Source organism: Mytilus galloprovincialis, chromosome 7 (assembly GCF_965363235.1).
Source record: "Mytilus galloprovincialis chromosome 7, xbMytGall1.hap1.1, whole genome shotgun sequence".
Taxonomy (NCBI): Eukaryota; Metazoa; Mollusca; class Bivalvia; order Mytilida; family Mytilidae; genus Mytilus; species Mytilus galloprovincialis.
This window is the reverse complement of record NC_134844.1, coordinates 39744151-39806682: the sequence shown is the minus strand read 5'-3', so window position 1 is coordinate 39806682 and position 62532 is coordinate 39744151. Positions and strand designations below refer to the sequence as shown.

The 62532-nt window shown below is 31.9% G+C and overlaps 5 long non-coding RNA genes across 5 annotated transcripts; 4 read left to right on the top strand and 1 right to left on the bottom strand.

Annotated features, from left to right (window-relative positions):
- The first annotated feature begins 10102 nt into the window (after positions 1 to 10102).
- Positions 10103 to 16757, top strand: LOC143082968 (uncharacterized). The gene is made up of 4 exons (XR_012980521.1): positions 10103 to 10242; positions 10828 to 10858; positions 15388 to 15564; positions 16383 to 16757. It is a non-coding gene; the product is annotated as an uncharacterized LOC143082968 (long non-coding RNA).
- Positions 16758 to 25861: 9104 nt separating this feature from the next.
- LOC143082967 (uncharacterized) lies at positions 25862 to 30221 on the top strand. The gene is made up of 4 exons (XR_012980520.1): positions 25862 to 25918; positions 26530 to 26560; positions 28475 to 28651; positions 29821 to 30221. It is a non-coding gene; the product is annotated as an uncharacterized LOC143082967 (long non-coding RNA).
- Positions 30222 to 32400: 2179 nt separating this feature from the next.
- Positions 32401 to 36162, top strand: LOC143081688 (uncharacterized). Its single transcript, XR_012980033.1, has 4 exons — positions 32401 to 32492; positions 34037 to 34066; positions 35224 to 35399; positions 35806 to 36162. It is a non-coding gene; the product is annotated as an uncharacterized LOC143081688 (long non-coding RNA).
- A 4841-nt stretch (positions 36163 to 41003) lies between these two features.
- On the bottom strand, positions 41004 to 43143 carry LOC143081687 (uncharacterized). Its single transcript, XR_012980032.1, has 2 exons — positions 42769 to 43143; positions 41004 to 41464 (listed from the first exon to the last, which is right to left on the bottom strand). It is a non-coding gene; the product is annotated as an uncharacterized LOC143081687 (long non-coding RNA).
- Positions 43144 to 54940: 11797 nt separating this feature from the next.
- LOC143082965 (uncharacterized) lies at positions 54941 to 59322 on the top strand. Its single transcript, XR_012980518.1, has 3 exons — positions 54941 to 55593; positions 56229 to 56393; positions 56682 to 59322. It is a non-coding gene; the product is annotated as an uncharacterized LOC143082965 (long non-coding RNA).
- The last annotated feature ends 3210 nt before the right edge of the window (positions 59323 to 62532 follow it).

Below are 62532 nucleotides of genomic sequence, written 5' to 3'. Positions count from 1 at the left end.
CACTAAAGAGATTTATCCTGCCGAACTGTCTTTAGATCAAGCTAAAACTAACAATGAACATGCCCTTTCCTTGATCTTGGTATCTATATCTTTAACGGGACGCTTAATACCAAACTTTATGATAAAAGAGATGATTTTTCATTTCCTACATGTATTGTTAATTATCCAGTTTTAGATGGTGACGTTCCCTTGTCACCATCTAATGGTGTTTACATATATCAATTTGTTTGATTCGCTCGTGCATTTAACACCGTATTTCATTTCAACGAAACAAGTCTCTGTATTCCTGAAAAATTATAACACTAGGCAGTTTAATATCACAAACTAGTCAAAACTAAATTTTATCATTGGTACAAGGATATCATTTGTAAATGTAAATAAATATGCAGATATCTTATACGTTCAGGTATTCTATTACGTCATATCGCTTCAAGAATGAAATGAGATAGTGTTTGCGCATGAATGACTTCAAAGTGTTTGCGTAGCTCAACGAGTACAGACGTAGTTTGCCTTGATTAATAAAATAATTCATTTAATCAATTGTGTCAACGAAGTTGACAATAAGCGACTACAAAAACAAAAAATCAACGTTGTTAATTTTATTATTTTATATATTTTACGACATCTGCCACAAGTGGGCTACATTGCCGATTTACGACAGCTCGAGAAAAAATGGCAGAAAGAATGGTTAAGAGAAATTAAAAGAGGACGATGTTCTCCAAAGTAAAAGCAATAAGGAGGACGATGTCCTTAGTATGATAGATGCTGAACTAGATATTTCTTCGTCGAAGAAAAAAGGTAAAAGGAGTTCGTCTGTGAAGGCTACTCCCAGCACTAGTAAAATGTCCGGTGCCATGTGTGGTACTAGCTCGGACCCTCAGTCTCTTGATAAAACCATAACTGGTATAGACGGCAACATAGTCATAAAATTGTGACAGTCTATTAAAGAAAACCAGAAAAACAAGATGACAAACTTGAATCTTTGACAGACAAAGTCAACGAAATGTATGACAATGAGTACGATGAGTACGATGATGAAAATGATGATTTAGACTTAGAGCCGCAGGCTAAAAAAGCCAGATCAAATGGTAATAATAATGATGTGCAAGACACAATAAAATATTCAGAACTGTCAGTAGAAAAAACATAACAGATTTGTTTAGAAATGGCATGGATGAGAGCCAGTACAATGAGATGATTAAAGATGAGTTAAACCCTAGACCCGGTAATTGTGACGGGTTGGTTATTGTCAAAACAAACCAGCTGATATGGAATTTGATCTCCCCTTTTGCTCAGACGTGTGAAAAGAAAATGCAAAATATAGAAAGATCAGTTGTAAAAGCTGCAGTCTTGCTAAGTAAGACCGTAAGTAATATAGCAAAAACAGACAATAAAACAAATGAGTTTAGTGAGGTTATTGATGAATGCAATGAAGTTTTAGCATTACTATGTCACAAGCAAGAAGAGATTTTTGTTAAATATGAGTTGAATAATGAAAACACTCATCTGTGTGCACAGTCACAACCCTATACCACCTTTCTCTTCGGAGATGATATATCTAAAGTAGCCAAAGACATAGAAGACTGCTCTAAGATAGCAACTCGTATTCACTTTGGACGTGGAAGTTGAAGGTCTAGAAGACGGTTTGGTAGGGGTGGTAGAGGCAGCTTTGGCCGTGGAAGAGGTAGAGGACGTGGTATTGGTAGAGGTTCTTATGAAAGCCATTCACGTCAAGATTTTGCCAGTACCAGTAATGATTCTGGACCAAAAAAATAGGTTTCAGAAAAATGTAAATAACCAAGAAAAAGATGAGGTTAGTACATTGAATGAGTTTGAAGCAGGTAGATTGAAACGTACATGACTAGTGTCGATTAGAGACATGCATATCATTGTGTGCCTGTAGCACAAGAACATAAAAAAATACTTGAGATTTTCATGGGACGATAAAATATTTCAATTTACCTGCTAACCTAATGAGCTAGCTTCAGCACCAAGATATTTTACAAAAATTATGAAACAAGTTTATTCTAGGTTGAGAAATTTAGTTTATACTAATGCTGGCTATATTGATGATAGTCTGCTATGTGCTGATACACATAAAGAATGTAAAGATAATGTCCAAGAAACAATTTCCCTTATGGAAAACTTAGATTTTATGTTTCATCCTGAAAAATCAGTATTTGAACCTTCTAAAAAGATTATATTTCTAGAAAATATTATAGATTCTTAAGAAATTATTGTTACTTTGCCACTTGATAAAAAAGAACGCATTGCAGAAGAATGCAAAAAATTATATTTAAAAAATATACAAAAATAAGAAATGTGGCAAAAGTAATTGGCTTGATAGTTTCAAGTTTTTCTGCAGTAGATATTAGTAAATTCTTTTACAGGAATTTAGAAAATGAAGAAACTAACGCTCTTAAAAAATCAAATGGAAACTTTGATTCTAATACGGTTAAAATACAGTCAATGAAATATGAGTTAAATTGGTGGTCTTTAAATATATTTACACAAAACAGGAAAATTTCTCGAGAAAATCCTGGTTTCATAATTGAGACTGATGCCTCTGGATTCGGAAGGGGCTGTATTAGAGCAAGAAAAGATAGGCGGACAATGGACAGAAAAAGAAAGAGAAAAGCATATCAATTATTTAGAAATTTTAGCTCTCAAATTTGCTGTGCAATCGTTTAGAAAAAAAAAACCAAAACATAACCATGTTACAGTTTTAACAGACAACACCACGGCTGTTGCATACATCAATAATATGGGAGGTTCAAAATCATTAGATTGCAATGAAATAAGTAGAAGTTTATGGTTATTGTGTATTGGAAATGGGATCTGGTTGTCATGTACCCATATTCCGGGAAAATGAAATACAGAGGCTGATAAAAAATTATGTATTTTTAATGATCAAACTGAATGGAAATTGAGGGATATTGTATTTGATAAAATAACACAAAATTGGGGAAAACCTGAAATAGGCTTATATGCCTCGAGGCTAAATTTTCAAAATTGAAAAATTTTGTGCATGGAAACCAGATCCTCTTGCATCATTTATAGATGCATTTTCTTTGAATTGGAAACATTCTAATTCAGTATACATTTTTCCTCCTTTCAGTCTACTGGGTTCTTGTGTACAGAAAATATGGATGGAAAAGGCCAAAGGAATACTGATAGCACATCTTTGGCCAACGCAACCTTTGTTTACCAGGTTGATGGAATTGTTAATAGACAATCCCTTGATAATTCCAAAATCCAAAAAATTGTTAACAATTCCTCCTTAAGGCAAGGAACATCCACTTCAGAGAACGCTATTTCTGATTGCTTGTCTTGTGTCAGGAAACTATACAGAAAACGAGGGCTTTCTAAACAAACAGCCAATATTATCATGTCGTCATGGAAACTTGTTACTGAAAAACAATATCAGACGTTCACAAAAAGATGGTTTCACTACTGTGGTAAAAACAGATTAATTCAATTCAACCAACTGTAGAATTTATTTTAGGTTTTTTAGCCAGTTTATTTGAAACAGGCCTTTGATATAGTTCTCTTAATACTACTAGAGGATCTCTGTCAGCATTAGAACTGAAATGCGAATGATACTTAGTAGGTTCGCATCCGTTAATAATTAGGTAGATGAAGGGAGTATATAATTTACGGCCTACATTGCCAAGGTATACACACCTTTGGGATGTTTCCAAAGTTTTATTCTATTTGAGGAAACTATATCCAGTAAAATTCATCAGTTTAAAGGATTTAACATTAAAATTGTGTATGTTAATTGCATTAACTAATGAATCCAGAACCCAGTCGATTCATCTTTTAAATGTAAATAATGTAAATAAGTTAAAATCCGAGTTTGTTGTTGAAACAGAGGGACTACTGAAACAAAGTAGACATAGGTATAGGAACCCACAGGTACACTTGAAAGCTTATCCTCAAGATAGGAGACTTTGTGTTTGTACCGTGTTAAAAGAATATGTGTACAGCACAAAACAATTGCTTCAGAAAAAATTCAAAATCGTTAATTAGTTATGTCAAACCACACCAAGATGTTACTAAAGATACAATTGCAAGATGGATTAAAACTATTTTGCAAAGAAATGGCATAGATATGAAGATGTATGGTGCTCACAGTGTGCGCTCAGCAACGACATCACGAGCAAAATTGAAGGCAGTTCCTATTTAGGAAATCCTTGACAAAGCAGGATGGACAAATGAAAGAACATTCTTTTAAGTTTTATAACAAGAAGGTGCTTACAGAAGATGTATTTGTGTCGGCAGTTTTGCAGTAATCTGAAGTTGAAGAAGTACTGTACATGCTGTAAGTAGACACTTCAGCTGACATTCAGGTTTTTGTCATTGGCTTTAAAATCTCATTTAATTCCGGAAATGATATGACGTAACAGAATTAAACAATTAAACGAGACTCTCCTTGGTAAGAGTCGAAGTTTGATTGTGATTCTATGAGTCATAGCATCACTGATGGGATTAAATGTCACCCGCCCGCCTTACTTGAATAGGGTAAGTTACAAAAGGGTAATTGTTTAGTATCCAATACTGGTACGTTTTATTTATAGGAGGCATTACTAAGTTAAATCATTTTTGTCTCTATTTGAAATGAAAAAAAAACCTTCTTTAAAAATTGAAGTCATTCATGCGCAAACACTATCTCATTTAATCCCATCAGTTATTCTATGACTCGTAGAATCACAATCAAACTCCGACTCTTACCAAGGAGAGTATCGTTTAATTGTTTAATTTCATATCCAATAATTATAGTAATTTCTTTATAAAATACACAAATATCGGCATTCACCTCAAAAGCTAATCATATCTGTAAACAGGCTTATTCGTAAAGGATATAGTTACTATACTGTTGACAGGTCATTAAGGATTGCATATTTTGGTATAAATATTGATTTACTCATAGTGTCTTTGCATCGGAAATAAACACATTTATTTTTAAACCAGTTTTTGGCATGCTACGGGTTAGGTTCTTCACATATAGTTTATGATGGTATGATTCTAACCCCTAACGGGAGGGATTGTACTTGATTTTCATGTAATGAAGACATTATCTTTCAATCAATTTAATTAAGGTCTGGAGCTGGCATGTCGGTAACTGCTAGTAGTCTATGTATCATTTTCATTTTGCTTAGTTTCTTTTGTTACCTTTTCTGACATCTGACTCGGATTTCTTTTATAATGAGTTTTACTGTAAGTATTGCTATGTGTTTCTTTATCCTAAATTGTCTAGATGTATATGGGGAGAATTGAGATCTCACTAAACATGTTTAACCGCGCTGCATTTTTGCCCAAGTCCCGAGCCAGGAGCCTTTGGCCTGCGTTAGTCTTGTATGTTTTATTTTTATTTTAGTTCATTTACATTTTTTGAATTGAGAGCGACGTCTATTTTTTATTGAACTAGTACACATTAGGGGTCAGCTGAGGACCACGTCTGGTGCGGGATTTTCTCGCTGCGTTGAGGACCCATTTGTTGCTATCAGCTGTTGTCTGCTCTTTGGTCGGGTTGTTGTCTCTTTGAACTTTTCCTCATTTCCATTCTTAATTTTATTGATAGAGATAACACTTCCTGAAGATTTGCATTTTTTTTAAGATACCTGTCCGTTACTGAACACCGTTTTGTTGAACTCTTAGGGTGATTTGGATTTGTTATATGTTGCTGCGTTGTTTCGTTGAATACACTTTTTTGATTTAGACGTACAACATGTCATAGCATCAAAAGTATTATAAAATACTAAAGTAAAACATCAAAGAAACATTTTGTAATTTGTTTTTTGAAATTTTTGAAATTTTCTTTTTATTTTAAACTATTATATATTGGAATGTAGAATTTGTTTCCATCAAATAATATTGATTTTAGCTGATAATCGTTATAGCATTTGACTATTTTAGGTCTACGATATACTACCAAACCAAATAAATATGAGCTACTAGTACTTTATCTGAACTTTAATGACAAGCAATCTTACAATTCAGTTGTTTCGTTGTTTGTCCAGTAAGTGGAACATATGTACTAAATCCACACCTTATTTACAATCTAGATACAAAATAGGCACTGATAATTGTCTATTTATGTGTTAGATCCGTTTCCGTCTGTTAATTTCTTAATGCCCGACGACATTATCTGTTGTCTTGGTATAATACTCAGGCTAGAAATAATTCCAGTTCACGGCATTATTATTATTTGAGTGAAACTAATGAATTTTAGGTTTGCGAGTATATACGTTTATAATTGCTAATGAAAAAGTTTCAATAAATATGATAGTATATATCACGTATTAACAAGCAATTTGCTCACCCATCGGTGTCGATAAAATATTGAGTCCTACCGAGTCTAAAGATCTACCCAAAAGATTCAATCACAATCATAAAATTTTTCAATAATGTCAAAAGTAGATTTGTCTACGTTCTATACTTCTAATCCCCATGGCCAATTTGAAGATGTACTTCATTTACATCTTTATAATTAACAATGCTGTTTTGTATTTTATACACATTTTTATTTAGGGGCCAGCTAAGGCATACCTTCGGGTTTGGAATTTTCTAGCTGCATTGAAGACCCATTGTTGGACTTCGGCTGTTATCTGGTCTTTGGTCGGATTATTGCCTTGTTCACATATTACCCATTGCCATTCTCAATTTATAACAGGAGCGTTTACCATCGGGCAACCTTCTGTAAAATCTATTTTTTTACACATTCTGAACTGCATCATGCTGAAAGTGTTGTATAGAGTTACCAAGACTATATCAATCTAATTACGATTAGATGTCTACACAGATCATATAATTTTCGTAAATGCTAAGTTTATTTTATAGACAACGTGAAAATTGAGGGTTTAATAAACCAGGAAACAAACCACTTATTATATAACAGTTCATAGAAATAAGAATGTAATAAGAGACTTGAAAACATTATAATACACACATACCGACGCGGTTTCAGATATCTAGATTGCTATGTGTATATTGCCTTTACACATAAAGGATGTCAATAATCCGGTTATGGCGAAAATTCAAAAGAAAATGGTGTATGTTACAGATGCGCTCGACTCCAATCAAAACTGACAAGAATTGTCAGTTTTCCTGCCGATGGTTTGATAGATCTTGCTGGACACTCTGACTTCGTCTACCAATAAACACCACAAAAGAGCCAACAGTGCTGAAAGTGGCATTAAAAATATAATCAATCAGTCAATCGCTTGTTACAAGTTGTAATTTGATTAGGAAGTAAAGATACTTAATCGAACAAATAAATTGAAATAGGGATTATACTCTTCCTGTTCTTCCCTAGTTCATTGTGTACTAATTGACTCTTCTTGTTGAAAATATCATTCCATCAAATGTTTATGACAAAAAAATCAAATATTTATCCCATTTGTCGTATAGTAAGAAGAACGATAACTGTAAATGGTTTTCAAGTGCTTAAAGACCTACACATTCTCTTTACTGTATTGTAGATATCAATTATGCCGTTATCTCTTTTGTTTACATGATTATGTTTTGCGTCATATATAATACTTCGGATGCTATAGGAATTTGCATAACCTGTAGAAAAATCAAGGTCGATGACACATACATGTATTTTCTATAGTTTTATCAACTACTTCACCTTGGAATGTTTGCTACAAATTAAACGACAACGTAACATAAAAATATTTGAACTATTTTGTAGGCCCAAGTGTATAGTTGTAGTGTTTAAGTTATCCCTTTGTACAAATTAAAAATTGTACGAAAAAATTGTACACATCATAATTTGTATGTTGATTGTACAAAAAAAGTGTCTGTATAGATTACAATTTGTACAAAATTTCACAGAAATTCGCTTGTAAGTTGTACAATGATTTTTAACACACTTAGGTGAAAAATTAAAAAAGTGGTTCTTTATCATTATTTTGTGGTGAGTGAAATATGAAATCGGAAATTGCATCACATCGTTTGGCTTTCACATTAAAGTTTAGAAGAGCTGTACCCACCTTTACATTCACATGACAGAAACATATTTTAACTGCTTCACGTCGCAATAGTTAAGGCAAAGGAACTGTTGTTGTTAATAAAACGATGTCTTTCACCACAGCTTCAAATTGACTTTAAGCGAATACATATCCTGTTAAAATCCATACAGCTGTATGTTGCAATTTGGCACCCAAAATGACAGATTTTACATTTATGTTTCAGATATTTCGAGGATCAGTCAGGACACGATCAAACTGAGGAAATCTGTATAATGAAATTAACCCAAAACAATAAGTTCTAATAATAACTGTCTCGGTTATTTGGCAAGTTATTTGTCTTGGATCTATTGGCCACACAGAGCACGCTTCCTGACAAGAACGATCTGTGTTTCAATGTCAGTGTCATATTTCAATTAAGCTATAAGCCAATTATAATTGTCCCTTATGTACATACGACTGACTGTTCTTTCATGTTTCATTCTCTGCTAGGTTCAGAACACTTTAAACACATTTATCCTACTAATCAACAATGCCATTCATGCTTACACGATTGCCTCGACTGGATAAATCACTAAAAGAATGTAAATAAGAAAGCTTGATACATAGATTTGGCAACTTATCAAAGCAATCGACCCCAAAGTAATTAGCTATTGCAAAGTGTTCAAAAAGAGTTAAATGGGAAAGTCAAACGATGTTGTGCAATTCGATGCCGTAATTCACTCGCCTGCTCAAAAGTATTTAATGAACTATGTTTGTATTTTGTCCATAAGGTTTACTGTGTGGTTTTAAACAACAGTTCAATCGTTTGTATCAATGTCATTCCCCCCCCCCCAAATTCCATATTATAAATTATTGCACAAGTTATAAATGAATTTTCGTCAAATTTTGTACATATTGTTTTTGTGCAGGCACTTTTTGTTCAAATTGTAATTTGTAAAAAGTCAAATTACAAATTATAATTTATACAATTGTGTTGTTCAATTGTTTTGTATAACTATTCATTTGTACAAATGGTAAAATTTGAACACAACATTTATACACTTGGGCCTACACATATTAAAACTCACTAAAATACTGAACTCAGAGGAAAATTCAATACGGAGAGTCTCTAATCAAATGGCACAATTGAAAGATCAAACACATCAAACAAAATAGTCAAAAATATGTTTATGTTACGTTGTCGTTTGATTCCAAACAAACACTCCAAGGTGAAGAAGTTGACAAAAATAATAATCTGACGAAAAAACATGTATACATGCTAACTTGTACACTACATATATACTGAAAAGTATACTAAGAGTTCATTTCTCTCAGAATAAAATTGCTAAAGGAACATTCTACATTAACATGGAGTATTTTTTCAAGTTTTTTTTTCCGAGTACAACATTTGATATTGCCTGGTTTATTTTAATGGTCTGTATTTATATTCCCTTTGACATTTTCATTTGTAGGTGTATTCATTCTCAATTACAAAGCAGCCAACAATTAATCAACCAAACATCTGTTAAACGATTTACCAGTAGTCTGTTTGTTTTAATTTACATCATATTAACTACAATTATCCATCTGGGCCAATATCCGTTATGCACATCAAAGTGGGGAAATCAAAAGTTGTTCTTAAACAAAAATCGCTGTGTAGTGAAATTGGACACGTTTCTAATTTTAAAACTGTCTGAGCCTAACCACTTGGGTTTATTTCGAAAGTAGAATACCATAGAATAAATGTGTAAAAACTTGAGATTTTTAATGTTTACATATAGTACTAAATTTTCATAGAAGTTTTACAGTGAAACAAGGGTTTTTATCGCCAGGAGTGGCATCACAAAAATACATTTCAGGTCGGGCTAATTTATTTGAAAAGAGAATCAAACTTCGTACCCAGAAAATTAACCACATATGGGAAAATGTGTCAACTTCAAAAATAGCCATCATACATATACAAGTTTACGATATGGACTGAGGTATAGAAGGAAATGTTTCCATTACACCCTACGGAAAATAAATTACGCATATTGACCTATCTAACCACCCGATAAAAACATTCCAAGTAGTACACTTAAGATGCTCAAGTTTGGATTAATCTAGTTTTACCTAGTCAGATTATTGACTAACTGCCAAACAGATAATAATAAGAACAACGAAAAAAAAAAAACAACAACAACAGGATTTGCGGGTTTCTTATAAAAGCTTTAACTGAAACAAAATTTCTTTAAAGGATTCGGACAAGGTTTTACAGTGCCCTTCGTTTAATCTCAGAAACAAGGTATAGTGAATTAAATGTCTTTATCTTTTCATTTATGATTATACTTAGACATTTGTTCGTCTTTTCAAGCAATAGATATTTTAAATTTTATATTCGTTTGACTAATAATATATTTGAAGTATCTATTGAACATACCCACGTCATTTGCTTCACGCTGCAACATTGCAAAAGTGTATACAACAGTAATTATAAGATACAGCGGAAAAACTTTTGACACATAACACGCACAAGATTACACAAGAACTATACACACACAAACAGGGGCTAGAGGCCACACCTTTTCTGATTGGAAAAATATAATTTTAAGCATATAATTGTCCAAAAATATCTTCTGTTTCCGAGAAATGAACTCCCTCCTTTAAAAGAATCTGGGATCCACCTCTGACATGCATGTACACTCACAATCATTTACTAATATGCTTGTGAATATTTTTTTCTAATTGAATATGTTTGGTGCAACGAAAATCAAAATCAAAATCAAAACCATCTGAAGTTTAATCACCACTACCGTGATTAAACTTCATATGGTTTAATATTAAAGTGATATTTATCTTAATTCTTAAATGTTTTAAAATTTCATTTCAGATTCATTTAAAAGATGAATTATTTCAGCTTGGTAACGTATATCTTTTTACTTGCACGAAATTGGCAATATTCAAATCTACAGTATTTGGAAATCATGATTTAATACATACTTGTCTTCAATACATATTAATTATGTATTCAAGAAAAAAAAATCGAAAGTATAGTAGTCTTACAAAAGCCTAAACAATGCTCTTTGATTACCAAAGGAACACAACGAAACAACATAAAGTCTGAACTGCAGCAAAAAATAACGACAAGAAACATAAAACGGACTATTTAAAAACAACTGCCATTTTGTCAATGTTAACTATTTTTTGTTTCAAAATCTTTCAGTTTTCTCCAAATAAGAAAACTAGGCTCGTCAGGAACTTCAAAATATTTCCACGTGTAAGGAGGTTTTCCGGGTTATAAACATTATATGGCTTTATAAAAAAACAAGTAGCAGAGGCAATGGCTTGACTAAATCGAGGACTGAAAACGTTGACGGTCATGTCAGGACAAATGTTCTGAGTACTTAGAGTAAGAATGACATTAGTGTGCTCTTATACAACGCGAAGATAAAAATCTAGACTTAGGTAAGACGATTTATTGTTAAAGTCACATTCATGCTACTGCAATCTGTCGATACCTATATTTTGGCATTGAACCTGTCATGTGATTCTCCGACTGTCAATATCGTTTTTACACTAAATCTATTGGAAGTTTGATGTGTACTAATTGATATTTACTCTTAGGTGGTTTAGAACTTGCTGTCAAAAGATGAGAGTACTCTCATATCTGCACTAAGTGTCATTGTTTTTTGAAAGGATGTATACATATCCTGCCAAGTCTCGTCAACGATTTTTGTACATGTTTATCGGATTTATTTCGAGATGATGAGTTAAGCCCTTTGCAACTGATTTTTGTAGTTAGCTTTTATGTTGTACTGTTAAACCAGTGTCTCAGGTTAGTGCAAGGATGGGGTCAGCTGTCTCGGGTTAGGGGTGTTATCCACAGATTATATGTGAATGTCCCTAGTCAGGAGTTGGTTGTTCAGTGATTATCGTTGGTTCATGTCTGTCATTTTTGATTTTCATAAAACATTTTGTTATAAATTATGTCGTTATGTTTTCCGATATGAATGGTTTCATATTTTTCATGTCGTGACCTTTTATATCTGACTATACGGTTGCGGGTTTCTCATTGCTGAAATTCATATTGTTGCTTGTGATTGCTTTCAACTACTTCCTTTCAATTTATGTAGATAGTTGTCAAATTGGCAATCATACCACATTTCCTCTATATTATTACTACATCTCACTCTTTTTGCTATGACTAGGACTAGGAAGTCTTTTTGGACGTTTAAAACTATAGATTTCGAGCTATGAATATTATTGTCGAGGTTAACTTCTAATATCGTATACAGAAAACAATACAACCATACAGTTTGACGTTTACTTCATTTTAACAGAACTACTAAACACTGACGTCAACCCTAGATACATAACAGTAAAACGCGACGTCTTGACTCCCGCGGTATTCTTGACATTCTCCGGGCGGCGAAAAGTAAATATCAAAAATAAATTACAATCAAGAAAAAAAAAATGAATTAAAATTACTGTCTCTCAAATTCAAAACTTAAACTTAAAACTTTAGCACAGTCACTAGTTTCCAGACTAGTTATCATTCGGTTAAATCCCAATGAGTCTATTTCGTATACACAAATCACAGTATCCATTTTTTCTGTGTACCTGTTCCTTCTTTCAATGAAATTGTATCATGTTATAGGTTTTTGAAAGTAGTCAATAAATCAAATATTTTCGTAACATTCCATAATAAGTCACAACAGTTCAATAGATACCTATCATTCAGTCCATCTTTTGATATTTTCCCTGTCGGTTCTGCTTCCTCAACTCTCTCGATAATTTGGCAACGTGTCTGTTCCTTTATAATTTCTTCTAAGCCAAATTCCTCTGATTTATTCGAAACCAGTACGTTTAAGATACTGGATGTCGTAGACGAAAGTACCCTACCCTACGGCTGTAAGGGTCCTGATAGTAAGTATCCAAGCTTTGACTTCATCGCGATCGGTCCATCTCCTCGTATTACTTTGTCTTCGATAAAGTCCCAATAGTGGTCGGCACCAATAAGTAATGATATCTCAAAATAATCGTCTTTGTTAACTGGGTGAGCGAGTCTTAACCCTTTCAGATAATCCATATTTCGGTTAACGTACCGCATATGATTATGTATTGGAACTGCTATGGTAGGAACAATAAGGACTTCAATCGGAATTTTACGACTATTTTCGGTTTCGATAAATACGGTGGTTGTTCGTAGTTCTCTTGTGCTCGTGTTGTCCTCTCCAAAAGCCGATAAGTGTACAACTTCAATTCCTTCAATTTTCAAATTCAATTTCTTCGCTAGATGCTCTGTTAAAAAAGATCTTTGTGCACCCTCATTAAATAAAACATTCGTATACATAGATATATTACCTGATCATACAGGAGCTACCGCCGTTTTCAGTAGCACATTTGTACGCATCTGTGTCGATAAATGCAAAACTTTAATATCTTCCTGGTTTTCAGTGTCATTTATAAGATTGACGGGTGAAGATTGAATCTGTTTATTTGTATTGCTTGTAATGAACGCTAAACCTTCGCTGTTAACATTATTACTCGCACTACATAAACTGGAATGGTGTCTCTGGTTGCAGTGTCGACACGTTCGTTTCGATTGACACTCATTAGCATGATGATTTCCTAAACAATTAAAACATATATTATCACGAATTACGATATACATTCGGGCTGTGCTATCACTAATATTGGTACAGTTTGTTGGCGCATGTATCTCTTTACAAAAAACACATGGTCTCTCAGTAATATTCCGGGGTTGGCTCTTCGCGTTGTGTGCTGTGTGTATTCGCAGTGATTCTATTCCTGTATGAAACGTACATGTAGATGTGGTTGTGAAGTGACTTTCTGAAGACTCGAGATCTGAATTTCGTTAAGTATACTCTTCCTCAAATCTTTCAAATTCCAACTTGACGGTCCGTGTTGTCTTGCTAGGTTTTGGCGTATTTCTGCGAGCAACTTGTTCAGAATAACGGGTATCAGTAGTGAACCATAAGTGTCTGTAGTCTGTCCGAGTGACTCTAGACCTCGTACGTAAGTTTCAGTTTTGTCATAATAATTGCGGAGGCTTACTAAAGTATAAATTGGCGGCGAAATCTCAAGTAGAGCTTGCATATATGTTTGTATTATAGTATGTATCTGTCCATACCTCTCTTGTAACAACGAAATAGCTTTGCCATAATTAGTGTTTGTCATAGAAAAACCTGATATGGTCTGAAACGCTTCTCCCTGTAGCAATGACTTTAAGTAGTTAAACTTCTGTACGTCGCTGAGTGTTGGATTTGTGTGAATATATGTCTCATATGAATCCCAAAAGGATTGCCAATCTAAAATATTCCCTTTAAAAGTAGACAAGTTCAACTTTGGTAATTTGTGGTACTGATTATTTGTGCTAGAAGACGAATGTAAACTTGGAATATGCATAGACGGGTTCGTAGTAGGAATAATCTCTGATATAGCGGGGTTACATGTATAAAACGAGGCTGCATTCGATTGTACATGAGATGTCGACGTGAAACAGTTTGCGTGCGGGTTCAATTGAGAAGAGTCGCTTGCGGGTACACTATTTGCTGTAGGTGAAATCAAGGTATGCATGGGTGTATCAGAGGGAGTAACGTTACTAGCTTGAAAAACGGTAGTATTGACGGGTAAATTATGACTTTTCGACTGGGAGGGATTAATGAGTTTTCTAATTTGACGAATTTTTGAATCTAAATCGAACATTTACTCATCTGTTTGTTAAATTTCATCCACCACATCTTCATCCGAGCTTGCGTCCACAATTTTATCATTCAGATCTTTAAGAATATCCCTTTTCTGTAACACGGAATCTAAAATAGCTGTGACGTCCTCAATTTCTATTTCGGAAGTGTCTCGTATGTCTCCAAAATTCTTCCAAAGTCTTGTAATTGCTCCTTTATGTCCAGAACGAACGGCTTTCAGCTTTGTATCCATTTTCCCTTTTGGTCATGGCACCATAAATGTCGAGGCTAACTTCTAATATCGTAAACAGAAAACAATACAACCATATAGTTTGACGTTTACTTCATTTTAACAGAACTACTAAGGCGACGTCGCACACTGACGTCAACCCTAGATACATAACAGTAAAACGCGACGTCTTGACTCCCGCGGTATTCTTGACAATTATCGATCCTTGCTGTAACTGCTTTTTTCAGGAATGGGTTGATGTGCTTCATGCAGTAGAACTCGGTTTTATTCTGATTCTACATATATAACATCCTTCTATTTGAAAAAGGTTTAAAGTATATGTATTAAAATAAATAAGTTATTATCATCATATTTACATTATCAGACTCCAGTCGACCAAACTGTCTGAATTGATTTGATTTCCTTTAGAGATTCTATCATATTGAAAACTTCATTTTATATTGTAAATATGACTAGATTAAGACTTCATCTGATAATGGACAATTTTTTGTAGGGAATAGTATCAATTATTGTTCTTTCGATGTCTTTATGGCATGTAACTGATGGTGGACCTGCTCCTGATGTTACAAGATTAGAAATCATAAGTCATTCATGCAATGGAAGAAATCCTGTCTTTTATTATTTCCAGATAGGATATGCAACGTCTACCATAGTCACTTGGGATGGCTCTGTAAGTACAAAACAAAAGTCAAACAAAAGGAGATGAAATTGGTGAATGTGTCTAAGAGACAACAACCCAACCAAAAATCAGAAAATAGCCGAAGTCCATAAATGGGTCTTCACAACACCGAGAAAATTCCCATTCGTACGAAGGCTACTGCGCAACTGACCCGAAATAATATTGGTAAACGTGATCAAGACAGCAACACGTCTAACCAAACATATAGTATCTGCTAGTCAGTAAAATTTGAATCGTCCCATAAGCATAAAAGTTGCAAAAATATATTAAAGAGAATATCAAATATCTCCACCAACATCAAAATATTTTTTATGTTAGATATTTTATAGCATACTATACATTAAGGTTTTTCTTATTGTCGTAGATCGTCTGATGACCCGTAAATCCTTAACATCGTCTTTTGAACTGTTCTTTGAAGTTGCCTCGTTGGCAATCATATTCGTTTTTCGTTCATTTTTTGTACATAAATTAGGCCATTAGTTTTCTCGTTTGAATTGTTTTACATTGCCATTTCGAGGCCTTGTATATCTAATTATGCGGTATGGGCTTTGCTCATTGTTGAAGGTCGTTCGGTGACCTATAGTGGTTAATTTCTGTGTCATGTTGGTATCTTGTGGGGAGTTGTCTCATTGCCAATCATACCACATCTTTTTTTCTATAACACAGTTTATTATTTGTACTCTTTAAGCAGTACTCATACTTTGGGAAAAAGGGAAGAAAAGTATGCTAAATAAAGAAAACAAAGATCAATCTTAGTCTGAAAATTACCATCCTCATAAATCACATTCAATACTTAAATTTTTTCTCAGGATGCCAGAAGGGATTGTACTGAAGTTGAAAGATACCTCGATTGGAGTAGGATCATCACGGGATGGAGATATAGATGTGAACAAAAGAATATCTGTACTGCTACCCTTAAACTTCTCAATGGAAATTTTAGGGATCAACAGTTTCAAGACTGCTGCAATGTACACTAAATTCAAATAGCTTCCCTGACAATGGAAATTGTGGACGAAGAATAAAAAATCTGTTTGAAATAATACATGAAATACATAAACACTAAAGTCAATATTACCGTCAATTACATATCAATGTTTCCTCAAGAGTTGTTAGTTCAAATTTTAATGATGAAAAACTGTTGCAGATGTCACATACATACTAAATGAAAACCTTTTTTAGCTTAACTATCGTGTTTCATTTAGGTAACACAAAATATCGTAGAAGTAAGCATAAAATTGAGAATGGAAATGGGGAATGTGTCAAAGAGACAACAACCCGAACATAGAACAGACAACAGCAGAAGATCACCAACTGGTCTTCAATGCAGCGAGAAATTACGGCACCCGGAGGCGTCCTTCAGCTGGCCTCTAAACAAATATATATACAAGTTCAGTGATAATGAACGCAATACTAAACATAGTTCAAAATGAATAAATAAAGCTAGTTAATAAAGCAAACCAGCTATCATTGGCAATTGTAAGACCGATAGTAAAAAAAAAATTAACGCTACAAAACATGTTTCCATCAGCTGCCAGATGTCTTACAAGTTTCACGAGTTATTGGAACAAACATACAAAACTTACTATTTTGTATGTGGATACATCAATCTCATTGCCCATCATACTTGATATAAATTCAATCAAAATATTATGTAAAAGTTCGATATATTAAAGGTACATTGGGATATTGTATAATGGTTATCCTACATAAACAAATTCGAATGGTATCAGCATGATTCAAGCAACACGACGAGAAGTTTGGAACTTAGTTTTCAATTTTAAATCACTAAAGCTGATCATTAGATGAATTCTTTTTAACAATTCTTTTAAAGTTCTAAAGGTTCTCATTGTATAGCTTTTTCAATTTTTGTGGAAAATACAAAAGTTCAGTTAAGTGTTGGAATGGCTATGTGTCATGTTGAAACTACAATAATAAGGCTAGATGGTAGTGCACAACTTCATTTTATCTTTAAATGTATTTCACACACCATGGAACATTGTGCGATCATTTTGCATGTGTAATAGGAAAACTGCTTGAATTATTGATCATAGTAACTACGTTGTAGATACTAACTATATATGGGTTTTCGACACAATCAAGGGAATAGATGAAATGAATGAGTCGAACGGTTACTAGACCGAGGTCCAAATAAGTAAAAAAATAATTGGGATGAATGCATATACTTTTGCCTTTTAACCAAATGCTTATAAAGAAAAGATTTTCTGTAGCTGCAGATGATACACGAATTAGAAATTAAATTAAATACTTCGAATTAAAGTGGAAAATATTTTAAACTTCATTAGTATATGCTGGTTTCACAATTTTACACGAGGAATTTTATGCGATTTTGCTAGAACTATTTCATAAAAGTAACTTTGAATTTCACACTTTTTACACAACACTAAATAATCAGTCTATGGAAGAAGCGAATCGATAAAAACGTTTCTTATATCACATAGCGATATTGTCTAATATCAATTGTAAATATGCAGACATTCCATGCGGAAAATGTTGTTTTCATCAACAAAAAATAAAGAAAATACGAAATTTAAAACTTAATGTTCAAATATAAACAACAATTAAGTCTAAATATACATTCAGAAGTTAGTTAAAAGCAAAAGTTTATGTACGTGTAAAATTTGGAGTGCTGTGTTTTTCTTATGTACACAAATAAACAAATGCTTTAAATTCTAATATCAATGCGATACTTTAAAATATCATAGCGGTGTTTTTGTTAAGTCAATATTAGTACTAATTAGTATCAATATTAAACTGCTGTACCTATATTTTGACAATTTCATTTATTATGTCTGTTTTGTTCACGCATCGTTGTAAATATAATGGAATTTGATGCGACTGCCGTATAAAAAAAAAGGTTTAGCGCTATAAAACCATGTTAAATCCACCATTTTCAAAATTTGAAAATGCCTCTACCAAGTCAGAAATATGACAGTTGTTGTCCATTCGTTTGGTGTGTTTTATCATTTTATTTTGCCATTTAATTAGGGACTTTCCTTTTTGAATTTCATCGGAGTTCAGTATTTTTGTGATTGTACTTCTTAGTAGTATTGTGTGTTAATAAGCAGTTTAAAAGCCATTGCTTAAATTCAAATTGTTTTTGGTAACATCTTTCAAATCTCTTAATTGGTTTTGCAAGCAAAACAAATCAAATAAGGGTTTTATAAACAATGTCGTAGTTGAATATATATCTAAGTATCAACATTATTGTTAACATCTATATATATAACATCTATTAAATTTTTTAAATGAACGCTTCGAAACAATATATGTCCGATATTCTCAAAACACACGCATGGCAGACTTTCTTTATTGGCAACCTGTGCCAAAGATGAATCCTACTGTCCTCGTTCAAATTGATTCGACACTTTTGAATCTCGTTTTTTATACGAATTAGACCGTTGATTTTACTAGAACCTTGTTGCAATGCAAAGTGTTTATGATTTATAAAAGATTTTCTTTCAATAACTTAATGCATTAATAAAATTGTTTATCAATATGTCAAAACGCTTTATAGTTTCGGCATTCACATTTATTGCTATAGATTTATTAACAAGAATAGTCGCATTCTTGTTTTTGTTGCGGGAACAGTTCTATAATATGCCAATCATAAAAATGTCCATTTAAATAATAAGAAAACAAAACCAATTATCAATTCTCAAAAAGACAACAACCCGACCAAATAACAACTGCAGGCCTCAGATGGGTATTCAATACAGCGAGAACATCCCGCACCCGCAGTGTCGTTTCTGTTTGTTATTTACGATACACAATTAAAAAATAAGGAGAAATTACTTCCCAAAAAGAAATAATAGTGCTGAAAGTAGCTTTAAAACCAAATAACCAATTGATCAATCGTTTGTAAGTTGTAATTTGATTACGAAGTAAAGATGCTTAGTCTGACAAGAAAAGTAAACAATGGAACTACACTCTCCCTGTCCTTTACTGTTTCATTGTATATTAATTGTGTGTTCTAGTTAAATGAAAACATACAATTAAATGTTGATGAACAATTATTAATTATTTGCCCGTAAGATGAACAAGAAATGTAACGACATGTCCAATTAATCGTTTTTCAAGTGTTTAAAAAGGTATCTTCTCTTTAAATTGTAGATATCAATCATGCCGTTATCTCTATGTTTATATAATTACGTTTTTTTCGCCAAATAAATACCATACGGATGATATAATAGTTTGTATTACCTGTAGATATATATCAACTACACCCTGAAATGTTTGTTTTGAAATGACAAAGTTACATTTATGTATTTTAAACTATTTGAAAGGAAGCTATAATAACCACAAGTGCATATGTACGGAAAAGGTCACTAAAAGTTCATTTTTGAATGAAAATATTTGCTATAGGAACATTCTGCATTTCTTATTAAAACATTGAGTCAGCATTTTTATGGTGTTCTTCACTTGAATTTAGTAGTTAATAACGAAGTTCAGGTGTGATTTTGATCCGTGTAGAGAGAAACCCCAAACACATCCTTTAGTGGTGCGCATGGCAGAGCCGGAACAAACAGGTTAAGTGACATGTAACATCGCCTCCTGATTGCATTTCAAATCTAAATTCATTTGTTTAACAACAGCGATAATTTAATGACGCATAATGTCATTAGATTTGGACTTAAAAGAAAAAAGTAAAATCACAAAAATACAAAACTAACTACGAGGAAAATTCAAAATGGAAAGTTCCTAATAAAATGACAAAACCAACAGCTCAAACACATCAAACAAATGGACAACGACTGTCATATTCCTGATTTGGTTTTATAACTAGCTAGATCTCTCACATGTATGACAGTTGTAAAATAATCCATTTTATTTACCAACAAAGTGCATTATTGCCAAAAGTGACTGTTTATTAAAAATTACATATTTTCTGTAATGGCCCTGTTTTTCTGTAATGGCACTGTTTTTTTTCTGAAAGGGCCCTGTTTTTCTGTAATGGCCTTGTTTTTTCTGTAATGGCCCTGTTTTTCTGTAATGGCCCTGTTTTTTCTGTAATAGCCTTGTTTTTCTGTAATGGCCCTGAATTAATGCCCAGTTTGTCTGTATTAAGCCCTGTTAGGGTTTTTAATAAAGTGTAACGTTTTTCGTCTATTACATGCATCATTGGATTTTATTATCATGGTATAATTAAATTACTTATTCTCATTAACCGTTATAAAGTAATTCCTTACAATCTATTTTTATCACCTTCAATCAGATTGTACTTGTTAAATGTCAAATCAATCTTGTTCACCAGCTGGTACCTCGTTGCTTTGTTTATACAGGTGCCTTGGTTGACCTCAGTTTCGGTTGACCTTAGCTCCGGGCTCCGGGCTCCGGGCTCCGGGCTCCTGTAATATAGCTCCTGTAGATTATTTCTTTGTTCAGAGTCATTTAACCATATTGTAATCAGGTTACTAGAGTAGTATAAAAGAGAGAAATAGATAGTTAGAAGATAGAGGAGATACGATATACAAGGAGGAGAGACGATTTTGTGTTTATGTAACTTGCAAGACTTCGTTCAGACTACACCAGGATCCATTTATTTATTTATGTGACCAGGATTCCCTTAATCACGCTACCAGAGATTTTCAGGGTTACCCCGTTAAAGAGTATACTTGGCATTTGTCGTCCGTGGACGTGTGAAACGTAGACACCAAACAACAAAGCACAAACACAAGAATACACACTTTAGTTTAAGTCTCCATACTTAAACTTTTTCGTCACAAAAGTTAATAAAACTAAGTTGTAAAGAGTAAAATACCTTTTTGTATTTTATTTAATTTAGTAACCAGCAACCAACATTAAAGAACCATATAAAAGGATCACTGTTCATCCTGTTTTTTAACACATATCTCTTTCAACTTAATATCTTGGATATTTGGTATATTTAAAGCTTTATAATGGTGAAGTACAAATTATTTTGTTCAAACTAAACTGTCATTAAAAGAGTAAGACAGTACATCAAGTTAGCAGCAACACATACACTTTTGTACAGTTGGTTAATAAATGTATTAAAATATGTTTTTTTTTTATTTTGGCCCTGTTATATGTCCTCGGTCAGTAATAATGGCCTCGGATGTCTGTAATAGCCCTCGGCGTTGCCTCGGGCCATTACAGACTTCCTCGACTATTATTACAGACCTTGAACATATAACAGGGCCATTATAAAAACACCCATTCATTAATACTATAATATTGACAACGATGTGTGAACAAAAGAAACAGACATAATAGGTTGAAATGTCAAAAATAGGGGTATGGGAGTCAACGTTGTGTTATAAACTTAATCACTATAAAAACAAACAAATATTTATACAAACATTGACTTTATATCAGGAATATGACAGTTCTTGTCCATTCGTTTTTGCTGCGTTTTGTTATTTGATTTTGCCATGTGATTATGGACTTTCCGAATTGATTTTCCTCTTAGTTCAGTATTTTTGTGATTTTACTTATGTATTACACAAAAAAACACAATAACGGGATTAGACAGTTTAGAATATTGTTTCTAATAGAAAAGCACAGCAGGTAAAGAGTTCTTATTTGATAGTTTTGTTTTGAGTTAATTGGTCCATTTTTGTGTCCCGGTAACCATAGATCAATTTTTATCAATATTTATTAGATATGAAGGCAATATACACAATGAACTCTATTATGAAATATGCAAAACTCGTTTAATTTAAATGCTTCCTTTTTAAGTACTTTATTCGAACCTATTCGTTTTTTTAAACGTTAATTTTTCAATAGACAGCCTTCTAACTAATATAAATAGTTGTTTATTCACTGGACGTTACTCAAAAAACCCAGACGCATATAAGCGGATTATATTCTCAATATGTCCCTTATACAGCAATAACATTTTCTTTGTAAAGGCTGAAAACGTATGAATATCAAAGTCAATCTCAAAAAGGCTTGATCTATATTCTGTTTTAAAGGCATTTTGAGTTTGAAATAAACGTTAAGGGTGTACTTAGGTGAGGTTTAGGAATTTGTGTCAGAGGTTCGTACTCGTTCGGTTTTTTTTCTGTCAATACATTTTTCTTTTAGTATAAGACTTCAATAAAACTTTAAACACCGTTATTAGGGACCGTTCAATATTTATCAGATGGATGGGCTGGTGCATTCTTAATATTGTTTTATTAAAAAAGTTATTGCCCATCCTTTTAAATTGTGAAAGAAAGTCCTTGCCCATCTAAAAAAATCTATAAAAAAGTCCTTGCCCCTCTAAAACTCTAAGACAATAAAAAATGGTTCTTTTTCTATTTTAAAGTTTTTAAATTTTTATGTCTTGAAATCAAAGAATAGACTTTATACAAAATTTAAAATGTGCTAGTTAATTATATATGTATATATCTATGTGTGTATCAGAACCATACATTTTATTGATTTTTAAAACCAGTATGAATATACATGTACAGATTTGATTTTATATGTGCAGCCTCAAATACAATATTGATTTAAAATAAAGGAAATAATTCAAATTAAGGGACAATAACTCTTGGACTAGTAAACATATTATCATATACTGAATTACTAATTATTGTCCTAAAAACAGAACATGTTTATAGTTCAAATATCAATGTCCCTTTATCTATCTACTTTTCAAAAAAGAAATTTATTACGGTCTTTTTAAGCAAATATAGGCAGACATGTTTTTGACTTTGATTCAGCCTTTTTCGCCTATTAATTAATTCCCTAAATTTGAAAGCTTAACACCAAACTATAAAACAACCTGGCATTCTTTAAGATGAATATATAAATGAGATAGCTGTACAGTTATATGAAAATCTAACTTGATTTGAAAAAGTTATAAAAAAATGAAAGGTGACCATCTGAACTTAGTCGAAACTTAAAATTGTAGCTTTTTTTCAACCTATTAACTAAATCCTTTAAATGACAGCAAAAAAAAACAAAGTACTAAACAGCCTGGCATTCAGTAAGATCAATATACAAGTGATATATCAGTAGAGTTTTATGAAAATGCAAGTTGATTTGAAAAAGTTATGAAAAAAATTAAAGATGACTATTTTGAAATAACAAAAAACTGAAAATTTAAGTTTTTTCTTAAACCTTTTTATTAAATCCATAAGAATGACAGTATCACGCCAAACTACCAAACAACTTGGCATTCTGTAAGATCAATATATAAATGAAATAGCTGTTAAGTTTTATGAAAATCCATGTTGATTTAAAAAAGTTATAAAAAAAATTAAAGATGATTATCTGGATTTAGCCTAAACTGAAAATTTGAGCTTTGTTTAACCTTTTTATTAAATCCATAAGAATGACAACAATACACCAAACTATCAATCAATCTGACATTCTATAAGATCAATATATTAATAAAATAGCTGTAGAGTTTTATGAAAATCCATGTTGATTTAAAAAAGTTATAAAAAAAATTAAAGATGACTATCTAGATTCAGCCTAAACTTAAAATTTGAGTTTTTTTTTTCTTACCTATTAATTAAATCTATAAATTTAACAGCAATACATCTAACTACCAAACAACCTGGCTTTCTATAAGATCAATATATAAATGAGATAGCTGTAGAGTTTTTGGAAAATCCAAGTTGATTTGATAAAGTTTGGAAAAATTTTAAAGTTTACTATCTGAATTTAGCCTTATTTAAAAATTTGAGCTTTTTTTTCTTACCTATTAATTAAATCCATAAATTTTACAGCAATACACCAAACTATTAAACAATTTAGTATTCTATAAGGTCAAAATAATCTAAAAGATAGTCTGAACAGAAAATTCTAGCTTTTTATTCCTTAATTAAATCCTTAAAATTGACAAAAATGAGCCAAGCTACCAGTTTGTTTGAGACATGTTTTGAGTGCCCGCAAAAGAAATATCCTACAAACCAATAAAATTGATAACAAAATTTTTCCTATAAAATATGTTCTGGCCTATCCACTAAATATTTTAAAAAAAGTTCTTGCCCATCCAAATATTTCCACAAAAAAAGTGCTTGCCCCGCCCAATTTTGCACCGGCCCATCCATCTGATAAATATTGAACGGTCCCTTAGTAAAGGTGGGCGAAAGATACCAGAGGGACAGTCAAACTCATAGATCGAAAATAAACTGACAACGCCATGGCTAAAAAAGAAAAAGACAAACAGACAAATAATAGAATACAATACTCAACATAGAAAACTAAAGTCTAAGCAATACAAACCCAACCAAGTGTGGCTCATGTCATTACAAACCCGGTAAATACTCTTGAGGATATCTTATTAATTTTGTAATACGATCTATGAATATTGTTTACATTGGCATTTACATCGATCTTAAGCTTATTGTCATCAACTAAATTTGTATTCTTTTCGAATGGTTTTGGGGATGTATAAATACAAATGCAAGTTAACTTTCTATTTAGAGATTGTTTTATCTAAATATCATATGCTACATATTTATTATATGGGTAAATCCTAACGATCATACTGCCTGTTGATTCTTATAATTTGGCATAGCACAAGACATGCCTCGTTTGACTGGCCATGCTGTTAAAACACCACATCCCTGGGGATGTGTTTTAGTGTTTGATGTATGATTTGTTTTATTGTTTATTGTTTTTGGCTTTTAACTAGCTTTAAGTTACTGCAAATATTCTCAAGTCGTATTTTTTCGTTTATTTGACATGTTGACATAATTCGTAATGCATTTCTGTAATTCATTAATACTTATTTCGTGCTATATTTAGTTTAACTATTTTTGATGTACCACTTTTGATAAGTTTTTAGTATGACGATGCTTGGTTTGCTTTTGTAACCTTTGTTTTTTTCTGTTTTAATTGTTTTCCACTAGTAAATGGGGCACTTTATAGTGTTATTTGGTATGAGCCAAGGCTCCGTGTTGAAAGTCGTACTTCGACAAATAATCATAACATTTTATACATTGTCACTTGGATGGAGAGTTTTCTCATTGGAACTCATATTACATCTTATTTATATAGGGTTGATAATATCGTTTTATTTTATATTATTTGATATATTTAGTTTAAAAAATCTGTTAACGGCTTACATGAAAGTGAAAAAAAAGAGAACAATGAAATCCCTCGATAAAACACGATCCGAGCCGAACAGTAAACCTACCGTGACAGTATGTCTTACCACAACATTAGTAGGATTAGTTTTTACCTGGTTCGACTACAATAATTGAATAATTTGTTACATGCGAAGTAGATGAAAACAATAAAGAAACAAAAAAAACAGGATTTTGTGGTTTCCTTGCGTAGTATAAAAACTTGAAATGAGCAAATTTTCTATAAAATTATTTAACCGCGGTATATTCAGTACATTTCGGTAAATCTCAGAAGCAAGGTACAGTTAAGTTATTGTCTTTATGTCTTTATGTTTACATTTATAATTAGAAATTTTGTTTTACAAGTAAACTTTGTTTGAAATTTTATATTAGATTGACTTATTATATTTAATGTAGCTACTATATACGTGGCTTGATTGATGTTTACGTCCCATACATGTATACCACAGCAATTATAATGACGTTAATTGTCTTATAAAATTTTCAATTTTTTTTTTGGCGCACACATACAGTCACCATTAGCATACGCTCAACATAAAAATAAGTGGTGGATATCTGAGGGACAAACACCCCTCTTTTTTCATAGAAAAAAAAAATAGATTAATTTTTTTCAGCAAAAAATCGTTTACAGAATTGTTCTATTTTCGGAATAACGATCTCTCCCCTTTTTCCAAAATTCCACCAAAAAATCGTTCACAGAATCTCTTCTGTTTTCGGAAATTACGATCCTTTTTCCGAAATTCCTGGATACCCAAAAAGTAAATTTGATTATTATTTTATTTAAATTATCTTTAAACTGAATATGTTTTTTTTTTAAACAAAAACAAAAGTTTTTAAATTAGAGTGGTATTTATTTTTAATTTTGAAATGTTTTAAAATTTCATTTCAGGTTCTTTAAAAAGATGAAGTCTTTTAATTTGGTAAAGTACTTCCTTTTATTTTCTAAAAAGTGACAAAATCCACATCAACAATATATCGTCATCATGATTTAATACCTATATGTCTTCAATATATATCATTTATGTTTTATTGAAAAAATTATCGACACCGTAGTGTTTTGTTTCTTTATCAAAGTCCAAACGGGCGTATGACATTTGCGCCGATTTTGAAAATATTCATTCTTTCATTTGCGCCGATTTCATTTTTTCATTTGCGCCGATTTTATATTTGCTCCTAATTAGATTTACAGGTACGTTAATACTTGTACATGTACTATACTATATAATACCATTGGTAAAATCTGGTTATAAATCTTGTTCATTTATGTTAATTTTGATTCATATTGTTCTGGAACTTCGTTGCAACACGATGGACATATTGCACACTGAAACGAGCCAAAGAGGGCCATACATATTGAAAGAGTAGTGTCCTGAAACATAACAACATATCCTACAAATGTACCATAAAATCGTGTAAAGCCACGTCACCAGTGATTCTATTGTCAAACCACAGAACGAGCATAATCATGTGGCAGATGTCCGAAAGACAGAGGCTAAAGAACTATGGGTACGGTCAAGGAATAAGTCTGGAGATGTATCTTGTAGGTCTTCTTCCACCTCCCCATGGTGATTCATTAAATTTGTACAAGTGGCTAACGGAAGAGGTCTATAATAATAAATGAAAAATAACATGACTTGGATGGAGAGTTCTCTCATTGGCACTCATACAACATCTTCTTATATCTATTCACCTGTAGTTTACCTGTAAAAAAATCGGCGCAAATGAAAAAAAAATCGGCGCAGATGAAAGAAAAAATCGGCGCAAATGAAATGCAGATTGGCGCAAATGCAAAACGCCGTTCCAAACAACACCCTGTGATTACGTTTTTGTTAACAGTTGTCATTATAATTAAGTTCTAGTCTGTCTAGTTTGTCAGATAGATAATACGACTTTGTAGTTGTTCTAATTGCTATTTATTATATTGTGTCGCTTACTCAGAAGACATTTATAAAGCTACACGGGCTATCAAAGTCTCCGTTTGGTGGCAAGTTTAGAAACTTGAATATCTTTATCATGATTGTCAAGATGAAGAAATTATTTAAAGTGCCTCTTGTCCAAGGGTTCATTGCGACTTTTGGAAGATCACTTCTCAGTTTTTCTTAACTTTTAACCTGGTGAAGTATCAAATTTATTTTCTAAAGTAGTTAGATCCCTTGTATTTGTTCAAGTCGCTAGGTATACTCGGAAAATTAATGGAACGTAGGGATATTTCGCGATTAAAAAAATCTAAATTGTGAACTTAATATTTCTATAAGTTTCCTAACTTTCATTTTTTTTATCTTTGAGTTGGAATGCTACTCTGGTATCTTTTGCCCCTCTTTCAGTGAAAAGATAGCTTTGTCGGGAAAATTCCTTTAAGCTGGGGTCACACATTCTCAAGTGCTACTGCCGTCATTGACAGGACCTTTCCCAATTAAAAAAATCTAGGGCGCTAGACACAGTGGTGCACGCGATGTTGCCATGATTAAATTGATGCAGAAGTACGAATCTCGATGAGGGAAGAACAATCATCGATGAGGAAAGAACAAAAATTAACTCAAATTTGTGGATCTAAACATTGTTGAACTATATTTGAGACGACTTTTACATAAATTATAGTGTTTGTACTGTATAACCACAGGATATTCGACGAGGAACGTCTGTCGTTAATTTGTCAGATATTAATAAGACATATAAAGCATGACCTACTAAACAAATCTCGCCTTGCACCTGTGAATCAATGCTATTGGACTTTAAAAATGATACATTTATAATTTAAAAAGTTCAAACATGGATATTTTTTGTAAATATTGCACGATTCAAACTGTATCTCATATTGGTCAACTTTTCTGTAGGAATTAGTAGCGATTCTTATTCTGTCGGTGTCTTTATGGCATGCTACTGAAGGGGGACCAGCTCCTCGTGTCACAAGATTAGAAATTACAAGTCATTCATGCAATGGAAGGAATCCTGTCTTTTATTATATCCAGATGGGATATGCAACGTCTACCATGGTTACTTGGGATGGTTCTGTAAGTACATCAAGTAAAAATAGATATAAATATTAAATATAGATAAAAAAAAAAAAAAAAAAAAGAGAAAAGGGAGATTGGTAAACTTCAAAAAGACATCAATCAGAAAACTATAAAGAATGAGCAACTCACGATATAGGAATTAAAGACAAAAAAACCATATTAACAAATGCTCACAGTTGTCAAAGTATGCTTAAAGTATATCAAACAGATATATCATGTTAAGGAGGGGGTATTTGCAAAAAATACCAGTCAAGAGAATGTTAAATTTCGCAAGCCGTACAGCGAGGGAAATTCATTCTCAAGACTGGTATTGTTCGCAAATACCCCTCAAAACATGCTATATCTGTTTAATAACATCGAATGTTAACACTCAAAAACGCATTGATGATCGTGACTTTACAAGCGTCCAGTCGGATAGAGTATTTTTTGGCAAATACCACGGCCGAGAGGGTAAAAAGGCAAATCCTTTTTGTATATACCACGGCGGCGTTAAAAAATGGACGATATTCATTTGATATCAGTAAGTTGTTGAAAAATACACTGGCTATCAACCAATCAAAACCCAGGATTCTTACATAAGGTGTAATTAACTCAGTGAGCTATTGTGAAACCATCCAGTAATTGGCTCTAAAAATAGCGACTGTACTATGATTGTTTACATTTATTAACTGAAAGGGTACAATATTTTCATGATATGAACAACTGTGTTTTTAACCTAATATTATCTGAAATCATAGACTCTCAGCATAGCACGGATATTAGACATGTTCTAAAACATATGTCCATTTTATAACGTTTTATTTATTCTTTGTCGTATTGATACCGTTATGGGATCTATTTGTTTCAGAGTTTTAAAGGTAGCAAATTGGTTTTTTTTTAGATATGCATACTATTCTTGATTTATTTCATTTTGCATATATAAAAAAATATTTGCAGAAGCCGTTGGTAGGCGCTTCTTTGAGAATACCATATATATATGGTATTTTTTTATGCTTGAAAATAAACTCATCATAGATACCAGGACTAAATTGTGTATATACGCCAGACGCATTATTTGCAATTATTTGAACCGCATAAAAGATCAATACAACTGACAGTTGAACATCAATTTTAGTCAAAATTATTATCATCCTAAATTTTATTTCATAATGTTTATATTTTTTCAGGATGCCAGAAGAGATTGTACTGAAGTTGAAAGATACACCTCGGGAAGAACCATCACTGGATGGAGATATAAATGCGAAAGAAGGAATATCTGTACTGCTACCCTTAAACTTATCAATGGACGTTTTAGGGATCAGAAGTTTCAAAACTGTTGCAATTAACATAAAATTTTAATAAAACTTTCAACTAACTTTCCTAATAGAAATTTAGAATGAAGAACATCAAAACTTTATAAAAATCGATATAGACCAAATATCTCGATATCATTATCAAGTAACCTAGAAATATTCCTACAAGCACATTAGTTGAAATGTTTAAGGATGGGTAAATGTTGCAGTTGAAATATTTATTAAAAAAGCAATACTTCTTAGTTGTTTTTTTAAGTTAATAAAACTTAATCCTCTCTTGTCTTGCTTTTGTTTAAGTATATTTTTTGTAATTATTATTACATAGCTTACTATAGCTTGATTCTTGATTTTTGTAATTACATAGCTTATAATTGCTGGATATAATAAAAAGAGATTACTTTCTCCCCTTTGTATATGGTAAATATGTTTCTATAGAAATAAGACGATTTGATAAAATCACGATTGATATTAAGACAACTCTCCACCAGAGACAAAATGACATATACGTTAGCAACTATAGGTCACCGAACAACCTTCAACACTGAGCAAAACTCATACAATAAAGTGTTAATATGGTCATTATTTCCTCAAATATTACCTTTATCAATAGATATGTTACGCGCGATTTTAGTTTGATGTCAGAATGGAACATGTGAAATTTTCCTTACAAAATGATTATTAAAGAGAGACAACATTGGAGATTGTATAAACAGATCCTGTCAAATTCAGCTGTCGGATTGTCTGTTTGATTTCATGTTATAGGTCACAAATATTTGTAAATTATCGATTTACCTGCATACAAGCGTCTTTTTGTGGGTCGGATCAGTCAATGAAATGGTTCTAGTCGGTGGATCTTTCTTGCTTCACTTTTCAAGACGTTTTTTTTTCCAATGAATACACATCCTGATCACAGCATACCACAACATAGTGAATACATACGCATCAATCTCAAACTAAAGCTGCATGAATTAAGATTTAAATGGGTTGTTGTTCTCGAGAGGCTTAGATCGAAACGCGCGTCTAACGTATTAAATTATAATCCTGGTACCTTTGACGACGGAGGACATTTGAGCGCATTGATAGGACATTTTAGCGGGAAAAAATAGGACGTTTGAGCGCCAAAGTAGAATCCATTTTAGCGAAAATTAAAATTTTTAAAGCTCATTTTAGCGAAATATTTTTGACCCTTTTTAGTAAATAAATAATATATAATAAATTAAAAAATGATTAATAGACTCAAGACAGCACAATATAAAACAATATAAAATATGTCCATTAAAATACAGCACTAAAAGACTCAAAACAGCATAACATAAAACAATATAAAACTTTTCAATTAAAATACAACACTAAAACTCTAAAAGTTTAAATAAAATGTTAAAAGTCTGTTCTATCCTGGAATTTATAACCTAGAGAACGTACTTAATGGGGTCTAGATATACCCCCTGTACAATACTGTTCATAGAATTGCATTAAGGACTGCTCTTTCACTTTTCTCGATTGTGGTGCACATTCCTCTATACCGTGTATCTTTATATATGTTGTTGTTTGTAATTTTATAATAGTATCGAGGAAAACATAAATTGCTGAGTGACAACTATAAAATATAAACAACTTAAACATTAAACGAATATAAATTACTGTTCATGGTATATATAGTAAGGTGAGCATTATTCAACCAGGTTAATTTTCGCTAAAACAAGCTATCGAAAATACAGGTGTGCGGATTAATCCGGCGCTTAAATGGGCTCTGGCTCTAATGTTGGCGCTCAAATAGTAATTTTAATGTTTTCGCTCAAATGTCCTGCGCCTACCTTTGATAACTAATTAAGCTTATTTCGAAAGAAACTGACTACTACCGTCGACATATTATTTCTTTATTCCAGTTTTATAAATGTTTGCACACAAACTAATTGTAATTATTTTTTGTCAAATTGGAAGCTAGTGCCCCTTTAACAGTTGTAAAAACTTTCGTCAGTAATGTCGTCATTAAAATATGTATTTCTTTTACATTTTAAATATCTGCATTACAAGTGGTAGGTTTAAGAGTACCAGAGTTTGTGTCTTATCCGAGTTTCCAAATTTAGTGCTGGAAGATTTACAATACAAAATTTTTTTTTACAAATGACTTATGGCACCTATTTCCTGAACATTTTATAAGGTGGACGATAATTCCCTACCTTTAAAACTGATCTTCAACGTTGCTGATTAATTAAGTGAGATCAGGTGAGGAGAGATCAAAGAACATTTTAGAAGAATAAAAAACAATCAAGTGTAGCAAAAAATGATGTTCACATCTGATATTTCATTTTTCCAGTCATTCGTATTTCATTGTAGTATTTAAAGAACTTCATGAATAATAAATATAAAAAAAAAATGTTTTTAAAAATAGAATTTCTAACGAAGCATTGATTCTTCAACGTGATATTGAAAATATGATCCAAGTTTGAAATACGACCTCTTTCTACTTCTAACATCAGCGAATTAAAATATTGAACCATATATGGCAACAGCTTGAAAATTGTTTCAAGTGTAGTCGAAAAAGGGTAAGTTTTTACAAGAATAGAATGGTTTATTTATTGTGCTAGGTTTACGTCTATAGGAAAGTCGAGAACAAATTAGGGATAAATACAGTGTTTTGTTTTTGTGAATTGGTTCGGCCTACGAACACTCGAGATTTCAAGGATTGGAATCCCCCTTCACATGGCATCGTATTTAATGACTCCATTCTGATCACAGATACTAATATTAAAAAGCAGATAAATGTTATTAGATATTTTTCTTAAATACAAATTAGTACAAACAGAAGTATTCTAAAGAAAAACTCATCATACATTAAATGAAGATTTGTTTTGAATCATTTGTGTACACGTATTTCAAAAGCAGTCAAATATGGTTAAACAGCAACCAAACTTTTGCATTTAGATTTTATAGCCGTAAACAATGTAAGAAAAAATTAACACTTAATTAATGTAGTGCATCTGTTCTTTAAGGTGGTTTTACCTTTCTCGAGAGGCTTAGATCTAAACTTTTGAAACCCAGGGATGAACGAAAATGTTAGGTGCTATATGATTAGAGTAGAAGGAAAACATGGTTAAATCAATTCAAGAACAGTTTTCTTGAGGGACGTACAAACCTAAACTAGAAATCAACGGACGCATTGAAATGTTAACAGCTTTAGAATTAAAATTGACAAACGAAAGGCTAAATTCATCTTAAAACAACTGAAAAAAACTCGGGGAATTTGAACCTTAGTTTCTTGATAATTTCTTTATTTACAAAACAGGAATTTCTGAAAAGTAGGTTAAAAACCATGTCAAATTTGCACCTAGTGAATGAATTCTATGCATACTTTTCTATGATAATTTAAAATTTCTTTTAAGTGGTATAAGATGTGAGAATTTCACCCCCTCCCCGTAATAAAAATAACATGCGAATATTTCCCATATGCTGCAAATACTAAACAGTTACATATAACATGTAACATTGTTATGCTTAATATATACATGTGTAGTTATTTGGTTAACATAGTATTCACCTTTTCTAACCTCACTCTGAGTTATTGGGATAAATTTTAATCTATAACTGGATGACCTAGCCACGGTTGACAAGGGTGAACTTTCTTTAAATTTTTTACTCGTGTAGATAATAGTACTTATCCGTTATTTGGTTTTACAAGCAAATATTAGTTTGACTAAATTAATTTTAAATAGCTCATATATATTCGTGGGTTGATTTGTGCTTTATACTACATCAACGTAAAGGACTATATCTCAGCGAAAATACAAAAACAGTTGCATGCTCGTTTAACTATAGGTTAAAACATACTCTAACTATGTAGTCAAGTTTTTAAAATAAATAGGCACCAAGGTTTCTGTTTAAACAAACAAACAAACACATAAAGTCATCCCTCTGGTCTGTCAGTGACCATGCACACAACATTAATAAAAACCCACACATTTACAATGCATTACTGTTTTACAAGAAAAAATTAAAAAAAGCAATACCTCGTGGTTAGTTAACTTTGTGCGCTTTTAAATTCAAGAAGAATTTATTTTTAATTTTTTAATGTTTTCAAATTTCATTTCAGGATACTTAAAAGATGAATGCTTTCAACTTGGTAACGTATTTCCTTTTATTTTCACGAACGTGATAATATTCACATTTACAATCATATGGTCATGATTTAATGCATGCATGTTTTCAATTAATATCATTAATATAACATGGAAAACATGTTTAAATAATGGTGTTCTTACCAAAGTCTATATATACAACGCCCTCAGAATACGTCATTTTTTTTAACCTGTTGCTTTATATATTATGCAGTTCATGACTACAGGCTCGCAGTAAACTTCAGTACGTTTTTTCCGTAACTGTATGAAATATTCCCTTGTTAAGAAAGTCATTTCAATAATCAAGGATTTTTTTGGTATATAAATATTTGGAGTAATTGAACAATTGGCAGATTTAAGATATACAAAAAACTCGTACATGTGTAAGAGATCATGACAATATCGAGGAAGAAAAATATTGACGAACATGTTAAAACAGCAACGTAACGTTGAAGGACTAACCCAAGGTAGTAAAATTCCTAAACGATTCTTATCGCTTGACCCTTAAGTGAACTATGACCTACGAAAACTGGACGTTAAAAACTGCAGTGTTCGCGCTACAAATACTTACGATGATTGCAGTAACTTTTTTTAAAGGATCGGTTATTATGCTTTATGCAGTAAAATCAAGTTATTTTTCTAATCCTACCTACATTAATACCAAAAGCATCGAAAATTATATGCAGTATCATATATTTTTATAATGTATTACCATATCCCTGTCGAAACAAACAGTTTGAAAAGATTTCATGTCTCGTATCATACTCATGCAGTATGATACGAGACATGATGTCCCTCCATGCGAAAAATAGATAACTTATCACAACTAAAAGAAATAGATAACATGTCACAACCAATAGAGATTGATAACATGTCACAACCAATAGAGATGGATAACTTAACCAGTTCAAACATTCATATGCTTTTTTTTATATTAAAATTGAGAATGGAAATGAGGAATGTGTCAAAGGGACAACAATTTGACCATAGAACAGACAACAGAAGGTCACCAACAGGTGTTCAATGTAGCGAGAAATTCCCGCATCGGGAAGCGTGTTTCAACTGGCTCCGAAACAAATATATATACAAGTTCAGTGATATATACTTTTTGTTAATATTGCACGATTCACACTGCATCTGATATTGGTCAATATTTTTGTAGGAGTTAGTAGCAATTATTGTTCTATCGATGTCTTTATGGCATGTAACAGAAGGAGGACAGCTCCTCGTGTAACAAAGTTAAAAATCATACATCATTCTTGCAATGGAAGAAATCCTGTCTTTTATTATGTGCAGATGGGATATGCAACGCAAACAACAAAAGTTTGGGATGGTTCTGTAAGTACATTAAGTTCATATATATAAAGAAGTAAACACAAGAAGTTGGTGCAACCAAACGACGACCCAAAATGTATAATGACATCTGCAAATCAAAATATGGTTTTAGATGATAGACACGTATGTCAAAATATAAATCGTCAACGAATCTTAAAAGTTGCAAATAAATATGATAGAGAATATCAAATATCTGTATTGATAAAGTTGTCAAGCGATTCTTGTTTAATTTCATTGGGCATTTGAAATTATAGATAGTATAAGAGCCGATTGTCAATGGTTCCTTGTGAAAACATTTCGGGTATTTTTCATGCTGAAACTAAGATCAAACAACTGACAGTGTAATATAAATCTTAATCTACAAATCATAATCATTCTAAATCACTTTCAATATCATACTTTTTTTCAGAATGCCTCACGGGATTGTACTTGGGTTTATCGTTACCATACTTGGGGAAGGATAATTACCGGATGGATATCAAAATGCGAAAACAAGAATATCTGTTCTACTACTCTCAAACTCCGCAACGGAAGATATTGGGATAGGCAGTTTAAAAACTGTTGCAATTAAATGCACATTAATTTCAAATAGCTTTCCGGCCAATTGAAATTTCGAATGAAGAATAAAACTTTGTTTAAAATAATACATATACACACTTTCAAATACCTACAAATGTTTTCTCAAGCTTATTAGTTGAAATTCTAAGGATGAAAAATTGTTGCAGTTGTCATAACATAATAAATGCAACACTAGTAATATGAAGTATATCTAACTTGTTTTTAAGTTTCCGGTGACGTCCGTTTTCACTGAAATAGAACACAAACTTGTTAAGAAGGCGGCTGAAACTCCGAGTGCGAGATTTTCATGCTGTGTGGAAGACCCATTGGATTCATTATGCTAAGAATGCATGCATGACTTTTCTCTCAGTCGACATTTAAAATCCCCTACCCATACTCAGGCAGATCTCCATCGACTGACCATTACCAGTAAATATACTGGTTGACAGATAAACAAATTCCTCGAGCCGTTCAGCGAGAAAAATTTGTTTACCTCCAAACCGGTATTTTTAGCAAATAGTCCTTGTAAGCATGATATAATTGTTTAATGACACCGAATGTTCTTTTTATCCATCTCAATGAAAGGTCAAGAAGTCTTCGGACGTCGCTTTTTATAGACATGGTATTTTTCATCTGCCATGATATTTGCTATCAAATACTCCGGGACATGAAATTTCCACATGACAAATACACCGGGAGAAAAAAAAATCTTGAACACATTTATATATAAAAAAATGTGAAAAAGCATTTCTCTCATGCAATCAAAATATAGCATTATTGCATTAGGTAAAATTACATTTAAAATTGTATATTTAAAATATGTTAAAGGAAAACGGCGTGAATATAGATGACACAAACAACTTAGAAGTTATAATACTATACACTTAAGGGAGGAGCATGACTTGAAGGAGTAGATTATAAGACCGAGGTCCAAATCAATAACAAGAAAATAATTAGGATCAATGCATATAGTATTTCCTTTTTACCGAATGCTGAAAAAGAAAAGATTTCAGTAGATGCAGATAATAACGAATTAGCAATTCAATCAAAATGTAGGTTTTCACGCTATTGGCAACAGTTGTGTCTATTCCTTGTGTTGGTAAACAATTCTTATCAACGATATAGCAATTAAAAATAGGGGAAATTACAAAATGAACATCAAAACTATAAGTCAAAGAAAACAGACAAAACTATTGCAAAACATAAAAGTTCTCAAAACAAATATTAAGTATACATGGTATATTCTATCAATAACATGGAGTGAACCAACATACCCGAGGAATCAACACTTCCTGCTCAACGTGTGACACACTCGTTAGTGAACTATATTCGATGAACCATATTCGATGATAAGATATTCAACAATTGCTGTTTTGTAAATGTCTTTTTCCTAACCCTAATGAATTACCATCAGAAATGAAGGGAACGTTAATTCTCTATCCCAAACACTTAACGAATGTCAATGTTTTAAAATGTAAATATAAGAAAGAAGATGTGGTATATGTTTGCAATGCGAAAACTGTTCGCACGAGACAACAGGACACAGAAATCAACAACTATAGGTCACCGTATTCAACAAAAAGCAAAGCCTTGCATAGTCAGCTATAGAAGACCCCAAAAAGACAAATGTAAAACAATTCAAACATAAAAACTAACAGCCTCATTCATGTACAAACCTGATGCTCCGTAGGGCTGTATACGACTCTGAACGGTTGGGGCAAGTATGGACACAACATTCAAGCTGGAGACAGCTCTGAATTTGGATTGTGATTAAATAGTTGACACAGCATAGGTTTCTGACACAGATGAATGTGGTTTAATGAACTTGATTTTTTGTTTTTGCTTTTGAGCAATTTACTGTGCTGTTGAATATTAATCCTCTCAAAAAAAAAAAAATATTTGAAAAAATTTTCTTCTTAATTTCTGAAATCTGAAATGAGAAATTGACCCCCCCCCCCTATTTTTTTTCACCTTCCCCTTTCCCTTATTCCTAAAATGATCTCAATTAAAATTTCTAATGGAGTTAGCAACAATAACTACTCATTTAAATACATCATAAAGTATTAAAAGATAAAATGTCATACAGTCATGGTTAAAATTAATGTTAATATTAATTAATAGTAACTTCTAAAAAAATAAATGGGGAATGTGTTCAAACGGACATGATGCCCCCGCTAGCATATAACGTTATAAAGGGACATAAGTCAAGAACAGTAAAAGTGAAGCTGTCAAAAACTGAATTTAAACTGAGTTTGGAGGTAAAAAGCATTATATACACATTTCATTAAATTTAAAACTTAAGTTAAGAGAACAGAAACGACTTTTTTTCAATTTTTCCACTTGTAAAGGGGCATAACCCTAGAATGGTAATCAAAGTGCTTGTAATCACTGAATGGTAAAGATTGCTTTAATTTATCAGTTGGAGGTAAAAGTGAATATTGCATTGAATATTGTATATAGCATTGATTTAAGTTGATTCAACTATTATTTTGGACAAAGACAGATAACTCCAAATTTCAAAGACAATTTAAAAAAGCATTGGATTTAGGTGATTCAACAACCATTTTGGACACAGAAAGATTACTCCAATTTAGTGTCTTGAAACTACAAAAATGCTTGTTTTTGGCTCCTTTTTGGCCCTTTATTCCTACCAGTAGACTGTTTGCCTCTTAACCATTAAAATGTATTCCAACCTTCTACTTATGGTATTTAACATTGTGGTACAATTTCAGAACAATTGAAATACTTATACACAACTTACTGTCCTGACACTAGATAAATGCTTGATTTGGGTCCCATTGGGCCCCTAATTCATAAACCTTAGGAACCATAACCCCCAAAATTAATCCCAAACTACCTTTTATGGTTATAAACATTGTGTTAAAATGTTATTGATTTCTATTTACTTATACTAAAGCTATTATCCGGAAACCATTCGTCTTTGGACGACGCTGACGACGACGACGACGTGATACCAATTTACAACCGCAAAAATGTTTACGGTCGTATAAAAAATGAACGTTTACCAGCACAAAGCGAAAACATGGTTTGCCACACATAGGATAGACACAACTGTAACTGATAGCATCGAAACCGACATTGCGAAATAAGAAAGCAGAACATACATTCATTGAAAATACAAAACTGTAAAATACAAGCAACACGAGCCTCTCTTTAACTAATCAAGAGGTAATATCGGGTATCCAGACATAAAAGGCAATTTTTTTTTGTCATATAAAAAAGATCTGTTGTGTTGCTTATGATATGTAAAATTCCTGTGTTGAGTCGCACTCGGTGTCATAATCGAGCTTAATACAAATCATTGGCCATGTAGATCTGTGAAACAAGAATTTTTCATAACAGCGGACCAACACTGGAAAATACAGGTGTATTGGATAGGGACAGAAATTTCGCCTTGCAATAGACTTCCTACAGAACCTTTAAAAAGCAGTTAAAGGGTTCTAAACATGCAGATATTTTGGATAAACTATGTGTAAGACAACTTTCAATTTTCCAAACTACATCAATAAGATTATTGATATAAAAATTGATTGTACAAGGCTCTTTTAATATACGCTACAAAAATTACACGGAATATACGCTTTTCAATATCGAAGGAAGAAAAACTTTTTAATGTCAAAGGAAGAAAAACTTTTTACTTGCAAAGGATGAACAAATTTTAATATAGAAACTAAATTTAAGAACATAATTGATCATAAATTAAAACACTTATAAAAGGTACTAGTAAAAAGTTTCCATTATGCCGACGAGCATTTTATTGTCATAATAAGAGGGATAACTCTTGATTTTCAGTTTTGATGTGATGTTATATATCGAACTGAATTACTGCATCATTAAACTGAATATGTCTTACAATTTAAGAGCAAGTAATAGATATAAACAAGTTTATCAAGTTTAAGTGATAATGGTTTGCCCTATTAACTTTTAATTAAAAATAAAATTTATCAAGAAAAATATTTAAAAAAAAAAACAATTAAAAAGGAAATTGAATTCGTCTCATTTTTAACAAAGTTTCGTTCTCCGCCAACTGTGTTTGTAAAAATCTCATGTATTTTAAGATATAAAACAGACGAGTAATGTTCATAACTAAATATGATTAAGAATATCGTCGACCGAGAGAGTGTCAAAACAGCATATGGCCCTGCAAGTTGCCGATACCAATATGTTGCCATTGTACTCGGCTATGTTATTATTGAGACAGCTTATTATATTTTCTCACTAGATCCAATCAAGGGGACCTAAATCTAAGAATACATAGTATATTTATTAACTGCAATTGAGCTTTGAACTCCCGGTAGCTTTTTGATTTGTATCCTTTTTCGTTTCATTTGTTTCTTTTGTGAATAATTCAGAATTAATGAGCTATCCTATTTTCAATAAATTTCTATAGTTTCTTTTAATGTTTTAGGTCCAGGAAATCGTGTTTGTTCTTTGATTTTCGTTTTTTTTAAAGATTGGACTCAATTATTATATTTTTCCAAAGTCATTCCCTTAAGATATATATGAAGTGTATAACAATTCCATGTACATCCTACTAGAATATGCAAGACGGAGATGTTTGGTATATTTGACACAGCATCATACCTTGACTTATATTTGAATGGTGTCAGATATAACTTAAATAGGTAATGGACTTTGCCATTTGTATTTACAGCTTTGGAGAAGGTAGTCGATACATGCTAAACTTAACATACGCGTTTCTAATTCAATGAGTTATGGGGATATTCAGCCCATGCAGCCAGTCTCAATTAATATAAAAATGGTTATATTTCATTTGACGAGCGTATTACCGTCTAGATGAACTCCGAATAAAGTTGTACTTCGACTTTTTATGTTCACTACAAAATGTACATATATGTATCGAAAACAGTCGCTATTTTAAAAGCCCTAATATGCCACCAATATGCATAGGTAAACCCTAAGTGTAGTATATAACAAGACGAAATAAAGAAACCCCTTGACTCTTTAAACATACTAAGATAAGAAACAGTTGAATCAAATAATTGGAAGGAAAAAAAGAGAAACGGATGTATTTGTAGCTTTTTAATTTAATTTCCATCCTGCAAATGACGTTTTGGCACGATAAGCATTGTTCCTTATAATTGAGGCATTGGCCTGGTGCGACGAACGAATGTACACACTATCACCCTGGTTTAATGATACGACTATAGTTCCAGAGTCTGAGTCGTAGTCTAAAACATCATCCGTTTCGCCTAGTGTGCTGCTATATACATCATTATTAACCAAGACGTCTAACCATGTCTGTCCTCGACTTGCTGTATATATCGTCCATGCAAAAACATACACACCTTGAATCGGAGCATTGAATGTTCCCGTGTAATGGTTGTAGCCACCTCCAATATTAGTTTTAGCAATGTCAAAAACCAGTTGGTAATGAACGCTTGGGGCTGGGGTATTTGATGACATGTACGCATAGAAAGCTACCACTTGAGGTTCACTAGCTGGCATTGAACGTATAAAATTCCCATCTGCAAAAATAAGAGAGCTTGTTAAAAATATAAATCGAAAGAACCGGGGTCTGTCTCATATGCAAGTAATTCTTTTATAATAGATGTACAAAATTCCTTTTATACTTAGACAGAGATGAGTCTGTACTACAACTGGTAAGATACATGAGTGAAGATAATAATAACACATAACATCTTACGACAAAACAGATACAAAACAAAAACAAATATCAATTAATTATATAACTCCGTTAGAATTTTATTTTTACTGTCTTTTTTTATGCCGCAGTCATACCAAGTGTTCATAATACGATACTTTGAAAAGTATACGAACGGCGGACATCAAATGATTGAAACAAACCCGTATAGGAAAATCATCTGAAAAGTACAGATTCGATTTCGAGTGATATGAAATTCAAAGCCAATACTGATAAATAAAGGCAACAGTAGTATACCGCTGTTCAAAATTCATAAATCGATAGGGAAAAAAACAAATCCTGGTTACAAACTAAAACTGAGTGAAACGTATCAAATATAAGAGATCTACGACACAACAGAGACACAACACCGAAATGTAACACACACAGAAACGAACTATAATGTAACAATGGCCATTTTCTTGACTTGGTACAGGGCATTTTATGAAAAAATGATTGATTGAACCTGGTTTTGTGGCATGAAATTCAAAACCAATACTGATGACGATACTTCTAAATATAAAATATGCAAAGAAAATAACGCTTTTTAAGTCTTATTTGTTGAACAGTTGTCAAGTCATAGTTCCAGAGTACATATTAATAGTTGATTTTTTCAATACTATATCAGTAAATTATAGTATATAAACTTTATTTGATTGAAAGAAACGGGTGTATTACAGTTAAATACTGCTTTTTGAAGTCGAAAAGAGCCCATACTATAATCGCAGAAAAAAAAAATTGGAAACCACCAAATCATAAGACAAACGACTGTACCAGTAATCGATGAACTTTAAGATTGAGCAACACAAATTACACCAAAAAAAAAAAAAAAAACGCTAGTTGATATCAGATGATTTGAAGATGCAAGCATATCCTGCACCATTTTTAACGCTCGTCGTGTTGCTCATGAAAATTACACTGTGTTTTTCATAAATCACGTCAGGCCTTATTATAACCTTACGAAATTAAAGCCAACCTGCAATGGGGTCGACCAAGGAATTGTAAATGAAATACTTCTATATAAAAAGTCTTATAATTTCATTGGCTTGTATCTGACGAATAACGAACACACTGTGGTAATATTACAATGAATAACGAAACCAAACATGCCAAATATGATATACTTACTTGCATGACTTGCTGGCAACATAGGTTCCACATTTGGCATTTGCCTATTGCCCAAATCCAGGTTATTTTCGACAATGCTGTCGTTAACTGTTTTGTTTGTTTGAATATGCTCTCCGTCAGGTAATTCGTACGGTTTTCGTTTGGTCTGTCCAATCGAAATCAGTCCGTACAGTTTCTGAATGTCTTGTCTTAGTAATCTGTTTTCATTTTTGAGAGACAAGTTTTCCTCCTGAATAGATTGAAGTAGCGTACGGATTTCATGTATTTCTTTTTCTACATCTATCGCAAAAGAATAATGAACGAAACTAAATGATATTAAACACAAAAATATTATGGTCTGAAAACTTTTACATAACATCATTATAAGACGTTCACATATAATGGTTGAAAGATAAGAAAACTAATTTAGTCAAAACTATTTCTCCATACGAATTAGTGCAGACTTTATCTAGTTTTATACAAGTAATGTGCGTAATTTATTCTTACGTTTATAATACGAGTGTATCAATTAAATAGTGCATTTTTATATTTGAATATTCTAGCATAATTATGCATTCAAATTCTAATATGTATTAAATCAATGAAATGATTAAAAAAGGACTATGATTTGATAAAAAAATAGATATAAGTAGATATTTATATGTTTCATGTATAAATAAACTATCCGAAAAACGTTAGTCACTATATATCCTTTTATCAAGTTAATTTAAATATTATTCTCAAAAATGACACTGATTTTGAAATTCAAAAGAAGGAAAGATTATTCTAAAACTTTCCTTTGCCAAAAAACGTCTTCATGCAAACAATCATGTTGGGCTATATCTTTCTCTTTATAAATCAATACCACTCTATTTGAAAAATCAGTTTATCTCATATACCTATTTACACGTAACAGACCAATTTCAATATAACATGGCTGAATTCGAAAAGTTTCACGATATAGCAACTGCACAAGTATCGGTGTCAAACCGTTAAGTAGATTCTGACAGATGAAACCACGGTCACGGGATAATTTCATACTACAAATGAAAGAAATTCGAATAATATAAAGGTTCATAGGTTAAACTTCAGAGTAAAAACAAGGAGACAGTAACGGGATGTCGACATCTGTTTGACAATTATATAAAGATAAATTAAAATGGTAACAAAATGAAACTTTAGCATGCTTCTTTCGGATATATCCCATCCCCAATTATTAATTACTGTTATATACAATTTTTAAAAGTACTGTTCTGACTTATCCTGTATTTAAGTGTGACATAATTTATACGTGGCGGTTCATCATCAAGTTTTGACAGATATTGCCATTTTTACACAATAAGATTTACCATGATTACATAGACATGTGTTCCTCATAGGTTTTAGGTCATGCATGGCAGTACCTAGATAAATAGAATTAAATGCATTTTATATTTTTGAAAATATAAAACTGTCCAGGATTTTGATGTATTCTATGAAGGGTTTTGTTAACTGATGATTGCGTTCTTGCCATTGCGTTATCATTTCTCTCAACTTATGAGTTTTGAACATTCTCTCGGAATATTCCGCCTCTTTTCCCCCCTCATGGTAAAATATAGGAAGATAATAAATGCCATTTAAAATTCGAAAGGTTACTCGGAACTCAATTTACATAGCAAATTCAATTATACGTGTATTTCCATGTGTTCAAAATTACATTAATATGTACTCATTTACCATTTATCAATTCCTTAAAAAAATGCAGCTAGCAATAAAGTTATTGTTAATTGCGCTTCTTTTTTCTCGAACGTTGATATAAAAACAGCTCTGCTAATTCCTCATACTCAAACTTCGAGATTACATTGTCTTAAAAAGGTGAGTAATTATTTTTCTCGAAAAGGGATCGTAAAGAGTCTATCATCATGAAGTCATTTCTTCTTACTCCAAAATCTTAATTAGTTTACCTCATAAATTAAAACTTCCATTTGAAACATGTTATTATTTGCGTTAAGTCTTTTTCTTTCCACTAGAACTTTCGTTTTTTTCGGCATTAAACATTAGGTTCCATTTTTTAACAAATTAACTGGCAACATTCAGCAGGGTTTGAAATTTCCTTGATAAAACAATATCGTCCGCGAAGATTACTTCTAACTTCTGTCGCTACATGTAACTTAGATTCTTTTCTTTTATCATAGAGACAAAGTCAGAAATCAGAAAAAAAACATAATGAAGAAGATAAAATGCATCCTTGTTTTGGGAAAAATGTTTGATCAAACCAGTTTGATTCGTATTTTCCAAAAATGACCTTGTTACTTAGTACGTTTTTTTTTCAAAATAGAACGTATTAGTTTAAGTTATTATCAAATTCATGTTCTCGTTTTTGTGCAAACAAGGGTTTTTATACGCCCATTAATAAAAACTATAGTATTTATTCTTCCATTATGTTTGCCTTAAATTACTGCGACGTTTCTTTTGCGGTTCAGTATATATATAAAAAAACAGACAAAACATAAACTATATCATGTGAAAAGAATTCGTCTTAGACTTACCATAAATTATAAGGATACCACAAAGTAGTGCGCAATACTGGTGTAAATATACACAACCAGTCAACATCAGATTTGTTCAGTTTCGGGGTGTCATATCGTTATTTTATAAATCGAAATGTGTACATATTAACCTTTTTTATATTACGGTATATCTCAATGGTGGGAGCCGTGATGTAGTGGTTAGTGCATCGGACTACTAACACAAAGGTTCCTGGTTCGATTCCCATTTGGGATGAAAATTTCAGGAACTCAATTTTCGGCTCTCCATTGACACCATTTGCGAGTATGGTCTTGAGGAAGCGATGATAGTCCGTCGGAAGGGGACGATAAATGGCTGGCCCGTGTTAAGAGAGAGCTATATCTCTTGCACGTTAAAGACATCCTTGTAGATTTCGAAAAAGAGTAGGCTAATGCCGCTACAAGGCAGTACTCGCACCCGCAAAGTGGAAAGGGATTAATATAAGTTGCAAAACTTGTTTCCCAATCCACTATAAATAAATATGTTTAAACTAATGGTGAGAACATTTTATAAAAACTTTGTACCAATTCTGTGACATATCATATCATCATGATTTTGATGCTCACATAGAATGACTCTAAATATTCCCATTTAAGGGGAAACGTTCAGTGCTAATTAAATATGTTCAATCCCGCAACATTACTTTTTCGGCTTATTATCTAAGAGAGTCGAAAGATACCAAAGGGATATTTAAACTCATAAGTCTAAACAAAACAAACAATGGCATGTCAGTAAACGACGAAAGGACAAACAATTATTATAGTACACAAAACATTACATAAAAAACTAAAGACTTAGCAACACAAATCCCATAAAAAAACTGGTGCTGAGCTTAGGTGTTTCTGAAGAGAATCTGCACCACGTGTGGTACCCGTCGTGTTAGCACAAACACGGTTTTATTGAGTATTTGTCACATTCGATGGAAAGAGGACGAGATTGTTGTCAATTTAACATTGTCTGTGAAACAGATATTCAATAACGGTGAACCAACTCGAAACGGCATCTGTATAATTCTCCGTGAATATTTATACTTTAGCACTTAGATCTCCTGGTTCGTTCAACGAAAATGAAAAAAAAATCCTGCATTTTGTTTTTTAAGATCCCCCTTCCATCATGTCCATTGTTCGTCAGAATACAGCACATTTATACAATATAATAGTAGATTTTAAGTTTTTTTCCCCTCAAAGCAAATAGTATTTTAAACCCTAAAAAAAAAAACGTTTTCTCTAAATGAATGTGCAGTTCAGGAGGCATCAGATAACAGTGTTTTATAAACGTGTGTTTCATTTTTCTTTGGTGAGTACATGATTTCTGAACGTATCTAACATTTAAATAAATTTCTAAGTGTAATTCTACTTTTATAATCTTATTAACGTCGAATTTAAAATAACAGCAAGACATCAGCAATCATTGAAATAAAGGTAACTGACTTGACACATGCACATTGTGCATGCCACGTGTGTGATGAGAGTAATATTTAAATGATATAAGCTATAAGAAAATTGCAAATGTATTTGTATGCACTTTTAAAGTTTTCGCAGTATATTAAGTATACAATTTGCATCATCTTTGTTGGCCATGTTGTAAACATATGGTTAATTTATTATTGTATTCTGGGAGAACGGATACAGCAGATTTTAAACAAATATTAAATAAAGTATACCTTTCAAAGGTAATAGGGAACCAGTCCTATTTTTAGCCTTGTTTAACAACATCATCCAGATTCAAGTCATGTGTATCCTTTTTATGTTGCTGTGCGTATAATAAAGTATAACTTTGTCTTTATATGTTTAGTACTGCAAAACCGAAAGTTGAAGAGGACCGAATTGGACTGAAATGCATAAAACTTTTTTTACTTAAATGTATCACACTCCATTTATTGAAGTAAACAGGCAATTCTTTTTAACATTAATTTACTTTTTTTATGTAGTTTAAACCCAATTATTTTAGAATCGTACATTATAAACTCTGTTGTCGAATGTTACAATATAAACATAACAATCCATTTTCACAACAAACAATCTTTTACTTCCGAAGTCATATATCTTTAATTTATTTGGTTAACGTTGATTAAATGTCTAAAAGTAATTTAATAACTACAAATGTATTGATAATGCAAAAATAAATTGAAATCCCTAATAACAACAAACTTGTCTAGACTCTTGGGGATTAACTGCTTGATATGTTTCGTAGACGTCATTTAACTGTTGGAAACCATTCGTTGTGCTCTTGATGTTTTCTTCGTAATTGTTTTTGTTGTATACATGCTATCTAATCGACGTATACACACATCTCCGTTTGATATCATTGAGCTGCTTATTTTGGTTAACCTTTTTTTTAGTTTCTGTCTTATTGATAGTTAACAAAAAACCCATCAAAGTATATTTCTAATAATTAAGTTGTATGAAAAATGACCGTATCATAACCGTTATCATCATCATCATCATCATCATCATCATCATCATTATCATTATCTTTATTATCATAATTATTATTATTATTATTATTATTATTATTATTATTATTATTATTATTATTATTATTATTATTAACTGTATCACTACTGAAACCTCTATAATATATAACTTGTATATATAAATCATCTTCATATTTATCATTAAAAAAACTGCTTACTCCTACATTTAATAACATGTTAACAAAACTTTTACATAAAGAAGCTGTCCGACATCACAGTGTTTGTGTGGGTCTCTCTAAATTGCAATATTGATAAGTTCAAACATATCAAAATCAATGTATCGGTAAGATTTGTGCCAGCATTAAGCAGGGTTAGGTCGCTTCATGATATAACTTATTATCCTTCTCTAAAGGTTTCATTTCGTATTTGAATTATAGTTTCTACCTTTTTTTTTATTAACTTAAGAAAGTAACAACATTCAAAAAGAAACCGATTAGTCGAGCATCATTTTGGTAATTCGGTACTACCGAGCGATACTCGAGTACTCGTTGACATCCCTAGTTCAAAGACATAAAAATCAGTGCATCTGTAAGATGTGTGCAAGCAATAAGCAGGGCAATGTCGTTGACTTCATGCTTTTACTTAGTTTCATTCTCTAAAGGTTATATTTTGTATTCATAGTCTGGTTTCTACCAATGTTATGTAACTATCATGCTCCATTGATCGACATATGGGACGTCGTCAATTAAATTATGACTTAATAAGATAAGATCTGTAACGGGTGAAGAGCATCTTGATTGGTTGGCAGTTCATATGACAGAAATACTTTGAAAAAAACTTAATATAAATTTTTAATTTTTTTGCCGTTTCTCTATTTTGAAATTTAAATTTGAACGAGAAATACTTAGATAACGTAAGTTATTATCATTCGTTTATAGCAATTTTGAATCATGGAATTCATAGGGCTCTGGTGAAATATAAACCTTATTGATATGCGGGATTCGTTTTTTCTAACAAGTTATAACGGTTGAGAATGATTCTATCTATGACAAATTAATTTTTGTATTATTTTTCATTATTATCTCCAGTTCAGTTGTTTTTTTTTATGTTTTTCCCTTTTGCTTTTTAAGCTGGTTTTCTTAGTTGTTGATCTTATCCTCTAACTTATGTTTAATTTTGTTTTTGTATTATTTTGAATTCTCGTTTTTCTCGATCGTAGAACCGCTAAATATAATTTAATAATGTGTATGGAGACTAAATCATCAAGATGAGACACAACAAGAAATCGTTAGCTAAACTGTGCCTTGTTACAGCTTTTTTTTTAAATATGGTTTATAAATCTAACAAAAAATAGTTATATACATCATATTTTATTTTCTGGATTAATTTGAACAAATGCAGATTGAGATATCGACATATTTCACTGTCATAGTTAAGATTATTTGTGTGTCCGAAATGTGTTTTTTTTTTCTTAATTTACTTTCATGGCTTGCATGAATTACAATATATTTCTAACATTAAATATGAAAAATAGATATTACAAATATTTCACATTAAAAATGTTAAAATAACACTTCATTTACAAATATCTCACGCTTTCTCTATGTTCTATTTTATTTTATATTTTTATCACTTTAGGTTTGCTGTGTATAAGTACAAAATGAAGTGTTTCTGTTTAAACCTTTAACGTTCGTTGACTTTTCAAAAAAATGCACATTTTCACGATTGATCGTCCTTGTTTGGCGCTCAAGCAATCAAATGTGAAAAATTACATATATTTGATGTTTGCCTCACGAACTATTTATTTTTCATTTGCATAACTGCAATAAAAACTGAAGTATGAATTAAGGTAGTTCAGGGGTATACCGCCATCTTGATTTGTACAATCACAGTAAATAATCGGTCTAGTTCTTTGCCCAAATCCGCAAATTTGGAGACAGATTTGCAATTTGTTGGTTACACTGTTTATTTATATAAAGAAAACTTAGTTATTCATTGTACTATCGTAAATGTTTAACAGATACCAAATATTTGTACTTATAGAATTAATTTTTCATATAAGCCATTTAAGTGGATATAACTCTTTTAGTACTAAATTTATACTGGACATTTAAGGAAATTTTCATTTTCTACTTGTAGCCAGAAAACAAGTTCGGTGACAACATTTTTTCTTTTTTATTTTCTTAAAATATATTATAAAACTTATTCTCATATTTTGTTTACAAATTTTGTCTTGTAGAAATCTTTGTATGCAAAAACATGTGTTTTTTTTTCATGAACAATCTAAGCACATTTTGGCAATTTTGAACGATTCTTACCTTGAAAAATAGCGCGGTGACCCATACTTTTTATCATTTTAAAAAAAGCATAGTTTTATAATTTTTTTTATATACCCCTGAACTACTTTAAATAATTTCTGAAATAACTTTTACTCGGAGCAGACTGTTACAAAACTGTACATTCTTGTTCCTCTCTTCGAAACTGGAGAATATTCTCTTAATTAATCTATTCCGAGAAATTAAAAGTTGTCTGTACTTTAAGAAGATATTTTTAGATATTAATATTTCGCATCAAAAATGTTAAAATAATGCCTTCTAGACTATCTAAAAATTGAAGACTCATGTTTCTAGAATGTGTAGATTAACTTGTGTTTTTTTTATGTTTTTTGTTTGTTGGTTTTTTCATGTATAAAAATTGATATCATAAACACTTCATATTACAAATCTTACCGCTGCGTTTATGTTTTTTATGTTTTATTTCTTTATCACTTTTGGTTTGCTACGTATAAATACAAATTATAGATTAATGTACAAAAAGATCGTATGAAGTGTTTCGGTTTATGCCTTTAAAGTTCATTGACTTAAAAACAAAATGCACACGTTAAATGAACGATCGTCCTTGTTTTTCTCTGAAGCATTCAAATGTGAAAAATTACATATTTGATTTTCGCCTCACTAAATATTAAGTATTTCTATGCACAACAACAAAACTAAAGTATGAATTGAATTATTTCTGAAATAACTTTCACTTGGAAGAGACTGTTCCAAAACTGCACATTCTTGTTTCTCTCTCTGACATTTGCAAATATTATCTTGATAGATCTATTCCGAGAAAGAAAAAAAGTAGTCTGTACTTTAAGAAAATGGAATTATCGTCAAGTATATGACAATATATATGTGGTATGATTGCCAATGAGACAACTTTCCATGAAAGTTGAAATGAGTGAACGTAAGCAACTACGGGACCCGTAGTTCAACAATGAGAAAAACCAATACCTTATAGTCGACTATGACAGAACACGACATGAATAATATGACACATTTTAATTGAAAGAATTCTAGTGAAATGCCCTCATTTGTTGTAAAATTATCATTTGGTGAGATAACGTCAATTGCTTAAAAATAAGTTCATCATGAATTATTTTGGTGGTTCTTGGCTGTTTCTATAATGAAAATAACGGCGAAAAACAGCATACATTCTGTAGTTTTCATCATTTTTGTGAAAACTATACATATCATGACGTCATTGTGACATCATCAGATAAAAAACTTTATATTTTTCATTTATATTTCATGACTCTATGCTTTTCCAAACATAATGTGTCGATTTGAAATACATTGTAGTTGTCGAACATTTTTATGAATTTTGATTTTTTAAGAATGATTGTTTCCTGGGTGGCGCAATTAATAAAAAAAAAAGGTTTTGTTTATAAACTTAAGAAAGCAACATCATTCTAACAAGAAACCGATTAAACGAGCATACTTTTGGTAATCGATACTTAGTACTACTTAGAGATACTCGAGTACTCGAGTACTATAAAAAAAGAAGATGTGGAATGATTGCCAATGAGACAACTATCCACAAAAGACCAAAATGACACAGACATAAACAACTATAGGTCACCATACGGTCTTCAACAATGAGCAAAGCCCATACCGCATAGTCAGCTATAAAAGGCCCCGATAAGACAATGTAAAACAATTCAAACGAGAAAATTAACGGCCTCATTTATGTAAAAAAATTAACGAAAAACAAATATGTAACACATAAACAAACGACAACCACTGAATTACAGGCTCCTGACTTGGGACAGGCACATACATAAATAATGTGGCGGGGTTAAACATGTTAGCGGGATCCCAACCCTCCCCCTAACCTGGAACAGTGGTATAACAGTACAACATAAGAACGAACTATAAAAATCAGTTGAAAAAGGCTTAACTCATCAGATGGACAAAAATACAAGTGGACTTGAAATCCCTAGTTAAAAGACATAAAAATCAGTGTATCGGTAAGATTTGTGCAAGCAATAAGCAGGGTAAGGTCGCTTCATGATATTACTTATTGTCCTTCTCTAAAGGTAACATTTCGTTATCATCCTATGTAAGGTAACTATCATGAACCATTGATCGACATATGGGAAGTCGTCAATTAGATTATTACTTAATAAAATAAGATCTGTAACGAGTGAAGAGCATCATGATTGGTTGACAGTTCTTATGACAGAAATACTTTTAAAAAAGGCAATATAAAGTTTTAAATCTTTTGCCGTTTCTTTACTTTGAAAGTTGAATTTGAACGAGAAATACTAAGATAACGTTTTCATCATTCGCTTATAGCAATTATAAATCATGAAATTTAGAGAGCTCTAATGCAATCATTATCTTATTGATATGTTAGATTCGTTTTTTCCAAAAAAGTTATTACGGTTGAGAATGATACTATTTATGGAAAAAGAAATTTATTAAAGTTTTTCTTTTGTGTTTATTATTATCGCTATTTCAGTTTTTTGATGTTTTTCTTTATTGCATGTTCAGTTAGTTTTCTCAGTTATTTCATGTATATATTTTCATACTTTACTTTAACTTATTTTTGTTTTATTTTGTATTCTCGGTTTTATTTTTCGATCGTACATGTAGAACCGCTAGATATAATTTAATAATTTGTATGGAGACTAAATCATCAAAATGAAATACAACAAGCAATCTTAAGCTAAACAGTGCCTTGCTACAGCTTTTTTTAACATAGTTTATAAACATAATAACGAATAGTTGCAGACACAGACACATCGTATTTTATCATCTAATGCAGATTGGGATACAAGTCGACATATCTAAAAGCCAAAGTTAAGATTATTTGTGCGTTCGAAATTGCTTTTTCTGGATTCACCTTGATCAGGAAACCTCAAGGAACAAAATTTGAAAGCCAAGTATATTGAAATACTCTTACACTCGAGAAATTAAACACTCTTCTTCATATTTTTTTAAACATTGGAAAGCATAATTAACTTTTTTAATTCAGCTTCTCTCGTCGTGCCAGACTGTATCTTCTCATTTTTTTCGAAGGAATTCAAATCAGCGAAGCTGTTTATTCACCTTTTTTTAGTTTTTTTTTCTAAAAAAGACAGATAGGAAAAACATATAAATCAAAAAACTTAAACACATTAAATGTTTCTTCGAAATATTATAAATGACTGTAATAATAAACAAGTTCTATCATTGCAAAATCTTATCCAACACCTTCAGATGGGATTATTTCTTTTATGTGTTTATAATAATATAATGTATATATATATAATGTATATTTAAATGCAATAAAATCTGAAAATTCTGAAATTGACAACATGTACTTGTTTTCTGCTTTTTTGTCTTGTTTTTTTTTGTTGGTCTCGTTGACACATACTCTTTTTCCATTCTCTATTCTATTTTTACCAAAATCACATTTCTTCAGATCTGTTAAAAAGTGCCGTAAAGACATCAGATTTTACCTTCTTCGATCTATCATTGCATATATTTTTTTTTATCTAATAATCTTGGTTAGTATCGAAAGCAAGGTAGTTTTATAGAAAATTGTTTTACTAAAACTATACATTGAACAAAGTAAATCTTCATGGGAAGCTTGTTATTGTTGTCAAGTTCTTCCGATACTCGAAGATGACATTAAGTATTCCAGTACTTCCATTCCATCTACTTGAATTGAAAAATGATGATATATGTAGAAGAACAATACGTTATAAATTGCATAAGCCCTTTTCTGGATTTACATTCAGCAGGTGGGCTCAAAACTGAATATTTGAAGGCCAAGGATATAATTGAACCGAAACAGTTACAGGGCTTACTGACAAAAAAATGCACATTACTAATGGTCAAATTCATCTACGATGAGTTTATTTACACTAGTCATTTTGGGGCCCTTTATAGCTTGCTGGTCGCTGTGTGCCAAGGTTCCGTTTGGAAGACCGTACTTTGACCCTAATGGTTTAACTTTTTAATATTTTGAATTGGTGTCTCATTGACACTCATACCACATCTATATAGTTAAAACACTGCGTATCAACTGAAGTCTACAGGACACATTGCTTGATTAAAAAACCAAAAAAGAAATTTAAACACTTCATGCGTCCAAAGCGCTTTGCTGGACTTTCTTTCAATAAAAAAAAATCGCATATCTGAAAGCAAAGGTGTATAATAACCGAAATAATATGAGATAATATGTGACAAATAATAACTAAAAACCAAATGCAAAGATGTTAACAACTACTAGTATACACCGTTCGGTGTTCAATAATAATTATAAAAAAACATATAATGGAGTTATATATAAATGGTCACTGGATAACAAAATGTGAAACAAACAAAGAGAGGTATATACATAACGGATTAAAGCTGATACACCAAAACTGGAAACAAATAGGACAAATGACAATAGAAAAAAAACCGTCTGTCAGAACTTAAATGCAAGCCCCTTTTCCAAATAAAAAAATTCCGTCATTCCGATAACCGTTATGTAAGTTATTGTTTTTTAAAAGAGGATCCAATTAACTAAACAAAAATCAATCAAAACAGAAAATAAGAATAAGACACATAGATCTAAAATCTCATTAGGAGTTCTTCTATTAAATCTACAGTTCTTAGGGTATACGTTGTTTTTTTGTGTAACCAATATTTGTGACGCATAGACAGGAACGATAGCTTGACTATAGACACTACAGACTGTACTATCTATCAACAACATTTGATCTGATAACTCTAACATAGAATACTCATATGCCATTAGAACATAAAGCTACCCTGTCTATACCGTCTATAATATATCCAACTTTCCAACTCCTCAAGCACTACTGACAAGTGATCTGCAGACGACGCGCGAGTCTAGCGAAAAAAAATATTGTAAGCCTAGTATCTTTAAATAACTTCTATAATATTACCAATGCTTCTAATTTTCAGATAATACTAAAAAAACGATGTCGTGTTGTACAAATATTATGAGGAAAATTCAAGCCAAAAAGATAGAAGTAGATGATCTTGGCAAAGCAAAACAATTTAGATTATTCAGCATTGCTCGTCCACATATGCGAAGCTTCCATGCTTCATGGTTTTGTTTCTTTGTTGCGTTCACGTCATGGTTTGGTATTCAACCTCTCCTCCCCACTATAAGAAAAGAGCTGGAATTATCCAAAACAGATCTTGCTAACTCTGGAATTGCTAGTGTTGCTGCTACAATTGCAGTTCGAGTGATAATTGGACCAATGTGTGACAAGTTTGGACCTCGAAAAATAATGTGTAGCCTTCTGATAACAGGTGCTATACCAATGGCACTAGCAGGCTTAATAAAAACTGGTACGGGGCTTATCGTTTTACGGTTATTCGTTGGAATATTAGGTGGAACTTTTGTTCCTTGTCAATTCTGGACTTCAGCCATGTATAATTCGAAGATTGTTGGAACAGCTAATGCCATAGCTGGTGGGTGGGGTAATTTAGGGGGAGGATTCACGTTCATATTGATGCCAGGACTATTTCAGTTAATGAAAGTTATAGGAGCAGACGAATTTCTGGCATGGAAATTAGCAGTCGTCGTTCCATCAGTAATTTGTGTATTAACAGGTACGTCAAAAATTTCAAAAATTAATATGATTTTTTTAAACAAAATATAGATTGATCATAAGCGTTTGTATGAACAACTGGTATTTCATGTTGTCAACTGTTGAAAAACCAACGGTGACTTATAGTTGATTAAATTTACCTCATTTGGTCTCTGGTAGATATTTGTCTCCTTGGCAATCATACCAAATCTTTTAACTTAATAGTGTTTTTCTCAATCGATTTATGAATTTCGAACAGCGGTATACTACTGTTGCCTTTATTATTCAAATAGTGTTCTCTCATATTGTTATTTTTTTTTAATCTCCGATTACTTTTGACTAAAGGTTTTCGTGCTATCAAGGTATACATGACTACTATAAGAAATTTATGAATGAACAGACAAAATGACACAGCAACACGCCGACACTCTCAGCTATAATTTGCCTCCGTTTTTGGTACACAATGCCAAATGTTTAAAATTTGTATTTGAATCCGGACTCATATTACAATTACGATACTTAAAATAAAATATCTGTCAATCTGTAAAATCTGTTTTTATGTTCATAAACTAGGTGCCCATAACTGAAGTTTGTTGAAGCAATATCTTATTTGTAAAGTACTATCAACATGAAAATAGAATACTCACTGTTTTTCAGGTATTTCTATAATTTTCACATCTGATGATTGTCCACAAGGACATTGGGACAATCGGCTATTGCCAACAGCACTCACATGTTCTGTAGACAAAACAAATCAAAAGCAAGGAGTCGACAACCAAGGATTCGAGCACATCTCAGATAAAGACAAGAATGCAAATAAAGGTAAAGTATCTACTTTTGGATTTAACTTGTAGATTTAAGCGCTACTCATACAGATTAATCGAGAAAAGCGCTTTGAAAACACAGCATTTATAAAGTAATATTCAAGTGTGTTTTTATTTTTAAACCAATTTGATACATGACAATGTTAAAAAGAATTGGATTTATAGTACACTGTATATTTTAAAAGTTTTTTTCGACATCAGATCGTCACCATAGTTATATTTGTTCAACTGATAAATAATTACCGTCAATAAAACATGTCTACCTGTATTTTGTTTTCTTTTTCAGCTGTAAAGGAAACAAACATTGACGGAAAGAAATTTGAGCCTTTATCATCAGAGATTCGGAACAACAATGACAAACGCATATCTAATCAAAGCAACATATTTTGGTCCGTAATAACTACATTGGTTTTGGTGATACAGTATGGGATGTGTTTTGGTGTTGAAATTGCTGTCAATACCGTCATGAACCTTTATTTCTTGTACAACTTTAAAAAGGAGGGTTGTGTAGAAGGAAGCAATTCATTCTCTAACATTACAATCACAAATATGACAAGTGAGGTTAAAGAGACGGACACAAATAAATGTAGTATCCTAGATCAAGATACTGCAAGTTTAATTGCATCATTGTTTGGTTTAATGAATCTATTTGCTAGGGCCCTGGGAGGAATTTACTCAGACATAATGCGAAAATATTTAGGTATCGCTGGTCGTCTTGTTTCTCATTTTACATGCTTAGTAGCTGAAGGTATAATGTTGATAATATTTAGTCAGATGTCTACTATATCAACGTCCATAGCTGTAATGATATTTTTCAGCATGTTTGTCCAGATGTCAGAAGGAACAACATTTGCTATCGTACCGTATGTCCTACCTTCTCACGTAGGAATTGTTGCTGGGTTAGTTGGAGCAGGAGGAAATGCGGGAGCTCTTGTATGGAATACATTATGGCGTCAGTTTGTGGAACAAAATCCAAGTCAGTGGTTCTGGCTTTTGGGCATTATAGTTTTATCCGGAAGTCTGCTGACGTTTTTAATTCAAGTTCAGGAAAAACGAATTTGGAATTCATTTTTGTGTTGTAAACATAAACAAAGAAAATACACCATATAAATCATACATAAGCCTGTCTCTACTGAATGGTTATCAAAATGTTCAACATCTATAATTCATAGTTTTTCTGGGTTTTTTGCTTGTTTTTGTTTTATTTCTTATTCTGTATTTGTCTGTGAATGTCTGATAACCAATGTAAAATGTTGATATTAAGAAACACAAACGCAACTAGTGTGAAAAAATGAAAATATATGTATATAATCAGTAGTTTAATGATGTTCAAAACACATAAATCCATAAAATACAAATAAAGGTATAAACAAATCCCGTGAATTCTAAGATGAGCGACCGGCAACCGAGTGTTGACGTCGCTTGAATTTGACGGTTGCGGTAGACCTTAGTTTTTAAACGGCGTTTCACAAATGAAATCAAGTTTTTGATTTTTTTTCGAAAGTATATGTTCATCATACTGGGTGGTTGCGCAAGCAAAATTAATAGTCAAGTAATTTGATATCAAATAGAAACTGTCCTGCTTTTGAATCAGAGTAATGCATAAGAAAAATACGTTCATGAATTTAAACGATTTGAAATTTTACAATAGCAAATTACATCTATAAAAAATATAAACGTATAAAACTAGTACGTTGGTGATACCCTTATGGTCTTATCTAACAGTCGATCCGCATATAATAATTGTATGAGGCATATGTAAACGAAACAGCAAGCCAATAGCAATAAAAACATCTACAGGGCAACGGTCTTCAACCAAAGATATATTTTCGAATCGTCCATCCGACAATTACAGTCTGATACCCAAATGCGCCATAGTTTGCCATTAATTGGGGGGGGGGGGCTAGGTCTTTTTGTATATTTCTATCTTTTTTGTGCCATGATTTTACTCTTTTCCGTTATCATTGTTATAGTTATATTTGTTGATACTTTAGTACCTTATTTTCTAAAAGCTGTTAATGTATTATCACTGTTATTTCCCTTTATATGATATATATTGTTTTTGAAAATTTTATCGCTGAAGTGTTTTATATATACATTCCTTCTATACGGATAGGAAATGTTGACTTTTTACAAACGTGATTATTTCCCTGATATCGTACAAGCTTTCCATTATAACTTATTGACGTTTCTGTCTTACTATTCAAGATTATGCATGTTTTTCTGTTTGATTTTTGTTTATAAATCCATCTTTATTTCCAATTTTTTCTTTTTATCTATCCACACTCAACTAAAGAGTTAATATTCACCTAACATGTGGCTTTCCCCTTTAATTTATCGTGAATTCATTTTTTGTTTGTTTCAGTAATTGATTGTTTTCTCTTCTTGTTGTAATACGTCATTTTAATGCATTCATTAGAGTATTTCATATCAAAATGCTTGATAGATGTTAAGTATATGGTACCATATCTAGCAATGTACATATCATTCTACTTCAGATGAAAATGTTTTGTTCTCATTTGAAGATTATGAACCTTTTGACAAGAAATAACGGTTCATTTTGGTACATCCCGCTTTCAGTTCGTTTTAAAAGAATACATTTTCCTTCAAATTGTGTTCATGTTGACCATTCCTGATTTTTTATTGGTAAGGGAACATGATGGTCAAGTTTATAGTTTGTTTCGAATATTTGATGTATCTCTTGAGATTAAGTTATGTATATACTTCAACCATGCAGTCCAAGAAAATAGTTTCCCTTATGTTTTAAAAAACATATACAGAACTTCAAAAACCCGTTAATCTATAAAGAATAAAAATAATAAATAAAAAAGAGCTCCAACTTCGTACTTTATTTTGGCTTTTTAATTTTTGGATTCGAGCGTCACTGAGGGGTCTTTTGTAGACGAAACGCGCGTCTGGCGAAAAAACAAATTTTATCCTGGTATCTATGATGAGTTTTGTTTTATATATATCAATTTGAATTATAGACTCTCAGCTGGATACTTTTTAGTAAGCCTATCACGTACACCGTCATTTTAAATCAAACGATTTCAATTATTGTTTGGCTGTTATTCATTAGAATGTTTTACACACAGCAGCACAGTACGGTATAAAATTTGCTCCTAAGCTCAGCCGAAAACATTTTCTGTATATATATACCATCACGTAATCAATTTTGACTTGCTTTGTATTTCAATAGTTGTTAGTTCTTATGCGAATTGAAATCAATTTGAATTAGATTCTTGTCAGCGGGCGTCTGGCGTATACTAAATGTATTCCTGGTATCTATGATGAGTTTATTTGTTTATTAAAATTTAATGTTTTTGTTTCTTTTTTTATTGCAACCGGCCGAATATTGATATTTGTTCACACTTACTAATTTTTCAATATCAAGATGAAAACGACAGAAAAATTTAAATTGAGTGGTAATGAAAAGATTTTAAGAACCTAAAGCAAGGTGGTAGATTCACTTACAAAAGTAGGCTCTTTAATATGAAGCAGTCAGAACTATAGAGTAGGCTTATCTCAAATTTAACCATTTCATTAATCATGGAAGACATCATTACACTCGAAAAAGACAACTGACGAATATGGTACAAAAAAGTCTCTTAATTCAGTTTCCATCCTGCAAACGTTGTTTTTGTGCCATACCTATCGTTACTTTGGATACTTGTACTTGCTTGTTGAGAAGAACGAATGAATAATGTGTCACCTTGGTTCAAAGATACTACTATAGTTCCTGAATCTGAGTCGTAATCGCAACTTTGACACGTTGCATCAGTTTCGCCAAATGTGCTCCCGTATACCGAGTTATTAACTAGAATATTAAAAAAAAGTTTTACCACTCTCTCCTGTATAAATCGTCCATGCAAAAACATACACACCTATACCTGGTGCCACAAACGCTCCCGTGTATTTGTTGTAGGCATTTCCAATATTAGTTTGGGCGACATCAAAGACTAGTGTGTGGTGGGGGCTTGGATTGCTCTCAGATTTTGACATGTAAGCAGAGAAAGCCACAATTTCTGGTTCACTTGCCGGTATTGTGCTTTTATCCTGAACTGTTGCATCTGATACCAAAAAAAAAAAAAGAAAAAAATAATATATTAAATAAACCTCAATATGAAGATTATTTACGTATTTTTGCGATTGCAATTCGGTGTTTGTGACATATTTGCAGACGTGAATTTAAATTAAAGATATATATATATATATATATATATATATAAATGTGTGTGTGTGTTGTTTTTGTTAAGGTATGTAGAAACTACATAGATAGAACCTTAATTTATTATGGCCTACAAAATCATAACAACAAAAACGTATGAAAAAAAAACAACTGAGAAAAAATAAGAAAGAGTTGTTGATATTGGGAACAGAGCATTTGCTCATTTAAAAAAGTTTTCATTCAGAAAATAATAATATATGGTTTAAAAGTATTTTTAGATATTTATAAAGTAATATAGTTTCATTTAACGGTTATGTCTACTTAGAAAAAGTATAAAGAAATAATGGATAATGTATGCTAAAAGTTACCTTTACCATGTGTAGATGGATTTTATTTCCCTCTCTCTTCTGTAAAACGTCCTTTTGTATATATTTTTCCGTTGTGTAGTATATGTGGTCTCTTCTGGAATTGAATTCATGTAATTTATCCATGTCCTTTCTAAGCAGTATATTTTCTGCTTTCAGTGACCTATTTTCATTTAGTATTTTCAGTATTTGCGATTGCTGCTGTTTGAGTATATCGTGTATTTTGCGTATATCTGCACCAGTATCACAAGCTGACACAGAATAAGAAAATAGTAAAAACACAAATAACATTAACATTCTCGATTCTATTTGACTTAATATACAAACTTTTGAAGTAATGAAGTGCTGAGATAAGATAAAAAGTACACAGTTATTATCTTACATGACCCTGAACAGAAGTAGAACACCAAATGGAAGTATCTGTACAAAGAGTTATATAGATATTTCATTAAATACAAGTTGTTAATATCATTTTTATGCCCCACCTACGATAGTAGATGGGCATTATGTTTTCTGGTCTGTGCCTCCGTTCGTCCGTCCGTTCGTCCGTCCGTTCGTCCGTCCGTCTGTGCGTCCGTTCGCTTCAGGTTAAAGTTTTTGGTCAAGGTAGTTTTTGAAGAAGTTGAAGTCTAATCAATTTGAAACTTAGTACACATGTTCCCTATGATATGATCCTTCTAATTTTAATTCCAAATTAAAGTTTTGACCCCAATTTCACGGTCCACTGAACATAGAAAATGATAGTGCGAGTGGGGCATCCGTGTACTTGGGACACATTCTTGTTATTCATATTTTGTATGTAACTTCAATGCCCGTTTTTGGCAATATACTTGTATTGATTGTACAAGAAAACAGATGTCTCATTATTCTAAGTTAATTTAGTCAATTTAAGCCTAAAAGAGATGATCAACCCTTTGAGAAATGATTGCTGGTTCTAGAATTAAAAAAAAATATTACATTCATTTGTAGTGCATCATGTATGGGCAAAATTTTATGTAGTCCATAACACCATTCCCCAAAACAACTGCTCTTGTCAGATTGTTTTGCCATTAATCAACTAGACAACTATCATCTTTGAACTTACAGTACATATATGGTTACTTCTAGAATCATTTTAAAAATAGCTAACCTTGTTGTGCTATTAGTCTTTTTTTTTCCACTTCTACACTTCTAAAATACAATGATTAATTTCTAAAAAGTTTAAGAAAAATTAAGATTGATATAATGTATGACTCCCCTTAATCTCAGAAGAGATAATGTCCTCGTTGTATTGGTCTTTGCGGTTATTAAAAACTACTTATCGCGCATCAACGATGTATTGTGGATGCATACTTTACGTGCACTGTAAAATGGAAACTGTTACATCCGTAAAGGGAAATACGAACAGTGATAATATCAGTTCATTACATGCCATTTTTCATATCGCATGTATCATCAGCCCTAGGTTCAATATCAGCCCAAGAGCCGCTTGGCTCGAGGGCTGATAATACATGCGATATGAAAAATGACATGTTATAATCTTTTTATCATATGCTTCAACAATGGAGAAAAATAACAGATTCATATATTGATCCTTTTACGTGGTTCCCAAATAGAAGTTCAAA